Source organism: Parambassis ranga, chromosome 10, assembly GCF_900634625.1.
Source record: "Parambassis ranga chromosome 10, fParRan2.1, whole genome shotgun sequence".
Taxonomy (NCBI): Eukaryota; Metazoa; Chordata; class Actinopteri; family Ambassidae; genus Parambassis; species Parambassis ranga.
The window spans coordinates 22,309,842-22,381,930 of NC_041031.1; the positions used below are offsets into that span (position 1 = coordinate 22,309,842).

General features: G+C 44.0%; 1 protein-coding gene across 1 annotated transcript; it reads left to right on the plus strand.

The window, feature by feature from the left end:
• The first annotated feature begins 1,731 nt into the window (after positions 1-1,731).
• On the plus strand, positions 1,732-36,007 carry ankrd50 (ankyrin repeat domain 50). Its single transcript, XM_028415974.1, has 5 exons — positions 1,732-1,997; positions 3,926-4,975; positions 15,833-16,065; positions 30,467-34,011; positions 34,467-36,007. Exons 2-4 carry the CDS (start codon positions 4,467-4,469, stop codon positions 34,006-34,008), a joined length of 4,284 nt encoding a protein of 1,427 aa, XP_028271775.1. The 5' UTR covers positions 1,732-1,997; positions 3,926-4,466; the 3' UTR covers positions 34,009-34,011; positions 34,467-36,007.
• Positions 36,008-72,089: the final 36,082 nt, after the last annotated feature.

Consider the following 72,089-nt stretch of genomic DNA (forward strand, 5'->3'; position numbering starts at 1 on the left):
CTGATCAAAGAAGAAGCATTGACTGCTCCCATCATCCACCCACACATGCACCACACAGGCCATGAGACCGTTATCCTTATACAATACTGTTGCAGCTAACAAGTACAGCAAGTATTAAGTGACTATTTTTATATATAAAATCCTAAGAACAATACTGAGGTCCAGACCTGGGGGGACCTCAGTGGTCTCTCCATAAGAAGGAGACTGTCTGGAATCTGAACATTTCAGAGCCATGATGATGAAACATTCTGTGACTCAGAGAAACTCTGCCATTCAGATGAATGTCAGTAACGCGTGAGTCGACAGACACACAGCTGTTTACTGACCATTGTTATCATTAAAGGTGACGCATTTTTATCCATTTTTATCTCCATAGTTTAATTACTCAGACATGCGGCGGGGTAGAAAGCATCATCTCTCTTTATCCATAACAGTCCTGATATCTGTTCTTTTTCCTGCACCGTCAGCTCAAAGCAATCATATCTGTAGCACCCAAATGATTCTCTTTCACTGTGATCAGATACCAGATTGTGAGCAGCGCAGCCTGGATCGCCTCCATGTGAGTGCGCCGTCGGTCATCACAACCTGCGGCTGCACAGTGAAAGTCTTCAGGGGCTGATAAATAAGTTGTTAGATCAACAGTGCAGCAGCCTGGAAGCCTCGTGTGCATCCCTGCAGGAGGGAGGAGGAGAGGAAAAGTTTTCTGCTTCGACCTGCTGTCTGGCAGCGTTTCATTCCTAAAGTGGCTTATGTAACAAACACACTGGAGCTGCTCTTCATCCATCAGTGACGTTCCTTCAAACACAGCTCCTCTGTGTGTATAAACATCATTCTGCTGAGTCCACAGCATCATTGATTACGGGTGGGTTTGTTGTTATTCTCCAGCATCTGAACACAATCACCAACTAACAGCTGCAGCAGAATAACACGTCTGTTATGATTCAAACTTCCATCACACAGGCTTTGTAAGAACTGTGTGTCAGACAGCGAGTGACAAAGGGACGATCAGTGTGTAACAGCACAACATGGCCGCCTGCGATGAGGAACCTGATACCTAGAACACCTGTGGTGAGCGGGACCAGAGTGAATATGGTGAATGACAAATACAGACTGCTGCCCCCAGCTGGGCGCGCCTTAACATGTCTGTACAACGTACAATCAATTAATCCATTTATTGGGAATTTTGTCAGTTCTATGATTTAATTCGCAGAATATTTACATTTATTACAAAGTTGATTTTGATGACCTTTTTTTTATAAAATGTAGGCTTTTATACCACAAAATATTAAAGTTTAATTTGATTTCTTAGCAATTTTTCAATATTTTTACATTTTTATTGTTTTAATATCTGTATTTTTCTTTTTTCATTTTTTCTTAAATTATAACTCTATAATAGTAATAATAAATGTTATTATATATTATATGTTATATTATTCTAAATATTCTTATAACTTCATTTTGATGTTTTTGTTGTTTAATAAACTTTTTTTTACTTTTATTCTGACATTTATTTTGGAATATTCCCCATTGATCATCTATCATGTTGTTTTTATCTCATATATATTATCATATTATCTCATATCATTTAAACGCTGATTATTTTACCACATGTTCTACCAATTGAACTAATGGCGACAGAAGGAAAAGACTCCAGGTCCCATCAGGCCTTGCGCCACAGTGTGGCGTGTGCTCTGCCTGCAGTGGGAGAAATGTAGAGTGTTTGTAGGCGGAGAGTCAGTCGGCTCGCTGTGGAGCTGTGTCGGCAGCAGGAGGAGCCGACAACCGACAGAAAGACCGATTCAAAGAAAGACGTGATGCACAGAACGGGGCTGTGAATCCTGCAAAGCTTCATGTGGACGGCTCGTGTTTTTATGGACGGAACCGGCTGCTGGAGACGGACACAGAGCGAAACCTCCTCCTCCTCCTCCTCTTCTTCCTCCTCCTCCTCTTCATCGTCCTCCCCCCCCCAAAAAACAGCAAAAAGGAATCGGCAAGAGGTGAGAGGAAAAGCGTGTGGAGCGCAGGAGGCGTCTGAAAGTGTAGCGGCAGCAGCTTCACAATGGGCTGCAGGGAAGTTGTAGGAACAGTTGTGCGGCACTGTGATAACAACAGGCTGCGGCGGAGCTGGATTATCGGTCCTTAAAGCGCGCACTGTCTCTTTTTACTGCTGTAATGTGTCTCCCGTCTGAAATGGGTGAGGTTTGTCCGGCCATACAAAGAGAGGGAGACATTCCTAATAACACATGGATGTGGAGCGGTGTGGGGTTTAGTGTTGGAGGCAGGGAGCGCCGGAGAGCAGCGCAGAGGTGGGGACGGATCGCAGCCCGTTTAGAACCTTGTTATTTGCAGCGTTACAAAGTAACCAGCAAGAGGGAGAGAGAGGGAGGGAGGGAGAGAGAGAGAGAGGGGAGTGTGTGCGCGTGTCTCCTTCTGTGTGTGTGTGTGTGTGTGTGTGTGTGTGTTCTTGGCTGGGTAATATGTGCATTTGCTTAAATAACGTGCAGAAATCTGATCAATAGGAGCTTTCATTTCATCCCTGCACTTCACAGCACTTCCCTGATCACCCCCTGTCTTTAGGTGGAGTTACCGTCCACTTCCACTGCTATAAAAAAATAAGGAGGATCTGCTCACATTTAGACTTTTGCTTTTCGCCCCAGTTCAGTTCAGCACAGGGATGTTTGGGATTTAAAGGAAGGAAAGGAAAGGAAAGGAAAGGGGGGCGGGATCAGAGGAGACTCGGCTGGAGGAACTGGACGAACCCCCTGCCAAGAATGTAGTTGCAGGGCAGGCAGCGGTGTGGAGGATGAAAGCTTGCCCACCTCCAGTAGCTGCAGGAGTGAAGGAGCTTTTTTTTTCCTGCACGCTGTAAAATATCGGTGCTGTTTTTCAGCCGAAACGATGGATGAGGCGACAAAATGTGTTGTAATAGGTGCTACAGAAGGAAACACCCAGAATGCACTGGGGTTTTTCCGTTTGCTACTCCTATAGGCATTACAGCGGGGTTAGATGTTGATAAATGACTAGACAACAAGGAGCCCCTCTTACACATTTATGTTAGGTTAATGATGCTGTTAGTACTAAAACACCATCACAGCTCTACGCCCGTCTGTCCTCTGCAGCTACATCCTGCCGTCTGCACCGCCTGGTACCGGGCAGGGGCAGCAGGTGAAGTCGCTGTCTGCAGCGGCCAAAGTAAAGGAGGGTGTGTTTTTATGCAGGTATTTTGCAGCTGAACAGATGGACCAGGCTCTGACAAGGAAATAGAAAATACAGAACCAGAGAAAACGGGTCACACCTTCAAATGTTGTTGCCACTAAACACAGCCGATCAAAGGCATTACAGTGAGGTTACAGGCAAATAAATCAATTCATTACACATTTCCGTGCTGTTTGTACCAACACACCGTCGCCAGGTTACGCCTGTTTGCTCAAAGCTTTCCGGTAAAATGTTTTTCATTCTGAAGAAACTAGCCGCTGCAGACGTTGACTTCACCAGCTGTCCCCGCCTGGTACCAGGCAGCAGGGGGCAGGACTGGAGAAACTGGATGGAGATGGAGATGCAGATGATGTTGCTGCAGGACTAAAAGAGCTGATTTTATGGTGCAGATTATTTGCAACTAAAAAAATAGATGAGACTCTTAAAATCTGGAGATAAACAGTCTTGTTAGAAAACCTTTCAAATCCCAGAATGCACCGAGCTTCGCTGATAGTAGTACCAAAACACCATCACTGGGCTACCCATGTGAGGCCAAAATGTTTGTCATCCAACAGAAACCAGCTGCTGTAGACAGCACCTCCACCAGCTGTGCACCGCTCTCCTCTCTATGACACGAAGCTGCTTTAAAAAAAATGCTAACTTTACCCACAAGAAGCTGACTGGTCTTCGAAGTTTGATGTTTCTGTTTCTGTCTCTTTCTGTTTTCCAGGGCAGCAGCCAGCCAGCCCCGGCCTGTTATTGGAGAAACTGACTGAGCACTGGCAGCCTTGTCCATGCTAATGTAATGGAAACATGCTTCTTAGCATCTGAAATGCATCAGCGGAAATATATCAGTAGCTCCCATGGCTAATTGTATTAAGCGGTGGTGGTGGCGGCGGCAGCAGCTCCAGTTCGCCAGCGGATGCACTCAGGAGGCGGGTGCCCTGCCATGCCCAGCGCCATGCTAAGGCGACCCGTGTATAATAACAAGGAGCACTCAGTTCAGCCAGTGGGGAAGCTGTGGAAAAAGTTGGTGGAAAATCTATGTTTGAGATTTATTTTTCTATTTTGACCTAGATATCTGCAACGCGGCTCCGCTGCTCCGTCTCCACTCTCAAGCTCTTAACTTCAGCGGCCTGGTACACTCACGAGCTGACAGAAATGGATGTTCACATTTACAGCCTGCCTTTGTTGGAGTTTAAAATGTGAGGGGTGGATGTGGGGACCCCTATGAAGAGGAGGAATAGGTGGAACAGCAGCACTAGATCAAAATGGCCCAAACCAGTTTGCTGCAGGGGAAGCGCTTTTACTGCCGGGAGTGGGTCTTCCATAAGATCCAGCATTGCCTCCAGGAGAAAACCAACAACCTCAGCGGAGTGACCAGCACTCCTAGCAAACAGCCCCCTCCGCCGCCGCCCGCCGGGGGAGCGTCCAACCCCGGCAGCCTCACAGCAGGATCCGCCAAGTCAGGCAGCTCCTGGGGCGTGCTGCTGGTGGGAGGGCCAGGAAGCGGGAAGACGGCACTGTGCACGGAGCTGCTGTGGCCCACGTCGGCCCAGGGAACCCACCGCGGCCTGCACCAGCAGAGCCTGGCCTTCCACTTCTGCAGGGCCGACGACTCGGACACGCTGTGCGTCGGCGGCTTCATCAGAGCTCTGGTGGCTCAGATCTGCCGCAGCGGGCTGCTGCCAGGATTCGAGGAGAAGGTGCGCGACCCGGCCGTGCAGAGCACTTTGCAGCCGGGAGAGTGCGAGAGGAACCCCACAGAGGCTTTCAAGAGGTGAGGACGCACACACACACAACCTTCTTCCTCCCTTTCCTGCTTTGAACGGGATGACAGCCTGAAGATCAGCCCTTTTCTAACTAATCCACACAAACAGGGAGTCATTCTGTTTATCAATGATCAAGCTGATACTTGTCACTTCTATCTCCTTTAATGACAGGATAAAGTAAACCCTTTGTATCACTGTTAACCCCCTGAGCTCCACAACCAGCTGGCGTAGTCCTGTCAGAAAACATCAGCCACAAACTCTTTATTCTACACGTCTCACTTAAAACAACACTCTGCACTCCTCATCTTAACTGAAACTCCATGACTGACCACTTCACACCCAGCAGTGCTGTGATGAAGCTTCAGAAGCGTTTGGCTGATCTGCAGGCTTCCTATGACACATGTGAACAAAAGGGTCAGAGAGGCTGTGAAAACACAAGCAGTTTAATATCCATAGCACGTGGAGCTCCTGTGTCACTCCTGTGTCACACACACTGATTCCAGTGTATTTGAACTTTTGTAAAATCAGTCATTGAAAGGAATGGACCTTTTTTTCTGATTGCTCTTTTTTTAGCTGGTGTTCTGCACACAGACATGCTCGACTTCTCTCCACTTGTCGCTGTGATTGTGCCGTTTCAATAGAGCTGTAGGACGTTGTGAACAATGAGCCCACACAAAACACTGAAATGGTCAAAACAAAGACAATGCTGGGATAAAAGTGGCCCCTAAGTTTGGCAGTTATCGACTAAATGTCTAGTCATTAAAAAAAGAACTGACTGAGTCATGTAATAAATATGCTGTGTAGTCACACTCTCACTCTGAGTCTGCCCCTGGTTTTATGGATTATCTGATCAGTACTTCCAGGTAGAAATCTAGGAATCTGCTCTGCCTAGAAATGTAAAATGCACAGCCAGCCCCTCCCCCTCCTCTCTTTAGACCCTCTCCACCTCCTGACCCTCATGCTCCCCTCCCCCATTTTTTTTTTTTTTTTGCTGCTCACACTCATCTCATAGCTCCGCCTCAACAGCCTCTCCACTTATTTGATGTCATGGTTTTGTTGGTTTTCCCCCCTGGTGTGGCATCCTGGGTGGGACTGTCCCAGCTCCAGCTTCTGATTCCAGAAAGGTCAGATATTTTTAAGCTGCAGCCGAGGCTCAGGTGGCCGAAGGAGCCGCGACTCCGCGCCACAGAGAGATGAAGAGCGCATGTAAATCTGGAAGTACAGTACAGGCCTGTGGAGCGCCCTGCCCGGGCATGTAACACGATCAAGATGAACTGTTATTGTAGGCAGAGGCTTTAAAAGGAGCTGCGTGCGTGTGTGTGTGGGTTACTTGCACGGTTCGTCTACACAGTACAGGTCAGGCTGCCTATTCTGCACAGACTGGAATTCAGCCCTGAACATACACACTCACGCTTCTCGTCTGGCCATCTGGTGACACTTATTGCACCATCGCAGCACACCTAAGGGGGAAAAGTAGGTCAAACGTTCAGCGAGGTAAATCATTTTTTAAACGCTCACCAGAGTCAACACACTTTTTTTTTTTAAACACACTTGAGTTCCCAAGGAAGTGAGCGCTCTTCTTGTCATCTGCCTCTGTCAGGGACTCGGACTTCAGTTTAACCCTCTCAGATAGAAGACAGGTTCGACCGGAGCCAGTGGGGACACATGTCTCACTTCAGCTCTTCTGTTAACTCAGACAGGAGCAAACACTCTGCAACATTCTAGACCTCGGGCCTAAATCTGACAAAGACACAAGGCCTATTATCACCGCCTGTTTTGTCCATCAGCCAAATAGGCACTCTGGTGAAGGCCTTATCACCATCTCAGGTGGAAAAAGCATCCCCGCCATGCTTACACACAAAGAATCCTAACGGCTCCCCTGCTGGTGGAGATGCTATCTCAGGTTGTTGGCTGGAGACACAGAACAGTGTAAAACATGCACAGAAGGGTGTATATTTTACCGCTTCTGGCTTCTTATCGAATGAAAGTTATACAAGTTCCATTCGGTCTAGTTCGACCGCCGCCCCCCTTTCTCCCCTCAGCCGCCCTCCTCCAGCTGTGATTTTAAAACGTTAGCTCATGAGTGAGTGCAAGAGGCCCTGCCAAATTCTTTGGCCGAGTCAAAGGCAAACAAGTCTGTTTGTTGGTAGTAATCACCAGTCACGTGTTAGGACATTGAGACTGGTTCAGACGTTTAGGCTTGACGTCCTATCTGCGCAGCTGGATCAGAACATCTGCAGCAGACAGACGAAAGCGAGCTCTGCTACGTTTGATGAGCTTATTTTTCATGTGTTTATGCAGCTTTTTTTATTGTGTTTTTTTTGTATTTAACTTTATGACTGTTTAAATATTTGATGGAGAGCAGTTTAGGTGTAGGAGGTATGACTGTTATGCTATTATGTGATGATGAAGCCAGAAGAGACTGGTTGATTAGCAGCTAACCCTTTGAACATGGAACGCTCGCCGGTGACAGAAATGGACATGCACTGTTCAAACTACCGTAGCTCTGGTTATGTTCGCACTATTGAAAAAATCTCACTGATTCTGAAAGCTGAGAAACGGCTCTTTCGATCGCTATTAACATTCATTACGGTAATGACCACATTGCGTGTCTGCCAGGGTTTTTTTTTTTTACCAGGGATGGTTTTCCAAACAGATTTAGTGGAAGATCACAGATCACATGATTGGCTGCTAAGCTAAGGTTCAAATTCCCACTCAGCATCATGGTTTTTGCTCTGATTTTATTCTCAAATCTTCGAGCTTAAAGTTAAAGGTGAAAGTATTTTCATTTGAAATCTGACCCACATCTCGTCCTCTGCGTCCCTGTGTGGTCCTTGTTGTCATCCAGCGTTTGGACAGGAAGCAGTGGAGCGGCATCAAAACACGGCACAGAAACACCAGATTGGCCTCCAGAGTAAAAAACACTCAAAGATCGTTGATTAACAATGTGATGTGCACGATGCCTGCACACATTTCGATGAGATTAGAAAAAGCTTTGATTTAACCCTATAAAGACATACACCCTTCTTAGCATATTGATTTCATGGGGCCCTTTTAAATTCATGTATTACAAAAAGTAATGTGATGCATCAGGAGGACGGATGCCTGCCAGCAAAGGTCAGGAGCTACAGTTCCTGGGATAAAAGGCAGTTTCACCTTTCAGCTCACCTTTCTTCTGCTTGGGGTCCTCCAGTGCTCGCTGATGTCTTGTTCAGACGATAAACTTGATACTTTGGGTGTCTCTGGCTCTGCCGGCGCAGGTCAGATTCATGGCCGTATCTTGAAAGCTTTGACACTCAAGTGTATCATCAAGGATTTTACTTCCAGACAAAGCCGGAGCACATTCCTCTGTTTTTATCACATCTGCATTAGTGTCTGTATCAAAGGTCTCTGCCGTGTTTTGACTGGAGCCCGACACTTTGAAGCAGCAGCCATCCAGCACGCCTCACTTTCTCCCTCCAGGACAAAAGACTGGGTCAAACTACAGGCGACGTGTTTGCGTTGTTTTTTTCTGCTGATGGGACGAAGCGGCCTTTCAGTGTAGGTCTGACTTTATGTGCACTCACTGAGCAAGTCTGCTGCAGCTGGAGGAATTTTTAGTTTGTGAAAGGACACAGACTTCAGGAATGATGAATGAGCACTGCTTAGATTTGTGAAGAAGATTTGAACTTCTCTGGCCATGTTTTATTCCCTCAGTGTGTCTGCAGGGAGCACGGTCACCAAGCTTTTACATGAGGAAGGACTGATAACAGTGAGATTAATCAGAGAATCAGCATGGGATTACTTTTCTTTGAAACATTGTGATTTGACAGTTGGAAATAGAGGAGCTAGAGATATAAAAAAAAGATGTGATCTAAATGAGAGGAACCTTCAATTCATGTGAAATTAGAGGGGAAACGTGACCTCACCCCCCTCTGCCTTTGCCTGATTTGTGATGAAGTCAGTTGTATTTTGTGCGTGTTGACTTTCTGACTGCTGCACTCTGGCCTGCCCTGCTCGTTGGGGTGAAGGGACGTTAAATGAAAGCAGTGCGTGGCCTCTCATGTGGTGCACGGCTGTGGAAAACTCGCTTCAGATTAGGGCCACATTTTAGAGGAAAAAAAAGGGCTCCCAGTGTGACGCATCAGCTCCAGTTTGTGCAGATGAGGAGAAACAGCAGCGCTGGTGTGGCTGCAATGATGACTCAGCATTCTGTGTGTGTGTGTGTGTGTGTGTGTGTCTGCCTACGTGGTTGTGTGTGCATACACTGCAGAACTCATTCATATAATTATTAGCCCACTAAATGAATAAACTCAGACGAGCTCTTAGCCTCGAATCATTCATGGAGTTAAGGGAGGGCTGTAACGTACAAACATGTGTATCTGGTCACATGTGAATATTTATATGGTCCAACTAACAGCCTGAAACCCAAAAGTCGTCAGTCTCACTTTATCTGGAGGCAGCTAGGAAAAGTCTCTGGTGAGCAAGAAAGCTAGGCCTAGGCTAGGCTAGCTGCAGCTACACTGAATGATTCTGTTGTTGTTTATTGCTGATAAAGTAACCAGCAAGCTAGCAAATAGACATACACATGCATCCTAAGCCAAGCTAGCTAGCCCTAAATTAGCTACACTGCATAGATCTGGAATTAACATTAAGCGGATGATGCAATTTAGCCACATGGATGGATGGATTAGCAGGTGTTAGCGTCAGTGTTTTGCAAATAGTGTGAAAACAACTTAATCTTATATCAGTTATTGGCATGTTAGGCAGACTGTTCAGATCAGCCACAGTACAGTATTGTGCAATATTAAGCAACTAACTAATGTTGTTTTTGTACATTATTGGAAGAAAGGAGGCTGAATGTTTGAAAATATATCAGTTCAATGTTATATGTTCAAAGCTCCTAAAGCCTCAAATCAACTTTAAATTATTCAAACTGCAGCTTTAAAGAGTGGATGACGTTTGGTAAAGCATGTGTTTCTAATGACGAGTGTAAAAAAAGTGGAAGCTGAGCTCCTCTGCTCCGTCAGAGCCGGGTGGGTGTGTTTTAATCTGATTTGATTGATAGTGATCGGGGCAACATAAACAAACAACCACACGACTGTCATCACATTTTGATTCTGAATAGTGCCAAACACTGATTGGTGGTCATAAAAAATGGAAAATTTGACATCGCATGCTTTCCAGATGATCCCCGCCCACTCTGAACCAAAGAACCCGGACAAATCAGGACCAGAACAAACATGCAGAATAATAATAATAATAATAATAAAGAAATGTGGGTGATTGTTTTGCTGAGAAAATGTTTTCAACACCTTTAATCAAATATTAAGATTGTTTTCAGATAATTGGCTGAAAGCTTCAGCACCTGCCCCAGAGCCCACACTGCTGCCCTTTGTTAGCAGAAATCTGCTGAACTGAGAATCCAGCCTCAGCTGGCAGCGGGCGGCTCGGAGGTTTACCTGTCGGAGCCGAAATCATTTCCAAAGCAGCTCTTTGTGTGTTTGAGGCTGACTGACAGTTGTGGGTCTGTGTGTGTGTGTGTGTGTGTGTGTGTGAGGATGGCTGAAGCAGAGCAGAGTGTTGGATGGGGACATGGGCGGAGGGGGAGGGAGGGGGGAGTTGAGAAGGATGAAATTTCAGATTCCTTTGACAGTATTGGATAGCTGGCCAGGAATGCACACCTCGTCTGGGTTGGGAAGAGCTTGAAGGATTTGAAATGTATGAAGGGGTGTGTGTGTGTGTGTGTGTGTGTGTGTGCAGTATGTTTACACTTTGGTGGATCATTAATTGGCAGCTTACTGTTTGTTTTATTGAGAATAGCATCCATTTTGAATCATTAGGATCGGTCATAAATGAGGTTCAGATTTTAGATGTAGCACAATGTGGTTACTGTGTGTGTGTGTGTGAGCAGTCCCATGACTCATAAACATCATCAGATATGATCTGTTTTAAAACATCAGTAAAGGCTCATTAAGGCTCGTTTGTAACATGAACGGCTGTTCTGAGGGTCACATGCTCCTCCCTGCTCCCTGACAGTCTACAGGACGTGTCACATCGTCCGACACGTTTAAAGAACAGCAGAAAAACGCGCTTCTTAAACACTTACGGCTGAATGTTTTTTTCTGTAGATATCATGGTGCGAGGTGGTCTGTTTTTAGCATAAAGTGATGATGGGGAAAACACCTGTTGGAGAACATGGGTGCAAGTTTCTGTTCGGAGGAAGCAGATGGAAATATCAGCACAAGGACAGGAGACGACGTCTGCTGTGACACGGGGTTTTTACTGTGACTTTAATTCATATCTAATTTGAATCTTTTAATAGCAGTTTACAGTTTAAGTATTCATGTCCCTGGCATGTGCATAAAACTTTTGTTTCTTCCCTTTCTCCATCGATCATATAAACATGTCCAAAACAGCCATTCACGTTTGTAGCCCCTTGTGACATCATAAAGGGGGGCTAGCCCTGCCTCCAGCTGCTTTAGCCTGTTAAATTCTCTGTTATTCCTACCAGCCGTGTTCATGTTTAAAGCTTTGAACTGGTTCAAAACCAGGATGCAAAGTGAACAATCTGGAGATATGTAAGGTTAACTTAGTGAGCGAGTTAATCGGTTAATTAGCTCGCTGTTTTAGCTCACAGGCTTCATCTTACTGATGAAACATTAGCATTAGAAGCTGATCTGTAAAGACACGAGGCTGCTCTGAGCAGAATGCTAACATGCTACGATAGCACTACAAGTCAGCGGATAAATATCACACTGACAACTCCCCCTTTTCACACTGGGCATAAACCCACTAAGACCCACGAACATGGCTTTGCTAAACTGTGCATATAATCATAAAAGTGTTCTAAGCTCATTTGTGTGGAGACAGTGAAGCTCTGTGTTTTTTCATTTGCTTGAACAAGTGCTTCTAATGGCCGATTCAGCGTCTTTGAACAGCAGCTAAGGCAGCGCTGCAGGCCTGACGTACACAGAGGATGATCTGTGTAATGAAAGGTCCTCAGCACAAATGAATGTAAACGTCTGCAGCTTACATAACTGCGCTCCTGTGTGACCACTCTAAAAAAAAAACAAGCAAACACTGCGATGAAGCCGAATCAGACCAAAGTAACGAGCAGGAACCAGTCGGTCTCATGGCTCTCCTCACTGTGATCACTCTCAACAGGATGATTGCAGTTATGCATAATGTAAGGATGGCAGAGAGGGGGGGGGGGTCTGCAGGATAGTTGTCTCTTTCAGTTTGGATGAGCCCGAGCATGAGTCAGCTGTTGTCGTTTGGCTCTCCTGACTTTGCAAAGACGCTCGATGCTAAATGAAGAGATGCGTTTTATTTTCCTAATGAAAGACGTTGCAGTTCTTTTACTGCTTCTGGAGGAAAGCTGTGTCTCTGTCTACATCTGACAGCTCTTCTCAGCAAGCTTTAAATTACACCGCTAACTCTTAGAAAGAAAATGACAGGAAATAGTATCAGCATCAGAATCCCCAATAGTATGCACCTTGTCCGACAAACAATTCTGGGAGAAAATATGATTAAATCAAAGCTAAAACCTGTCATATTTCATCACTTTTATTCTGCATTCATCAGAATACATAATGTCTGTATCATGTGAAGCATCTTTGTCACTTGTTAAAGACCAACACTAACGGGGGGGTCTGTCTCCTGGTCAGTGTTTATGTGTGCTGCTGTTGAGGAATGTGCCGCATGCATTTCAGCCTCTATAAAATGAGCTGTGTAAAGTTTGGACGGCGCTGGCTGGTCGCCCGATGCTGCCCCGCCGGCTGTGACGTCTTCGCTGAGCGTCAGACTGACAGCTTCACTTTGCGGTGAACACAGCATGACAGATGGTGAGTGCATTAGATGCATTTCACAACACCCAGTTCTTCCCTTTTTTCTGGTCTTAAACAGCGTTTGGCATCAACTTGGGCATATGTTGAGGATTTGAGTGAGAACCAAACAACAAAGCGGCACCATGTGTGGCTGAATGGTAGCTCTTCTGGCCCAGGTATGTGCTGCAGGTTCTCCTGGCAGAGCTCGTTCTCGCTCCATCTCCCGTGTCCTGCTGAGCTCCCTTTGTCTGCAGCCCTTGTCTTTTGACTCTTTGACAGCCCAAAAGTAGCTGAATTGTGGGAGAAGAATGGCTCTTTGTGTTGCCCGCTTGCTGTCACCGTGGATTTGATTGTCTCAGTGGGCGACACGGCCTCAGACACAACCATTCACACACAGTCACCCCGTGGATGAACATTCCTTTTGGCAGGGCTCCCAGATGGCGCTGCAGGTCCTGTGTGGGCTGCAGCCATAAGAAGGAGTGATGGACTGTGTGTCTGAAAGACGCAGCGACATGGCGGAGCGGTGCAGAGGTTACACGACCTCAGCACTGCTTCTCCTCCCTGCTGAGAGCTCAGACCGCCCGTCTTTCATACAAGCTCGTAGGAGCTTAGCAAAATCTGGTTTAACCATTGAGTGTCCACTTTGACAGAGTTCAGATTCGTAGCTCTGCTGTAATAACATTACATTTTAAATGTTGCCTGAAGCTCCCTGCTGGCCAGCAAAGGTCGACCAGGTGATGCCAGAGGTGCCACCTGGCAGCTATAGGGTGGTTATCACACTGTAACACCAGGGCCAGCACAGAAAGAACAAACAGAGCACTGCTGCCTGTCTGCTGGAGTTCATGTGGACAAGCCTGAGTGCTGCTGGGGACATGTTCTGAGGACAGATGAGCCCAAAATGGAGTTCCAGCATGAGAACGCTTTCCCAGCTGTAAAGCATGGCGGTGGTAGTATCATGGTTTGGGCCTGTTCTTCTGTATGAATAACAGTGATTTCTCTGGTCTTGTATCTTAGACACTCACATATTTATGACAAGAATCACTCATGAAAGGACTCTGTAGCCTCTGTGGTGGACGTCAAAATCCCAAACACCAGAAAAACACATGTCCATATGAGTGTTTTCAATCCGGGATTATTTCACTTTCCACAGTGGGGCTTCCTGCAGTATTTTCCTACCAAAACATATCATACAGTGTCATCAGACATGTCTGATATTTTGTGACATAAGTTGCTAAATTTAGCCTCTTTGTGACCGAAGGCGAGTCGCTGCAGAAACTGTCCTTTTGGACTGAAAGCACACAGACCTTCACCCCCGCCACCACGGCCTCGCTGTGCTTCCAGGGTAATGAACTCAGGGTAAAGTTTAGGACTAAAAGCGGCTTGAGAGCCACGGGGTTAGTGACAGGCTGCTGAGCACCTGAAGGAATCCTCCTTAAAACAGTATTTTAGTGTTTTATGACAACGCTTACACGCGGCGTCAGTTCCATTAAGGAGGAGTGGTGGTTAAAGAGTGTGTCCCATCATCCGGAAGGTTTTTTTAATCTGCCCGTGAAGAGCCTCAGACAGCCTGCAGCCGCCTCTCCTCTTGAATCAAGTTTTTTTTATGTCAATTAATTGATTTGTTCAGCCTCCTTTAAATGTTTAATTAACCTAGCCCCAGATTAAAATGTCACTAACATGAAATCCTCAGATCCTTTATCGCTGCCAGTCGAGCTGGAAGTCATTTTATGGAGTTAAAGGAAATGACATTTCCCCCCGAACGGACGTCTTGCGGCTGGCGTCGAACTGCTGGTGGCAGCTGCAGCGGAGCTCTCCACCTCAAACACGGAAATAAAATTGCATTCGTTGGCCGCCGCGCTTCAGTGAGCGTTGATGTGTGAAGTTGCAAATTAGCGCTGGAGCAAGTGGAGTCCATGTCTGGCCCGGCAGTTCTGTGTTGATAAAAGGTTAATGTTGCGTTTAAAATCTGGCACTCGGCTGAGTTTTAATGTGAAGCTCCACACGGAGTGCAGTACTGGCCTTATCGCTGCACGCTGCAGGGCTGCTCTACGTGGATATTCAAGTTGCCCACATCTTTTAAAAACAACTGAACATTTCCATCTGAGGCAGAATCGTTTAGTCGAAAAAAAAACAGCACACTGAATTATAATGAGGGTATCTGGATGCTCCTTTGAGCTCAGATCATCAGCAGCGAGCCCGTTAATGGATCCAATTTAGGTCGGATGGAGAGATGTTTAACGCCTACACTCTCTCCCAATTGAGACTGATGAACTCAGATTGCTGCGCCTCAAGAAAATCACTCTCTTGTTCGTGGTGACTGTGTTATATGTTGTTATCGCAGCAGACAAACCGGACACATCTGTCCCGGAGTGAAACGTGTACTATGCAGAGGAGGCGAATAAAATGATCCATCATTATTTCAAAACAAATGGGAGGTGTTACTTTATGAACATCATAATAGCTGAGCTGCAAAACATACATTTTAGCATATAGCTAAAAAGTAGGTTAGCTTGTAAGTTAGCTTACGGTATATGATGTCTTAAATTAAAATTAGCCTATGTCATCAAAGTAAGCTTTAGCTACCAAAATCACTGCAAAGGATTAGCTAACCTGTCAGGTTTTGGGAGTACAACTACCAAAACACTGGATTATAACAATATGGTTTGCTTAAATGATTTTTTAAAATGATAAATTAGCCATGCAGGCTAATGCTCCTGGTTATCTTCCAAGAATTAAATTCTTTGTAGCGGGTAAAGGTAAACCGGATGATTTTAGAGAAGGTATGAACAATGTTCTCCATCCTCATTAAAATATTTAGCTAACTAGCCTAACAGGCTGACTGTCAGGTATCATTGATGACGTCAAAATAACACTGAAGCATCATTCTAGGTGTCAATAAAAAAGATCACAATATTAACTGGCTTATATTGAATATTTCTATATTTTTTAGTGGCTGTTATTAATTAATCAATAAGAAAATGAATGAATGTATCTCAAAAGGTTAGCATGATAGCATGTTTTCCTCACACTCTCTTGGTCTGGTTCTTCCTGCCACAGGTGCGTCCTCTTACCTCTTCTGAGCGTGAAGCCTCCTCAGCAGGCGCTCTTCCTTCTGGTGGACTCCATCGACGAAGGCTGCCAGCTGGGTGAGGGGGAGCAGAGGTCCTCTCCTGGTTCTCCCAGGACCATCGCGGAGCTCCTGGCCAGCCATCACGAGTTCCTGCCTCCCTGGCTGCTCCTCATCTGCTCTGCACGGCGACAGAACAAGGCCATTACCAAACTCTTCACAGGTAAATGGTGCATTTAAGGTCAACAGAAAGACATTTTCAGAAAGCTTTATGGTGTGAATGTTTTTAAAACAATCAATACATCTTTGTCGCAGCATCACCAGGACACCTTGATTACAGCTGAACCAGGCTGTTGTAGCATGACAGTTTGATCTATGAAACAGAGCCGCTCAATGGAAGCTATTTTTTAGTCTTATTATGATACATCAGACCCAAAAACACACAGCTACAAACAAAGCCTGCAGCAAAGCTCCTCTTCTGTCACAGCTGTTTAAACGGTACACATGTAAAAGGCTTTCTAACATCACGACATGCCTGAAGAGATTACGGTCAGCACAGTAGGAGCTGCAGCGCTTCCTCGTCCGGTGACACTCTAACCGCACTCGTCGCTATTATCGCCTCGTCAGGACAGCAGCCCACTCTGCGGTGATGAGCTGGCATCACATCAACCGAGGAGCTGGCTGTGTGGGAGGAAGCCTGTGTTGCGTGTACCCCCTCTATTTTAACAAAACCACTGAACGTGGGAGCTCACTGTGACCTCGGCTCACCTCTCTGCTGTTAGGTAACATCACAGCAGTCTGAGCAGCCGCACGGAAGCAGCGCTTCAGCTGGAGTAAAAACATTATGCACACAAACGAGGACGCTATCTGAGAAAGTTTCTGTGCCTGTTTCCTCTCTCAAATTGAGCCTCAGCAACAGGTCTGACCGGCGCTTGGCTTTTGTGGGCGGTGCGCTCTGGCTCTGGCTTGTGTTCAGTAGATTGCAGTGATATTTTGCAGGTGGCAAAGTGTGTAGGCATGTGCCATTTAAATGGAAAACAAAACGCAGCATACCTGTGCACACTCACAGCAGGTTCATGTTTAATGCAGCAAAGCATTTCTCACAGTTTTCAGAAAATATGCTGTACCTGCTGGGTATGGAGACATACTGGCCTAAAAACATCCACTAAGACCCACTAACATCTGGCTTCTATTTTCAGTGGAAAAGGGAACAATCTGCAGTCAGTCCCAGGTCAAATGACTCCAGAAACGTCACGTCGCAGCCATGTAAACATGACTTCTAAGCGTACACCCTAATTTTAGAAGCAACCACTCTAACATCACTGCTAGCTTCCACGCTGCTTTGTTTAGTTTATTGCTGTCAGATGGGATACATTCAATCTGTGAAAGTTGGAAAGTGGGACAAATGGTGTTTACCTGATTTATTATTATTATTTATTTGACTGACCGGTGTACCTGCTGCGCTGCATTTGGCTTTGGTCTTGTCGCTCTGTCTGCGTCGCATGCTGTGATTGGTTGTACGTCTGTCCCGATGTGTCCAGAGGCAGTTTATTCTGTGTCCACTGTCACCGCCCCTAAAGAATCTAACGCTACTCCACAGAGAGCAGACTGACTCTTATAGAAAAAAAAACAGGCTATTACCCAGTTTAACTGTATGCCTGCTGGATCTGGGATCTCTTGGCATGTTTTTAGGTAACACGACAGCCAGGTTAGCCTAAGATATGCTAACTGTCTCGCTAAGATTTCGCGTTTTAAACAGTAACAGGTGTCACTAACTGACATGAGTTTGAACCATACTCTGTGAATGACCGGGTACAGTTTAAGCGTGGCCGGCGTCGTAGCTCCGTAAAGTCTGATATAAACATTTTAACAAACTTTTCAGACGGGTGTCTTCATTCTGTAGCACCCTTTCAGTTAACCAGGAGGGGAGGCTCATTTCTGAGAAACAAAAAACCAGCACAAAGAGAGAAACACCTGTTCATGACGCTGCTGCTGCTGCTAAATACACAAAGCACTGAGGCATCCACAGCTCACTGCAGCGCCCCTGCCAGGATGGAGACATGCTTTTTTATTTAATCAATAACCTCTGTTATGATCGGCTGTGTCCTTGTGATCTTTATGAGATTGTCGCGGACAACATATATTTATATGTTGGAACACGTGCTCCATCCTCTTTGTCCTCTGACATCCATGGCCTGCATTAAAATGAATGAAGCTTTACAGCATCATAACCCCGTTCAGATATGTGATAATCAATGCTAAGCTGCACAGACTGACTGAACGGCCAAACCGGTGGAGATATTTCATGTTATTAAATAATGAAGTACAGTTTTTGCTCCGCGCTTTTTTATTATGTATGAATAGATCAAGGTGTTTCAGCGCCAGCAGATCAGAAGACGGCTTGTTATTAATCAGCTGCAGCGTTTTGTGATTTACATGTTAATTATTTACATTTTTAAGACGTGCAGCATTAAGTGAGTCGATAATAAATATAGGTCGACCACCGACGGCCGCAGCAGGGATCAGGTGCAGTCTTTAGTGCAGTGTGTTTCTGTGCTGACGGTTGGGGGGGGGGGGGGGGGACTCACTTTGACTCGTCGGTGGGCGTCGTGCAACTGTGATGCAAGCTGCCCACTGCATAATCGCGACGACATGGCCGCCCACCACTATCCTCGCACATCAAAGCTCGGGTGTAGGTGCCCGTGGTGGATTAGGTTCTGGATCGGTATCAGAGCGTTGTATAAAAACATCCTCTCCAAAACTTTGAGCCCACAGATGGAAGAAGAAGTTTTTTATTTGATTTCCTTTCAGCAGCAGTTTGCATGAAATCGTATTTTCTGGTTTATCCTGCCTGTGTGTGTGTGTGTGTGTGTTGTCGCCTGGCACCGACTGGAGATTTGAATCGTCACATTTTATTTTGGTTGCACATAAAGTTGTCAGTGGAGGCAGCAGGGGAATATATAAGCTACAGATGTAAATGCTAATGGGGAACTTTTATCAGTCAGAGACTGTGTGTGTGTGTGTGTGTGTGTGTGTGTGCGCGCGCCTGTTTGCTCTTTCTGTTTGTAGCTGATGAGCCGTCTGTTCTTTTTATTTTTGATATGGGTTGAAGGGAATTTCGTCTTGGAACGATCTGATAAACAGTTATCTTCTGCCTCCTCTCTCTCTTTTTGTTTTTTGTTGGACCGGCTCATTACCTTTTTACTGCCTCTTTTGATGAGGCCTTTTTGTCGAGCTCTTATTCCGATTGCCCAGCAATTGGTTTAAAAACAGACTCTTCTTTTGAAAAGAGGAACAGAGACAAACTCACACATCAGACATGACGCCCCTGTTTGAAAGCAGTGAAGGACATATGTGCTTTAGCTTCAGACGTGCTTAGTGTGGCCGTGTTTGCATGAACATGCTGCTCGAGTGCGTTCATTGTGTGTGAGTGTGTGTGTGTGTGTGTGTGTGTGTGTGGAGATGCTCCTGCAGACCTACACTAAGCCCTGACCTTTCCCTTCCACAGATGCTTTCAGCAGCAGCTTTGTTTTGTCTGCATGCTTTTAGTTAATTCTTCTGCAAGACTGGAAGTCGACGCGGACACCCACTTACATCAGCTTCTCAGCCTTATTATGAACATGTCAGTGTGAACGCTTCTTATTCATGCAGCTCTGGACTGAAAATAGAGCGAAGGATTTCACAGTATCGAATCGAGGCCAAGTGTCCCCTAAAAATACCCTCCATATTGTTTACAAGTCAGAGACGGCAGTGACCTGCCAAAACACTTCCATGCTGGGTGCAGAGCCAGCTCCTGTTTTGTCTGGGTGGAGGCTGTGTGGGTTTCCCAGTATACTCTGGTCTGCGGCGCTGGGAACTTTGCGGTTCTTTGTGAATATAGTGTCGATAAAGTTTAAGGAGTAACCTTTAACCACAAGGTCACTCGCAACAAACTGAAGAGTTTCTCTCATCTGTTTTTTTTTAAAGTGTGCTTAACCCTCTAAACCCCATGCATGCTTACATGAACAATACTAGAGTTGGTTTTTTTTTGGTAGGCCTTGAATGCAGAATGTGTGATTCGTGGCATGTGGGATGAAATCTTTTAAACATTTGACAAGAAAGGAAGCACTTGCACTAAAAACAAACGTCTTCACTTCTTTATAAAGCTTTGATTGACTTTCTTGCTACCAGCTGTTTTTATTTTTTATTTTTTATTTTAGATACTGTATGAAGGGGATTCAAAGAATGCTGAGGAAAGCTAGCAGCTAACATGTTAGCAGGTTCTGACACTTGACAAACCTCCACTCTGCAGCCCTATGGTCCATTTTATACACAAATAACTTCCCTTTTGATGTGTCTACTGGAGGCACAGCAAGCCATCAGTAAGCTGATACCCCCGTCTTATTGGCTGATATCGGATACATGTATTTATTTTTGTGTCTCTCTGCTTGTAATCATGATTGTACCGTTTGCCTTGAGCTGCAGGACTCTATGCTGCAGTGACAAACAAGCATACTGTAGAGTTGTTTTTTTTATGTTTTCCTAAAAAAAAGCAGAGGCCTGAATTCCTCATTTCTTGCTCAACTGTTATTCCTTGTGTCTAACTTGGAGCGGAATGTGCTCTGGGAAGTTTTCAACACCTCTGAGACCGAGCAGGAAGACGGAGGCACTCCTGCAGCAGAATGCCTCGCTCGCATCCGCTCGGCTAATGCCTCGCAAACAAAGACCCGTCTGTCTGTGAGACGGAGTACAGGAATCTTTGCACCGTGTTCTTCTGGCTGACTCACATTATGTGATCACTCCGGTTTGATTAGGCTGCCTCTTATCTATGAGGTGAAGTCTTTTTGGTTCTTTGTGCGTCGGCAGACGTGTGGAAGGACAGCTTCGCCTCAGCTCACCCCCTCTGTGAGCCGTGCTACTGTAAGGGCATGATAGGGGGAAGCAGAGTGGAAACATTTAGGCAGCGATTTTGGTTGGAAGCCGGGTAGAATCTGTGCCAATTTAACAAGGCCTCCGGCAGAAGGGAGAGCGAGGGTAGGAGGGGAGGAAAGTGGGGGAGGTGGGGCATTTAAATAGAAACAGTCTCTGTGACATTTTAAGCAGCCTGAACCTCCATCTTTCATCATATTCCTGATTATTGGAGAAGGTTTATACCACTCTGTGTGCTTAAATTCTTGATCATAAGGCGGGTATTTTATTTTTGAAATATGTTTGAAGCAGTCTGCTGTGTGATCCCTTTATCACATGGAAGCGTCGGTGAACTGTAATGGCTGCCATCTGTCTGGTAATGTTTATGATTCATGCTCGTCAAGTGGCGCTCTGGAAGAGATACACTGGGTACAAAGACTGTACCAATACGATGGTGACGTTCAGCGTGGACTTTCAGTATATTAGTCGCTGAATTGATGTTTGTTAGAGCAGTCATTAGGTCATCTAATGTCAGGAAAGCCTCACAGTGCCTCGCTGGTATAAATCATTGATCATCCTGGCCATTGTACAAAATCAAATCATATGGAGACATACAAATAATTAAGATCTGAGATATTCAGAGCGAGCAGAGTGCTGCTGCTCAGTTCTCCTCACTCTAAGTCCATGTAGATGGTGCCCAGTTTAAAGGCAACACAAAACAAAGCCTCCTGTAAGATCTTAAGCTGAAATGCTTTAAGACAGGAGAAGGATGCAGAACATTTCTGCTCTGCAGCATCACAGCGGCGGTCACTTGTAGAACGTTTACTCTGGCCACTTGACCAGTGTAAAGCCAAAAACTCTGCCCCGCAGAAGCTCAGGAAACCACACGTGAAGGCCCCTGCTGGTTATGAATCACAGCTTTAATGAACAGGGCTCAGATTGTGGAATGTTACAGGAGTGTGTGGCCACTCATCCTGCGAGGAATTCTCATGGAGGGTTTACTCATTTCCTTCCTAAGATGACACATTTGCTTGTGAGTTATCAGAATACCCTACAGTATATAGTAAGTCTTTACAAATTCCACAGCTATTGTATAAGAGAAAGCTACACTTTCAGGAAATTGTGCGACTCTGGGGTGGGCCTCTGTTTTTGTTTCCTGTATTTGTGTCTCTTTGAGCAGCCCACCCTCGAAAGTTAGGACCTGAACCACATCTTCCAGCCCCGCTCTGCCCGCTGTGAATGGAGCCTTCTTTAAAACCCAGAGAGAGACAGAACTGATTTACCACCACTGATCACAAATGAAAAGAGCAGCCCTGTTTAAAGTGTGCACCCCCCTCCACCTCTCAGAGCAGCCCTTTGTCCACAGGCCTGCAGGCGAATCTGAACACAGGGTACAGCGGTCCCTCCGCAGAAAGGTCAACAAAACTGTTAACATCCCTGTGTGTGTCTGTGGTATACTTTCTTTTTGGTTAAATGTGAGACCTCTCTGGAGGGATCGCAAGATCTTCTGGCCGACCGACAACACAAACACAGTCATAAAGCAGCGAGGACGGTTTATTTCTCCTCGGCTGTGGAATGCTCTCTGAAGAGAGAGAGAGACAAAGATGGTCCTGCTCACAGAGGTTGGATATACACACATGCAACAGATGCACTTCAAACTTCTCCATGAATCAAGAATAGCTCTGAAAGAGGCCAAGACCTCCAAGGTTTTATCCAGATTTAAAAGGCAAACTTTGCTGATTGTGAACCACTTATGAGTCCCAGGAGTGACTCTGAAGCCAGTCGGGCCATCACACATTTTGGCAGCAGCTTAGTCCACCTGGTTAATCCAAATATGAAGCAGTGGAGTGTGAGTGGAGCTGAGGTTTGTAGGTTTGTAAGCCACATACGGGTTTCATGAGCGGGGATGTTATCTGTAGAAATCCAAATACGTTTGTCTGCTGTCAAGTTGAAAATTTAACACATTTTTTAACAGATTTTGGAACCAACCCTTTTGAACACTCAAGAAACTTCTGTGGTCCCTGCACCTTGGTACTGGGCAGGGACAGCTGGTGGAGCATGCCCTTATTTGGTGTTTGTCATCAGATGTGCAGCTGGAGTTGGCACAGGCTTGATAACCACACTTGAATGCCTCTGATCAGATACTTGTCGCAGTAGTGTCGGAGTTTAGAATTCTACAGCTTTTCTACAGACACTAAAGATTTATGAGTCCATATCAAATATCAATACCACTTTAACTGTGACATAAAACTGTTCAAATGTAGATGCCAAGACAAATTTTCAGCACTGAAAGAGAGAGAGAGAGGGAGAGAGCTTGTTGGAAACTTTATCCAGAAAATGAAAACTTGAACTTTGAAACCAATTCCAAAACATTTCAGCACTCTGTGGCCTTCGACTGAGACGCTAAACTGCCAAACCAAAGAGCGCACTTCACACAATGCGCCTGACACTGAAACACAATAAAGTCTGCTCAGCCCTTTCTTCCTAATTTTCACAATTGATTGTTTCTTTGTGGCACGACTGCAAGATAATGAGAGTTAAGGTTGAGATATTTAATTAGCTGTGCCCTCCCTCCTTTAAACCGGCTTAGACAGACAAGCTGATTTATGTCCACGTTCATGTATGAGTTGTCGTCTGTGAGGCTGCACTTCGAGCCTCACTTTGGATGAGCTGAAGACCATAATCCCAGCTGAATACTGTAATTTACCGCCGTGCCGTCTGACAGCCGGGCAAATTACAGGTCTACAGTGTCTGTATCTATAACACCTTGGGTGCTGTACTGCAGTAACATGACTCTGAACATGGCAAAGAACCCGGCTGGCCTCTTCCCTCCTCAGGTGATGCCCTTTGGTATGTGGCACAGCTCTTTTTTCGAGGCAGAGCAGGACTTGTCGGATTCTGGTTTAATTGAAGGGTGTTTTAATTAAGTCTTAATTCGACCTTAGCAGGAATGACTGCTGTGCAGAATTCCCGGGCGATTTGCTGCAGGGGAAAAATAACTTCTACCACACTGCTTCTTGACCTGCATGCCAAGGATGACTTTGCAAGTACCCGACTCCACAGCAAGCTGTCACAGCTTTCCTCACACACACACACACATTTCCATGTGAAATCTGTCCAGAATGGTTGCAGACCTTCCTGGCACTGCTTGCTGATCGCAGATAATGGCCTGTTTGACGACCGACAAGGTAGACTGAGTGGTTTCTCATGCAGGTGAATGGAAACATGTGGCAGCGGTGCTAAATGAGGTCACAGGGAGGTCAGGCTGTGTAGTCATGTACAAAAACACGGGCTGAGAGTGAGGAAATCTGATCCTTTAACAGGGTGGGGAACTCTTAACAAGAGCTTACTGCCACTGTGAAAAAATGTCCACAGAAAGGAAGCGGTTACTTATGCCGAATTGACTTTTTTCCCTAAATGATGCCACAATGGGTGGATTTTAACTCCAACAGCCACATGTGACCATGTTTTTACTGTGTGCCGATGGGTCTGACACACACAGATATAGAGGCTGCCAGAATAGTGGAGGTGGATGAGTGGTTAGTGGCTAAAACATCGCTACAAACATGCAGGTACCTGAAAGTTGCTGCACAACTCATTTCAAATATCACCTAAATCTTTTCATGAGGAAGTGAAATCGCTTGTTAGGGTTATGTTAGGTTGTTTTTACAACAACGTCCTCTAGCTCCTCCCGAGGGATTCCCAGCTGTGTTCCCTTTCAGTGGGTCATGGACAAAGCACCTTCCATGGGACACATAAACCCATCCTATGGGAAAGGATTCACCAAGAGGCTGGGTCGCTCCCAGAAGCCATTTGAACCGGCTGCGTGGAAGGTGGAGTCTGGAGTATACCTTCAAAGGACATGGCCACACAGCACGGCCTTTGTAGACTTATGTACATATCTCTTTATGCTCTATGAAGGAAATCTGCAAAGACGCAAAGACAACGATTGTTTAAGTCAGGAAGGACCATAAAGGTCGCAGAATTTCCATATGCCGTCACAACGGAGTCTCCTGTTTTCTCTCGGGGAGGGGCCGATCTGGATCTATCTCTTCAATCCTTTATGACTAGGGAAAAAGTAGACGTTGCCTTTAAACAATGCAGCCCTGATTAAGACACTGCTAAAGTTCCTTACTAGTAGAGAATATTCAGGAACATTTATCTGATGACAGGAATCTGTAAAAGCACGGTGGATCTGATCGTGTTTTGTGAGTGTCTGATCTGTGTGTCTGTTCCTGGCTTAACGCTCTTCTTGCTGCACTTCTCTTCTTTGGAATTCTTTCACTTGGATGAAATTTCCAGTCATCTGTGCAGCTGCACGAAGCTCTATGATATATAGTGACAGCTCTCCTGGAGCAGAAATCCATTATGGGATACAGCGAGCGAAGCCTCACACATGTGACCAGGTGCAGCACCTGTGACTCCGTCTCCTGTCACCACCTTAATGAGCTTCTGTCATTCAGACTAAGGAGCTCTGGCTGCATTTGCTCTGTGTTTTGCATAGATGCTCGTATGACTGATGTTTTACTCTCCATGCAGGCAGCCTAAACTTTTATCAGACTGCAGTGAATATATATTCCTGTTAACCCCCCCCCTCTGCCCGTCACACCAGCTTCAGCTACAACAAGTTTGACTGGAAACCCTTCCACATTAAACTCAGCAGAGGCGTGTTCCGGCAGGACTGTTTGCCTCCAGCAAACATAAACTAATTGTTAAAGTGTATCATTTCAGCATCTCACCTGGTGGTCGTTTAGGCTGCAGAAAATATACAGTTAACCCCTAAAAAACCCAAAATCCGACAATCCAATGCTTTTCCTACGGTCTTTGAATGCATCGTGTGTGAAGTACAGTTTTGCTTATCTCAGTTTAAAACACTGCCAAAAATAAGCATGTGGTTATATGGAAACTTAATATGCTGTTCATAATTAAAGAGTTCTCTCTGCTTGTGGCATGATTGTGCTGTTTCCACAGGGGTGCAACACTTTGTGTTGCAGAGAACAATGAGCCCAGACTGAAAGTGTTAAAATGTACTATTTCCTACATTTTTAACTTGTAAATAAGCTGCATTTGTCCAAACAAAATGAAGGTGTTGTGATTTTTGGAGCAGAAATCAGAGTGTGTGTATAATCAAACAGGGACTGCAGCACACTTTTCAAAGGAGTGTTGTTTGCAGACCGTTGGAGCTGACTCTGGTCTTCACATACTTGTGTTTAGGAGGTTGGCGCTCTTGTCTGTTTTGGAGCCGGGAACGCTGCAGCTGTCGAACAGACGTTTGTTGAGCGTCGGTTTACTGGAGAGCCTGAGGAGAGGGCAGCAGGGCTTGGGTTTCTGTTTTCGTTATGGATCCAGTGACTTAAAGATGGTGTCTCTCATAAAGGAACATGCCTGAGCTGTCATTCCTGTGACCCTGAGCTGCGGAGCTCTCGTTTTTTTTTTTTTTTTTTTTCACACTGGTTTGTCATCTGAAAAATGAATCTAGAAAGCAAACAGTCCATCTTTTGTGTCTCTGGTGGCTGGTATCCAGTTCTGTAACGAGCAGCAGCTGGCTCAGAGGCCTGTACTCGGGAGCTGCATCCCTCACCCTGATGAATGTGTCGTTTGTTGCTTGTTTAGCAGTCGCTTTTGTTTCGGGGTTTGAACCATCCTCTCGCACACAGCTACAAAAATCTAGGCCTTCGTGACTGCTGGGTCCTTTTAGAAGTGATTCTTGGAAGGCATCTGCATGTTTCGTAGCCAGTAAGAGAGTTCATGCATTCTTGTGTAGCACCTAATAGTAGTTCCTGTTACACCGCAACCATCAGATGCAGGTTGGATGACTTTCCCCTTGTGGTTGTTTTTAGTGCTTTATCGGCAGGAGCAGTGCTGCAATAAATCCATGACTTCACAGCTGACATCTGATGAAGTGATGTCTGCTGATGACTTAAGTGGAAAGTGCAGTAACGAAGGCTCTCTGTTAGTCCGCTCACAGAAACTGATTTTGCTTTATTTCATGGTGGCTGCAGTCAAATTTCTATCTCCTCCTCCAGCTTTTCCTGCTCACTGTATCTTCATAATTGGTGTGTCAGCAGCCGTGGAATGTAGGAGAAACTGTTTATCATAAACTACAGCACAGAGCTATTTTTCTTCTGTTCCCCAGACACAATACTCATGATAGAGCAGCGTCTCCACAATTGGGCTATAATGCGCGCTCAGTGTTTTTCTTGGTCCCGCGGTGAAGAAATCAACATCAAGACAGAATATTAGATGTCACACTTAGCTGGGTGAAAAATAGTTTTTTTTTCCTTTCATTAAAGTCCCCTGAAGTCATTTTTCCCCTTAAAAGGCCTCTTCCCCTACTTTCTCTCAGCTATGAGTGGGTTTCCTGTCCCAGCTGGAGCAAACCCAGAATGTCCAAAGAAGGATTTTCTGGAGGTGGGAAAAAGAGGACCCGGTCACTGGCGTCACAGACGGATCACAGCAAGCGTCAGATATCTGCACAGGCTACACATGCAGAAATGATACTGTGTCAAAAGTGCCAGTAAAAAAGTTGAAGGAAGTGAGTTTATCCTTCGAGAACATAAAGAAGTGACATGAAACAAAAGATGAGAGAAAGGAACGGTGAGAAACCCTCTGATGAGGCTGAAATCTGATCTGAACTGCTTGAAGGAGTACACAGAGAGCAGGAATGCATCAGGTGGCGCCTTTAATCACTGCTGAATCTTTTGATATAACCTATTCAGTCCATTCCAGGATGCTTTTAAAATAATCAGTCTGCTGTTTGAGGGAATGTTCAGAAATATAACAAAGAGGCTTTAACTTTGTAATGACTTTGTATCATTAGATTGGGGATAGTTTGTCTTTCAGCAGAATCAGAGGCTCCTTAAACTTTATTGTACTTCACAGCACAGCAGACAGTACAGAGGAAATATAGGCCGCCACAGCAAAGAGTCACAGAAGACAACAGTCCAGAGCTGCCTGGTACTGGGCAGGGACTGCTGGAGAAGTCATTGTCGGCAGGAATCATGTCCAACAGCACTAAGGATCCAACTGTTTCAGTCCTGATATCAGCTCATGTCCATCCAAACCACTTCCTTTGCAGATATTGCATCTAATACTTCTGTATAGTTGACTCTTTGGCTCCATGTTGTTGCTCTTGTGTTGTTTTTGTCTCTATAGTTTGCATCTCTTTGGTAGCAAAATGTGCAGAACAGAAGAACCTCAGTGTTTGTGTGCACTGACAGCGAGTCTGCATGTATGCCATGAGACGGCTGTGACCCCTCCCAGACTCACTGAGGAGTGGGAGCTTGTATATGAGGTCATGGAGCTGCAGAAGAGAGGGTGTGTGGAAAACGCACTGAAAACAATGACTGCCTGAAAGTGGGTTAGGGTCATTGAGTTGCTGTAATCATCAGGCGGGACAGTGATACTTTGAAGCACAGCTGTTTCTCAGCCTGTTTTCATATTTTGCTTTTACTTCAGTTTTTGTAAAAAGTTACTGAAATTTCTCCTCTTCTCCTCAAACATTTTCCTCTGCACCAATGAACGGACATGGCTTCTGTTTCCCATTCAGTAACAATACGATGGAACAACATAATAAGTCACTTAAGTGCAACTCAAGGTCACTAAATCTATAGGTGTGCAGCTCACCGCTGCTCTGTACCATAGAAGAAATGAAAGAAATGTAGTCAATGCAACCTGATTTATATAGAACAACCTACAGCAGCACTCCCATTAACCTCTTGTGTCGACCATAAATCCGGGTTAAATGACAATGTTTACTTTGACAAATGACAAAATTTACTGTACAGTCATTAACCCTTTTAACCCTGCAACCCACAGGTGATATTTAAAAGAAAAAATATATACTCTGCCACAGTCAGAAAGAGGAACAGGATTAACATGAACTTTCCAATGTTAAATGCATCACAAAAATGACCCAAAAATATTTAAAAAATGTGCACAGCTTGGAAGCCAAGATTGACTTAACTGCCACAAGTGGTCACATGACAAAAATCCAGAGGGTTAATCTGAATCTGCCTTTTATTAGAATTATTCCAAACAGGATCGGTTTTCAAATATAATGAAGGCCTCAAGGACAGCAGGAGGAGATTACTGTGGTGGGAGTGTGCTTATCTTAAACAAACTCAGTAGCAGGTGATAAAGAAAACCCATTGCCCCTTTTGTTTACCAGGATCTGCTGTCCAAACCGCTGCTGCCTTGCTTGGGAACTCTCGTTAAACTCATCAGGTCTGTTATCTGGCTTCCAGGTGTGTGGTTACCAGTGGGGCCTGAGTAGAATACGATTTCACAGCCTTTTCTACCCACACAATAGCAGCCAGATGAAGAGAGAGAGAGAGAGAGAGAGAACTGCCTCAGGCTTGATGACAGTCTGATTCATATTATGTACACGGGAAAAGTCGTTATATAATCAAAGCAATCCCATTTGTTGAGGATGAAAGTTCTGCTGCTTAATTTTTGTTGCTTGTTCTCTTGTCAATACATGAAATATTCAGTCAATAATTCAAAAAAAAAATGTTCCTCTGAATACGCTGGCATTTAAGTGCACAATTGTTAGGGAGCAACACTTGCTTGCATGCTTTTCCCACAGTAGGAGGCCTGTTAGTCACTGAAAAAAATCTGTATGTCAACAACTCTGAGTGCTTCTGGTGGCATTTTATCCCGTCCTAGTAACCTCCAGAAGCATGGGAACTGTAAATAAAAGTATGCAAAAATGCTCTCCCTACCCTTCAGGCTGCAGGCCACACAGACCATGAACAGATTGTATTAATGTGGAGGAAAGTTCACTTTATGCCCATTAGCCGGGGCCATTATGGAGCCATTTTCCACGTCTCAGAGAGGAATTCCCATTAAAGATCTTTCATTAAGGCCCACTGTGATAATTTATTTCCTTCTGCAGGATTTCTAAAGGTCCATGTGGGGAGCATGTAGCATGATGAGTGAGGCATTTGAGAAATGTTTAACAGGCCATTGATGTGTTACTGACATGGAAATAATATCTCCCTCGCTCTTCTCCATTTTTTAAATCCTTCAGGCTCTGCAGCAGATTTATTCCAGCTGATTATCAGCCTCTGTAGTGAGTGAATGAGCTGAATCAAGCACGCTTCAGTGTTGAAATAAATAATATTTTTCTAGTTATTAATATATTTATTCACCGCTTTCTGCTAATACTGGTGCTTACACGGACAATTATGGCATTTTGTGTTTATCCAGAAACACATGCACACTCTAAATTATGACAGCCGAAATGGCTTCTTTTCCTCCAACACTGTAGTGTACACTAATTACCATGATTTTGTTTTTGTTTTAATGTGCTAAGCTGATAGAGAACACCTGCTGATCTTGTCTGCCTCCAGTAGCCACAGGGGTTATTCTCCAAACTCCTCTGAAAGGATTTTCTTTAACAACATGGCTTTACTGTTAATTATCTTGTGCCTTAGGAAATTAAAAGTTGGCCTAACCTTATTATCCAAACAAAAAAGTACACAATCGGTGTTTTCGTTTACATCATTAGATATAGTCGATCTAAATCTTTCTACATGAGTCACAAAGAGGACGTTTGTACCAACATAATTGTGCAGAAAAAACAATTACTGGTGGAACTAGGAAGCCATGATTTGACCCTCTTGTGGCCATCACTTGTGACAAAATTTGCTGTTTACTGGCTCTGCCTTCAAAGACCAGAGGAAGAAAACTGATTTGTCATCCATCCCATCTAATGTTCTCTTCTCTTATTTCAGGATTCCGCAAAATCAGCCTTGATGACCTGCGAAAGGCCTACATTGTCAAGGACGTGCAGCAGTACATCCTTCACCGGCTGGATCAGGAGGAGGCCCTGAGGCAGCATCTGACCAAGGAGACAGCGGAGATGCTGAACCAACTTCACATCAAGAGCAGCGGTTGCTTCCTCTACCTGGAACGTGTGCTGGACGGCGTGGTAGAGAACTTTATCATGCTCCGTGAGATCCGGGACATCCCGGGCACTCTCAATGGCCTGTACTTGTGGCTCTGCCAGAGACTATTTGTCAGGAAACAGTTTGCCAAAGTCCAACCAATCCTTAATGTAATCCTGGCAACCTGCAGGCCACTCACTGTCAAAGAACTGTACCATGCAGTCTGGACCAAAAACATGACACTGACTATGGAGGAGTTTCAGAAAAAGATGGACATTCTCTCCAAGTTGTTGGTTGATGGCCTTGGGAGTGCTAAAATCCTTTTCCACTATAGTTTTGCAGAGTGGCTACTGGACGTTAAGCATTGCACCCAGAAGTATTTGTGCAATGCAGCAGAGGGACATCGAATGTTGGCAATGAGCTACACTTGCCGGGCAAAGCAGCTCAAGCCGCTTGAAGTGCAGGAATTTGCACTGCACCTCATCAACTCCAACCTGCAGATTGAGTCTTTTAATCTGGCTCTTTGGATGGTTTGGAATGGAACCCCTGCTAAAGACTCTCTGAGCACCTCCATACCAAGGGAACAGGAAGTTCTGCAGCTTCTGGTTAAAGCTGGCGCTCACGTTAACAATGAGGACGATCATGCTTCATGTATTGTACAACAGGCTCTTGAAAGAGAGGACTCTATACGAACATTACTCGACAATGGGGCATCCGTGAACCAGTGTGACTCCAGTGGAAGAACTCTGCTGGCCAATGCTGCATACAGTGGGAACCTGGACGTAGTTAACTTGCTCATATCTAGAGGGGCAAACATGGAGCTGGAGGACAACCATGGACAAACGGCACTTACTCTCGCTGCGAGGCAGGGCCATACCAAAGTGGTCAACTGCCTGATTGGCTGTGAGGCCAACATTAACCACACAGATCATGATGGGTGGACTGCCCTTCGCTCAGCAGCTTGGGGTGGACATTCAGAAGTTGTGTCTGCTCTTCTTTACGCTGGTGCCAAAGTGGACTGTGCTGACGCTGATGGCCGAACAGCTCTAAGGGCAGCCGCCTGGGGAGGCCATGAGGACATTGTGTTGAACCTTCTTCAGCACGGGGCAGAGGTCAACAAAGCAGACAATGAAGGAAGAACAGCTCTCATTGCTGCAGCGTACATGGGACACAGAGAGATTGTTGAGCACCTACTGAACCACGGAGCCGAAGTTAACCACGAAGATGTTGATGGCAGAACTGCTCTCTCAGTCGCTGCTCTCTGCATTCCTGCTAGTAAAGGCCACGCATCGGTTGTGAGCCTTTTGATCGACAGGGGAGCAGAGGTTGACCACTGTGACAAAGACTGCATGACTCCCCTCCTTGTCGCTGGCTATGAAGGACATGTAGATGTAGTTGATCTGCTTTTGGAAGGTGGAGCTGATGTGGATCATACAGACAACAACGGTCGCACCCCACTCCTGGCGGCTGCATCCATGGGCCATGCATCTGTCGTCAACACATTGCTTTTCTGGGGGGCTGCTGTGGATAGCATTGACAGCGAGGGAAGGACTGTCCTGAGCATTGCTTCTGCTCAGGGTAACGTGGAGGTGGTCAGAACTCTGCTGGACAGAGGTCTGGATGAGAATCACAGGGATGATGCAGGCTGGACCCCACTACACATGGCTTCCTTTGAGGGCCACCGCCAAGTGTGTGACGCCCTTATTGAGCAAGGTGCTCGCTGCACAGAGGTAGATAATGATGGGAGAATACCGCTGATATTAGCTGCACAAGAGGGACATTATGACTGTGTGCAAATTCTTCTGGAAAACAAGTCATGCATTGACCAGAGGGGATACGATGGGAGGAATGCTCTCAGGGTAGCTGCACTAGAAGGTCACAGGGACATTGTTGAACTGCTGCTGAGCCACGGGGGTGATATAGATTACAAAGACGCAGACGGACGCCCAACACTCTACATATTGGCACTTGAAAACCAGCTGGCCATGACAGAGTATTTCCTTGAAAATGGTGCAAATGTGGAAGCCTGCGACACTGAGGGCAGAACGGCGCTGCATGTATCCTGCTGGCAAGGGCATATTGAAATGGTGAGGCTGCTGATTAACTATCACGCTGATGTGAACGCCTGTGACAATGAGAAGCGATCCGCCCTGCAGTCTGCTGCATGGCAAGGCCACACAAAAGTTGTGCAGTTTTTGATTGAGAATGGCACACATGTGGACCATACATGCAACCAGGGAGCGACAGCACTGGGCATCGCTGCCCAGGAGGGTCACATCGATGTCGTGCAAATACTTCTTGAAAACGGTGCTGACCCCAACCACGCTGATCAGTTTGGACGAACAGCAATGAGAGTGGCAGCAAAGGGTGGTCATTCCATGATCATCAAACTCCTGGAGAAATATGGAGCCACAACCCTAAATGGGTGCAACCCCTCCCCAGTACACACCATGGAAGAAAAGACACCATTAGCAGTGACTGGTAAAATGCAGTCTCTCACCATCAAATCGAGCAGCTCTGGCAGCACTGGGGCAGGAGATATGCAGTCGTCTGGACGCGGCCTCCCCAATGGGCCTGTCCATGCTTTCAGTTCACCTTCAGAGTCTCCGGATTCTACTGTTGACAGACAGAAATCCTCCCTGTCTAACAATTCCCTTAAGAGTTCAAAGAACTCATCCCTGAGAACCACATCGTCTACAGCCACAGCACAGACCGTGCCGATCGACAGTTTTCACGGACTGACATTTACAGAACAAATTCAGCAGCATTCACTGCCTCGCAGCCGCAGCAGACAGTCCATTGTGTCCCCTTCCTCTACAACAAAGTCCATCAGTCAGCAACCATCATCTCCATCCAATGACTTTGACTGGTCTCAGATTAAACCTGGTCTAAAGTCATCAAAAGGAAATAAGACCGGAAATGGGACCTCAAATGGCAAATCAGCACTGGGAGACAAGAAGAAAACCAAGAACAGCGGATCAAACCAAGGCCAGGTTCTGGAGTACGAGATGACCCAGTTTGATAAGAGAATCGCCCTCAACAAATCAGTCGCCAACATTGCAGTGAAAGATCCTCAATGTAAAATCATGATCGGTGGATCAATTCAGCAGGACAGGGGGCAGTGCCAAGATCAGTTCTTCATCCAGCAGCAGAGCTGTGCTGAGAAGAAGAGGAATGGAATCATGACAAACCCCAACTATCACCTACAGGGTAATCAGGTTTTCTTGGGGAGGGTGTCAGTTCCTCGGACTGTGCAGAACAGGGGCCACCAAGATGTGCTGGAGAACTATCCCATCGGGGAAACGGAGATAAGCCTTAAACAAGCCCTGAAACTGCAGATTGAAGGTTCAGACCCTGGATTTAACTACAAAAAGGAGACTCCATTATAGCTGGTAAGAGAAACTATATATATAATTAGCTATATATTCTTTTATATCTTCAGTACTACTACTGTATGTGCCAAATTAAAGCCAGGGTCACAGACACACAGCAGTTAATAATATTAAACTCAAACTATTTTACATCAACTCTCCTACCCTCCACAAAACCCGGCACACACGCAATGGGGTCATTACTGTATTGAATGTAATAGCACTCGTAAGAGCCGTTTCTCAGCTTTCAGAATCCGTTGAGATTTTTGTCAATAGTGCGAACATAACCAGAGCTACGGTAGTTTGAACAGCGGATGTCAATTTCTGTCGCCGGCGACAGCTCTGTTTTAGGAGGGAGGTTTAAGGGAACTGACTTCTGGAGTCAGGCCAAAAAACACCTTAGCTGAAGACTCATCTCTAGACCTACATGCTGATTGTTTTCCTCCCTAACCTCAGTCCTTCCTCTGTCATTTCAGATGTCTTGAATGCCACTCGTCATGCAGACATTGGAGGGAATGTGCCAAAGCAACTGTTTTCATCTGCATAAAAAAAACAACAGATTTTTGTTTTCATCAGTGGGAGACCTCAGAAATAATACCTAGGGAAGATTGTTGATCGCTGCCTATGGTTTATGTGAACTGATACTTCGATGTGCCTACATCTGTTACAGCCTTCTTCATGTACTCATGCAAACTATCATTTTTTTAATTTAATGTAATGCTATTTAATAATAAAACAGTGTATGCACTTTTAAAAAGAGTACAATGACAGACATTCATGTGTTCTACTCACTTTGTATCCCATCCATGTTTTATCAGCCGTTTGAGAGAAACATACCAATGCTTTTTTTTTAATGATTATTTTATATTACGTCTGTTCTGTCTACTTTTTCTCACACTGACAGCAGTGCACCGCCGCGTACACTGTCACAAACCAGAGGACATAACAGTAACTGATAGTCTGCCTTTCTAGAGACCCCAAATAATCTGTGTTAACTTTGATCAGTGTGCTCAGACCTATGTTGTGTGTTAATGTTAATAGCTATGGCAGTTTACTTCGAGTATATACGAGCGTATTTATTTTTGGATTTTTGGAAAACAAAGCCACTTTTTTTGTGTTGCATTTCATTCTACCATGGTGCTGTGTCCAGGAGTTGCCTGCAGTTATTTTGGCTTTGTGTGTATTATTCAGAAAGAGAGAGGTTCAATGAAAAAAAAAATAGAAAAAAATCATTTTGTCCCTATGGGATTTTTCAGTTGTTGTGTTGTGTGTTCTGTTTTTTTGTGTATGTGTGCATTAAGAATATTTAAATAACATTTTGTGTACCGTCAGCAAAGATTTTGGTGCTAAATGCAGACGTGAAAGTGATTTTTTTTGGTTTTTGTTTTGCATTTGTCCGCGTTGTTACATGTGTAACCTTCCTACTGCAGCGCAAGAAACAAAACGCGGCTTTTTTCATTTTTTTTTTCCACGTGGTTCATTTTCCTGCTGGACTTTTTATTTCAGGGGCATGATACACACACACACACACAAAAAGGGTTCAGCCATCAAGACAGCTCTGAGCTGTTGAAGCCTCCTCCTCTTCCTCCTTCAGAAGACATTTCAGCAGGACTTTAACCCCCGCGGGAGGCACAGAGGAGGAGGAGGAGGCACTCGGCTGCGACACTCGAAGGAACCGAAACATCTGTTTCTCATGAGCTGCGTTTACAGGCTGTCATACATTTGCAGGCTTTTCATAATGTTAACAGTGAGCTATTTTTCGCCAGGATGGAGGTGGAGTCGAAGCCTATCGCATGCACAAACACTTAAAGCTCTCCGCTCTTCAGTACTACAGTAGCTCAGACGTACGCCGTGAAGGGTCGCCAGAAGGACTTGGAGGCAGTGTTGGAACACATACTGTATAGTCTTATTATGAAGCAGTTATCTCGTTTGTCTCGTCTGTGTTTCGTCCGTCACCTTTGAGTTGACTGTCAGTGATTGTAAATAGCTTCCCATGTACATTCGACTTTCATTTAAAAAAAGAATTCCTGTATTATATGAAGTGGAATTTTCTGATGTATATTAAAGTGCTTAATAAACATATTTGCTTTACTGCTGAAAAGGAACCATTGCTAATTCATTTACTGATAAAAGATAGGAACACGCAGACCTGGAGAGTGCAGTGATTAAGTGTTTTGGCAGGCTGATGCCTTTTTCTTTATGAAGATATTTGAATTAAGAGTTTGTACTGAAGACGATTTTTCAAAAAGATTTGAGGTCGACACACAGACACGACTGCAACAGAAAAACTTGGCACAGTCTGCTTTGTTTTGGAACTGAACACAGATTCCTCCATAACACACAGGGTCAATACAACTTCTGATTACATGCACCTTTACAGACGATGTGCTCATGCATTGCATCTTCAAGTTTGGTACAAATGTCCACTTGGACTCAAATTACAGGTCAAAGATCAACTTGTACACCAAGGCAGTCTGAGTTAGCAATGCACCTTTTGATGCACAACTAATGTCCTGTAATTATGACCCTCAGCCCAGCCCGTAGTGTGGGCAGCCAGAGTGAAGTGATGCAGCTGTAACATTGTACATGGCGAGCACAGAGGCTGCTAAAGTGTATCCTGCACCTCATCTTTGCATTTGAGTTTAATTATCATAACAAGAAGAAGAACAACTCTTTCAGGTTATCCTGGAGAATGTTCTAGACAGTATTTAATATTTTTCTGGATAGGGATGTCCCGATCAGGTTTTTTTGCCCTCGAGTCCGAGTCTGAGTCATTTGATTTTGAGTATCTGCCGATACCGAGTCCCGATCCGATACTTTCTATGAAGGCACTCATCACGGCAAAACCTTTGTGTGTGTGTCACCGCCGCACTGGGAGATTTCACACATGCAGCAGCTCATCAAGATCTCGAACCCAGGACCTGTCGCACCAAAAGCGACTGTCATACCCCTACACTACAAGACACAGAACCACCCTGCACAGAAGGCGTTAACTTTGAGAACCCTAATAAATATATATCCGAGTCCTGATCGAGAGGTAATGTCCGATTCTGATCGAGTCTGAAATCACGTAATCGGGCCCGATTTCCGATCACGTGATCCGTTCGGGACATCCCTAGTTCTGGATTTTTTCCCATAGTAGTATCATACATTACATAAACCATGTTTATCCATTGATATCCATAACACCTGAAAAATAACCCTTATCACATTTTACAGATAGAAATATTTGCAATTACTTAAGAGTGGACAATCATGCAATTAATCATGATTAAACATTTGATCACAGAACAGCCACCTTATTCAAGTTTAACACATGGTTTCCTAGACACAAGGATGATCACATTATAATTTATGTGAAGTCCTGTGGTTGCTAACATGTCTGCAAATTCACTGCAAACATTCACTCAGACCCACAGACAGATTTTGGTGGTCAGAGGCTAAAAGATAAAGTCGCTGTGACCTCATGTCAATCTATTCTATTGAACACGACTGAACGCGACCGGATGCCACAGACACAAATTTAAAATTGGACATCTGGACGAACACATTTTGGCCATAATATAATTAGGACAAGACGAAGGTGGTGGAATTTGAAAGCTAACTTTTTCTTTCAGATTTATTTTACTCCAACCTCAGGGGTCTGACTCTGGTTTTATTCTGTGCTGTTTGTACCCACCTCTGTTGGTCATGTGATGAGGAGGACCAGGATGCTGCAGGCATCACAACACATGGATCAAACTGAAGTGGAACACACCAGCGTGCCAAGAGCCTCAGGAGAAGGTAACCTGGAAGAGACATCAGATGACATTTTTTTTAGACTTAATACTTAAAAGAAATTAGAGACTTTGGCTGTTTCAAAAGTATTTAAGCGGATGAGGAGCAGTTTGTCTGTGACTAATTAGGCTTCACTTTCACCGCCCAGAATTTGATGAAAAACTGCAGAGCAGAGCAGCTACAGTGGAGCTCCGTCCTGCACGGCCGTGTTGTGTGTGTCTTCAGAGGGTGGGTGTTAATGAGCAAACCATCTGGTACTGATGTCATGTAGTGTGCACTGTCCAAGCTTTGGAGGATCTCCTCCTGAAGCATCTGCCAACAGCCACATCTGGTTCTTCTCCACCCATGCCCTTGTTTTGGATACAGTGCTAACAACTTTCTTTGCAATGTACACAACATGGCGACAGTCGTGGCCAACTTGTTCCACAAGCTTTTTTTTTCTTTTTCTTTTTAAGCTTAGTGGCCTTCTTCTATGAGCCTTCCAGACAGTAAAGCCAGCAGACATGTATCTGATCAGCTCTTATAAGACAGCAGGAACTTGTGGAAACAGCTGAAACCTGCATGAATTTAACACCAAGTCATAATTCACAAGAATGCAAACAGGAAACGCCTTCTTTGGATCCTGACAGTTTGTGTGCTGCAGTAGTACTTTAGCATTGAAGATGGAAAATGTTTGCATGTGTTACAAAAACAACAAAAACTATGAATTTCTAATGCAATAATCTCAAGATATTTACATGCATTTATTATCTTTGTTTCCTCAATGTGTTCTTGAACGTGCATTACTTGCATCACACACACACATATATATCCCCTAATTTAAGCAAAGTCGGGTAAATTGATTTCCTAATCTGTTGCTTGTTTTAACAGCTAACCAGATCCAGTAGCTGAGCTTAGCCCGCTTGTTTGGTTGCTACCACAAAGTGGGTGCAATGGCTGCCATTAAAACACTATAAATACTTTAATAACTGGATAAGAAAACATCTGCCAGGTTTGACCGATTTTACAGTTTGACTGTACATTTTGTCATTTGATTCAATATTTATTATTATTTATTTACCAATGTATTTATACCTAATGCATGAAATTGATTTAACCATTTTGTAGCTTATCTTTAAAATCCAATGGTTAAGCTTTTTATATTCTTTAGTTACACAAGTTAACCTATAACTTAACATGTTTACACTGTTGTGTGCGAAGGGCTGCAGTCTGTGCAAAGCACTTTGTGTTAAATTTATTGTGCGCAAACTGCTATGTAAAGATCGATTGATTGATTGATTGATTGATTGGGTGACCCTTCACACCAGCTCATCAGCGCCTGATTGATGAGCTGTGTAAGTACATCCTGTCAGAGTTGTTGAGTTGTTTTTCTTCCACCAAATGTTCACTGCTGATCTGGGAAACTGGCATCTGTACAAACACAAACAGTCCACTCCTGTGGACCAGCTGTGATCTGGTGAGGAAGCAGCCAAGCAGCAGACTCATATGAGGAGCGGTATTTAAATGTGTCCATTTTTTTTTTTGCCACGCATCATACTGGGTTCAAATCAAATTGACTGGAGCTGTTGGAACCATGGATGGAAAAAAAGGTGAATTTCATGGGAATGCAGGGAAAGAAATGAAAAACAATGAATGGTTTCACTGAAATCTTCACCACTCAAACTACTCAAAGGTTCAGTGCATGCTAGCCACAAATGGAACTATCTAGTCTAATCGATACATTTTTACCTCTTTTAGTACTTTTTCCACTCTAAGGTGAATCTTAAAAATCACAGCAACCAAGAAAATCAGCTATCATATAGTTACGTCCTGTGTTATAAGGAGCTAAACAAACAGTGGCTAATGGCGGGTAGTCTCATATCTACTGGTTATCTGGAAGCCAACACAGAAGTGCCAGAAGGTCACCCAGTTAAAGCTGGCTTCAGTAATTAGTCAGTCCCCACAGACACTTGTGTTAAAATGACCAACTTCACAGCAGAAATAAACATGTTTACAGCCTGGATTAACTCATGAACTTCAAGGCTGCCAAGACGGAGACTGCTGGAGCCTCCTACACTGAACCCTCGTCACATTAGTGACTCTGCTCTGCTCCACCATTAATGAGTCTGTAGCGACTGTTAATTTGCACTGGGAAGAAAGTAAAAAAAAAAACATCATTAAGGTGACATAACAGGTGGAGGAGGACCAGAGCCTGCACGATTCTTTATTCCTGCAGTCTTTAGTTTGAGCCTTCAAGCTGCGTCAGTAGGTCAGAAATCTCTAACGGTCCCCGAGCATTCATTGAAGCATTGATCGAACAGTCCCTCATCCCCCTGCAGATCACTTTGTGCCATGGGGCAGCTGCAAATCTCAGTTACAGCTCCTATTAAAGTTTTTGGACTCCCACAACGCCAACAAGCAGTAATCACAAAGTTGGTTTCAGATGCTGTTGTGACAGCCAGCCCGCTGAGTTTTATGCTCTTTACTGGCATCACTTCAAACACAGCGTCTGTTAAACAAGGCCGCTCTAGTCTGGGTTTGTGTGTCGGGGGGGGCCCTTTCAGGAGCGAAGCATTTAAAACATGGATTAACACAAGCACAATATACAGATTTATCAAAAGCACTGAATGCACTTTTATGAAGAAGAATTTCAAAGAGTTTTTTAAATAATTGTTCCCGTCTATCTGTCACAGAGAGGCATCAAATGAGAGAGAAAAACTTTGAAAGCAGCCTCCGCTCGACAACAATGCAGCAACTCACAGCCAACAAAGCCGGAGAATAGGAGATTATGACATACTGTATTGGTCTTTGTTGCCTGTTTACATAATCCCTGCAGTCTCTCATCAAGCAGCGCAGATGAAAAGCTTTCATCAGCTCTCTGTGGAAAACCTGTTTTCGTCTTTGAAACTCAACCCAGCGGCCCGGCGCACACACAGGTGTTCCACTTTCACTGAACACACCTGACAGTAAAGTCAGACCGTCGGCGGAGACAAAACAGCACCGTCATGCCAAGCATCATTAATCATTACAGCAGAAGCCCGGGACAATAAGTGGCTCCCACAGACCAACACGCTCAACAGCCCAGCACTGTCACAACATCCACAAATGTCAGCTTCAAAGAAAGTATGAAAAATTAGCCTTGTTTACATCAAGCTTTCATACTGTAAACTCAGAGAGGGGGGGGGGGCATGAAGCATGTAATCCTCCTGTTGGAGTCGTGAAGTTTGATATGTGGAGTCTGAAAGAGGCAGCTGGGGAATTGAAGGCTCAGTTGTGTACTTAATGAAAAACTCTTCAAAATAATAAACACGGTGCAGTTACAAGATATAAAAACAGCCTTCCAATGTACAGAGTGCAGAGTGTTATACAGTGAGTCCCACTGTCTGAAGCAAACGGAGAAAGAACCTTATATTTTCTGACTGACATCTAGTTTCTCAGAGACAAAATAACCTTAAGCTGATTTTTTACAAAGGATGATGTGCAGTACTCGAAGTACAGTTTTAGGGATAAACAAGTTTGGGGAGACACAGAAAAAGCATAAATATATAAAACAGAAATGTCCGTGCACCCAAAGAAAGAAAGCAGTGCTAGTCAGACAACACCATATCATCAATTCATGTTGTTCCATATTTTGTCCTTTGTCCTTTGTGGTGCTGCCTAATATTTCCTCCAGCAGCTCCCAGATGTTCATTCCAGTATCAGAAGAACAACCCATTGAAATGTAGCATTTACCAAACACAAGAAACTGTAAGAACGATATATGAACGACTACTGGAGCAGGTTTCTGATCCCAGTCACACCCTCGGATTGATTTAGCGGGCTTTGTCGGGGCTTTTTTAGCAAACAGTGACAGGAACTGTGGTGAATGATACGCAGTAAATGGCCCGAGAACCATGCACCATGCACCCAGGTCACCCTGCAGCTTTATCCAGCACCATCCAGTCAAAATGTGTGAGTAGTGATACACCCAGCTGTGTATATAAATATTTCACCATTCACATACAAGTTACAAATTAACACTCATAATTGATAATATAAAGATCGGGGCCTATGATTGAACCTTGAGGAACTCCTCTGTTCTTACTGACACAGCAGAAAACAGTGAACCTGTTTTATTGTCACAATAAAGGCGGACAGGGATCAATAAACCATTTTTTACCTAAGCTGCGATGATCACCGACATCATGTGACTGCCCCCTGATAAAAGCCCCCCTTCCTCCTTGTTTTACTGTAGCTGAACATTATGAGCACCACCCGGGTGTTTTATTGGCACTGAACTGCTAAATGGGTTTATGATGCAGAGTTGTTATCGGCGAGTTGAGGAAATTTCAGCGTTGGAAGATTTTCTCTCTCACACCCTACCTGGCTCTCACTCTCTTTGGTTTCAGCCTCAGTGTCTCTTCCTGCCATCCTGTTTGTTACTCTGTGTGTTCTTTTCTTTCCACCCCTATCCTTTCATCGTGATTTATCTCTCTTTCCTGTCCTCTTCTTTTTTTTCTTCTACCCCCATCTTATAGGATTTGTGTTTGTTGCCTTGTTCCACTCTCATGCTTTTCCTGTCCTTTGTCAACTCCTCATTTTTAACTCCCTTTCCTGTCCGTCGCTGCTCTGCGTCTTTTCTCACTCAGTCATGTGCTGCTTATTCTGTTATTGTGGAACTTTTTTTTTTTCCTCTCTGGCTCTTTCAGACTTTTCTTCTTTCTCATATTTGTCATGTCTGCCTTCTCTGTCGCTCGTTTTCTCTCCTTTCTGTCTGTTTTGTGCCCTCCCCTCCCTTTCCCGTCTGTCAGAAGCCCTCGCCACGGCTGCTGCAGAGTTCATCTAAGGACAAAGCCCAGCTCGGCTGCTGCTGCATGGGCGCCCGCGCACACACATCCACACACACACACTGTTTGTCGACTGAATCAAAGTCCTGAGTGTTACGGGGCCCGGGGACAGATGGAGAACAGTGAAGATGTTTTCTCCCTTTCAGTAGCGCATGGGAGAAATATTGAAACGACAAGCCCGGCCAAGACGCTGATGCCACATGATTTCACAAATGAATGCTGTTCAGCTGTAGTTTTGCACATGAACATGTGAGGAAATCTGGCACAGATCTGCCCTCTTGGCTCCAATTTTGCGATCCGTTTGCTCCGTCTTGCTTCTGCCAGTATTTAAATTTGTTTTGTCAAGAATGCTTCAGCAGATTTGACCTGATTTGACTTTTTGCAGCAGATGTTAATCAGTCATCTCAAGACTTTGCTGTCGGTTTTCACAATGCACACAAAAAAAAAACACTGAAGCCACAGAAACAAGACAAATGCACAAATTCTGTGCATCAATAATGAAAACAACAGATACAAAAGGGCTGTTTAGATTAGCAGCATTTCCCTGTGGATGGAAATATTGACCAGTTTTCTAATCTTTCAAACATTTCAGTTGTACCTCAACACCTACTGAATTGTATTTTATGAAACGTAATGTGATATGGTGCTCAGAGGATGATGTTGGACGGAATTTCCTCTGGCCTTCGCTGTGCTCTGCTATTGTTGGCAGACTAAAATGGTGCACGCTAAAACTAAACTTCACAGCCCATCATCAAAAGTAGAACAAAAGTGTTCCTCTGTGCCTCTAGTTATCTAGCTTGCTGTGGTGGTGTTATAAATATATACATGTAAAATGATGATAAACTTGTTGCAAGTTTACTTATCTGCACACATGTTTGTGAAATCGCCTATTTTAAAGCAAAACATTTAATCAAACAATGAGGAAGTGTCTAAAACATACCCCAGCCTAACAGTATGTGCTATATATTGTAGGTTAGCATACAATAACATGTAGCACTTAAGCCTGCCAACATAAAAAATAACAGGGTACACCTGGGACAGGTTGTCCACTGCCAATTTGGAATGTGAGAAGAAGCTGGAGTACCCGTCAAAATCTCAGGCAGGCATGGGGAAATGTGCAAACTCTACACCACTTGGCTGGAATCGAACCAGGAACCTTCTTGCTGTAAGAGAGAGCTAACCACTGCACCACCGCAAAGTCAACCAGTTACAGCAAAATAAAAGACAAATCAAATGTTTCATATAACAGGCCACAGCTGTCCTGTCATGGTTGCAGAGTTAGAGTTCTGCATTCACCTCAGAGGCCCGTTTGCTACAGTACTACTAATGGTTCCTGCTGGGCTTTTGCCCCTGGACATTCACTTACTGCCATTCAAATCGGCGGCCGAGCCTTTGTGTGCGACATCAGACCTTGAAAGTAGCTATTCAGCACAACCAGTGCATGACATTTCAAACCAGGACTCCCCTGAATGTGAATCGGTCCCGTTCTGGCAGCCCTGAACTTCCCCACACATTTCTGTGTCACTCGCTCCCTCTGCTCATTAGCAGTAACCCTATTCCAGGTCATTACCTATGAAGAGAAGACACCCCCACACCCCCACACACACACACACATGCTTCTCCCGCACACTCTCACATCATGACCCGCATATTGCTGATCAGGGCAGCCGAGGAGGCAGGAGTCTGACCTCATTAGGAATCATGGCAGCTCACCCAGGGAGTCTGTCGATGAATGACCATCAAGAAGTACTGCAGACAGACTGATCTGAGCAAAGCTCAGGGTTCTCTTCCTGTTGTGGTAAAGCTAATAAACCTTTGTTCTTGCAGGATTCATTCATGGGCAGACTTTATCAGAAGTCGAGGACGTCATTCACCAGAATCCAACAGAGGTCAAACCAGACTGACATATTAGTTTGTGCCTGGTTTCTGGATTCTAAGACACTCTTAGCATCCCGTTTTGTGGTGAGCTTGGGCTAAGCTGGATTGAATGGGTGAACAACACTGAGCCCTGGGTACTAACTCCACACCAAACCCTGGCTCCAGAGTAAGGATCCCTGCGCTCCTACACATGTTCTGTATGCTCCTATTCCTCTCAGGTCTATATTCCTACCATCACCTGTGGTCATAAAATCTTTGACCAAAAAACTACAATGATTGGTGCTGATTGGGTAAACTCAACATTGCAGCTCATTCCTCAGAAGTAAACAAAGGACGACAGAGAATATTTTAAATTGTAGCAGAACTAAAAAAGAAGAGATGGAAAGAGAAGTGAGAAAGATGAGGAGGTAACCCTTAGTTTGTTTGTTTATTGTGGTGCAGATTAGGGTTCTTAGCTTCAAGTTCCTGCACTAATATCTGATGTTTTAGCTCATGTCTTAATCAGATAGCAATGTCTGATGGAGGCTTATTAGCAAAAAAGTTGGGGAACATGCTGAACATCAGTATGTGAGCATGTTAGTATGCTGGTGTCGCCCTTAAGCTCTATCTGTGTCTCCATGCAGCCCGTGGAGTCTTTGTCTGATGCAGCCGTCAAACAGATTTCAATCAAGAGATAAAACATGAAGAATATCACAAGGACAAGCAGCACATAGGAAATCACACACCTTTGTTGCTGCATACCAAATAAAGATGAATTTAAAAAAAAAGAAGCTTTACAGAATATTAACAACTAATGTCCATATCTGGAAATGATTTGCACACTTTTGCTTTGCAGGATTTGCTGCCACATTGACGCGAGCCTCAGCTCCTATTCAGCACTAAAACTTTTTTTTAAAAAATATGGTAAATTTGTGAGTGAACAGCACAGTACAAAGCCTTCATTTCTCTTCTACCATCAGACAATAGCCTCCATCCATCATCCCTCTCTTTCCACTGCTTTCATCATCAGACATGCGTTTGCATCTGCGGCTTGTGAAGAATCACTTGTTTCCTTCACTTCTCCCAACATTTGCCACTCATAGTTACAGCGAGCTACTGAATGGAAAGAAAGTATAGTCAATCACACACAGTCAAATTCCTACTTTGTCTTCTGGATTGATGGGGAAAGTTACCCTCAGCTTGCCTGGCTGCTGCTTTACCGTCTAAATAAATGGAACAGTTATGGAGTCTGGAGGGACGACATGCTGCCAAACCTCGCCAATGATAGATTGCTTCGACGCTACAAGGATGTATAGGCTTTCTGCTGCTGTCACAATATGTCCGGCTGAATACATTACCAAACCTTACTGAAATTCCAACCAAGGTCCACAGACAGATTAACATATAAATGGAACAACAGGCAGGACCCTGCCCTCCATTTCCTGTCTGTTTATGCCGATGATGTGCGGCAAAAAGAGGCTCGAAGGAGGAGATGGTCAGGTGTCAAACCTCTGTATCATAAGGTGACTAATATGTTATGCGGGGTGACTGATTCATTTCTGGTCTCTGGTAGGAGGAGACCATTCTCTTCCTAGTCCATTCATACATTTCCACACTGCCCTGCAAACCTGATAAGGCTTATTGTTATAAAGAACCACCTGACAGGTCGCCCTTCTGAACCAGTTTGGAAAGGATTTCAACAATCCATGGTTCAAAACGAGCATATAGCTTGAAGCCTGGCAAGATGGACGTGTGTGAATTTGTGATGCCAGCTGCATCAAGGCATGGATGGCCTCATCCTCTCTGTCAAAATGGCTGACCATTAAAAACAGCTCATTTATGTTGGAGAAGAGGCAGTAGTTTACAGCCATCACCACATGGGAACATTGAGATCATCTCATTTCTCCTGTTGTGTTATGCAACAATGAGGTGAAGGAAGAGCTGGTCATCTACAGTGGTGTAGTGTGTCCCCAGCTTTAGAGAGCATTGTATTAAAACCAGGTCAGAGAGGGAGGACAGGGGGAGAGCTGAATCAGTTGTTTTAGAGAGGTAGAGCTCGGTGTCATCAGCTTAAAAATGTATTCCAAGTGTTTTGAGGATATGACAAACCTGGTACATCAGAGTGCCACCATGCAAAAAGACCAGGGCCAGAAGAAAACAAGTATATCTGGTTGGTTTAACTTACAGTAGTTGAAAAAATAAAAGGTCTGACTGGAGAAAAACAACCCCAGAATAAATTCACTGCACAGCTTAATCAAATAGCTCGAGGAATAATTGTCTGTTAAACTCTGTAAGCAGTACTCACGTTATTAATCTGAGTTTCAGCATTCAAGATATAATGCAAGTGGGGGAGATGAATGTGCTGTCTTTAAAAAAGGTTTCTCATCTACAGAGTTATTTAATCAGTTATTAAATATTAAAATCTATATCTCCTCTTTGTGGAAGAAAACATTCTTCTTTCCAAATGGATTTTCTTTGGGCAAAGAGAAATGACTGTGCTGCAGAATTAATATACCCCCTCTGAAAACAGAGTGGACAGAGTTTACCATGCAAAACAACCCAGATTAGTTTCACCTCAATAACTGTAATTCCTCCAACAAATGCGACTCCTAAACTGTTTGTCTGCAAAGCCGCGTGTTTCTCCTACAAACATGCAGCGCAGTAAAAACACGGTATAATTGCATGTTGCACTGAAAGAGCTGTTGCTATTTTCATCAGTGCACTTGTGTGAGTAAACAGTGTTTAGCAGCTCTACGTGTCAGGTCATGTGTTTAGTAAAACACAGGTTATATGACCGATTGTAATCTAAATCACAATCAGGAGCACATTTAATAAATGTTTAAATAAACCACCACCAGTCTGCAGACACACAGCAGTGTTAGGATACAGCCGAGCCAAAAAGCTTAAACTGCCTGTCGAACTGTCAGTTGATACGTCAGCACTAAAGCAGCCGTTTGTTTTAACTGGTAGAACGACCTGTGTTTACATTTCCTGACAAGAAGCCTTTTGTAGTCGCCTCAGTAAAAATACTTCTCTTGATCCTAATCTAAGGAGGTGACGAGGGTTTACAAAGTGTGTCACTTTGACCACAGAGACCAGATTCCAACTTCCCGGCCATTGTACAGTCACCTAGGAATGTGAATTTTACATTGTTCAACATGCTCGTCCAGCACCCGCAAGATGATGAAGGTCGACAATGATGACCAGCATCTTAGGCTACGTTAAGACTGCAGGCTAAAGTGACCCACATCTGATTTTTTTTTTGCACAAATGTGACCTGTGTCTGATATTGTCATGACAGTCTGAACAGCTCAATTCCGATTTTAATATATCTAACCCAGGCCACTTTCATATGTGGTCCTAAATCAGATATGTATTTGATTTTGTCTGAACGCAGCCTTAGTCTGCTCTAGAGCTCTTCATGGTGGTCCAAGATGCTGGAACTGTGTGGTCACACTAAGGCCCCGTTCACACTGGAGAAAGTCATTCCAGCTAGAGTAGGATTGAGCCCAGACAGCCTTTAAGCTGGATGTGTTCAGACCTATTTTCAAATCTGGCTAGCACACACTTGTGTCCGCACTCAATCCGGCTTCATCCAGCGTGTTTGCTATCCTCCAAACCACTAGGTGGCGCCTCCTAATATACAGAGTCCATTCAGGATGCGGTAGGACCGCGTGTGCGCATGTGTCGTGCGTTTTTTCTAGCCGGATTGAAATCAAACTGGATACAGCCGGATTCGAGGTGTTTACACTCAGAAGAAAAACATCTGGATAGGCCCGAATGGCTTTAGCCAGATTTTTTTCCCCAGTGTGAACGGGGTATAAGTGGCAACTTTCAGGGAGGGTGGTTAAAATGTGCAAATTCACAGCAGTAATAACCATGTTACTTATTCTGTATAATAAAATATATCATGAATAAATGAAGAGGAAATAAAACACTGCTTCTCTAATGGATTATTCCCTTAAAACAGGGGTGTCCACACTTGTTGGGCCAATGAGCATTTTTTTTTTTACAATGACCAAGTCAAAATGATCTACCTACACTAAGCAATGGCAGTGCAAACACGACCTCCCTTTATCACCTTCAGCTTAGTAATCATTGTCAAAGCTGTCGCTGCTGGTGAGCTAATGCCAGCTACTATTAGACATCCATACCTATCAACCTGTCTTCACTAGGACAAGATGGCGGAAAAATGTGTAAATAAAACAGGGGTTATATTTTCATCCGGCTTCACTGACAGTTTTTAACAGATCGGCATATTTTAGATGGATGGATCCATCTTTTAATCTACAGTCCATGTTTCATTTCCTGTTGTCGGACATGGCCAATCTGTGTTTCCTGTGTGTGCAACTAAACTGCTTCACGCTCCACCTCTTTGCCTCGTTATCTTTGGATTAACTTGGTGTTCAGGTAGCTGCAGTTGACATGGTGATGGTTGGACCCCTCTCACTCAGATCCCTTTAGCTTTGGTTAACCACGTGTACTGTTCATTTACTTCAGTCACATAGAATATATTATTATGACAGAAGCTGTATGGCAGTGAAAGAACAAACTAGAAAAGGAACATTTAGCAGCTGGTAGGAAAAGGAGAACTTTATCCTTAGAAAAAGCACAAAAATGCAGATGAATGTAATTGTTCTGAATAATGGCTTTTGAGGTCATAATTAAAGGTATAAAAGAAAGACTCCTGTAAGCTATGCAGAAACCAGCAAAGAGAGCAGAATGACTAAGCTGAATGAGTCATTACAGCAAGGTAAGAGGCTGCAGGAGGCCCTCGGAGTGCAGACCACCCACTCATGCCCCCCATTAAGACGGCCCGCTCCTCTTGCACATCAACGCCCCTGCAGCAATTTACCGCTCAGGCTGCACGGAGGCCGAAAGAATGGTGAAAGACAGAGAATTCTTAATGAGACATGGGTCAATGATATGTCAAACCTGGACAATGGATACAGAGAATGCAACTGAATTTGAGTCCTTAAGACTTCAGAGGGGTAATGTGAACTGAATAAAACCTGCACTTTGTTACGTCCACCTGTTGTTTGAACTTGTCCCTTTCTTCTCTCAGACAGAGCACCTCGCTCACACTGGTTCGCTGAAGGCTGTTAGATTCATTTTGCTGCCTGCAGAAACCCCACCAGACCGAGATCACTCATTCGCTCACCTCATTTATTCAGCTCAGTGACCTGTGCAGGAGCTTCATGTCTGTCACACAATGTGTCCTTGTTTGATTCATTGCACCTTCACCATTGTGCGTCCTGCCAGCAGTAACTGGTGCAAACGGGATATAGGCCATAGAGACGAGCGGGCTATACAGCATCCTCTGAGACAACAACGACATTCAGCTGGCCTTGTACTGCCACAGGAAGTCATTACAAAACACATCAACCCCCGTCTGTGTGCACAACTGACAAAGCTGCACCCCAGCTGTCGCCTCTTCCTGTTATCTGACTTTACCGTGAAATCCGTAAGACTGTCTGTTTAAAAGTGCAAAAACGTTACGACAGAAAGTGAAGACATAACAGCCCTTTTATAACGTCAAAGATGCTCTGTTGGTTCCATGAAACTGTTCTTGCCATCACGGGTCCACACTGTTATGTAATACCACTCTATACCACAAGATGGCATTGTAAGTGACTGTAGCATTAGCCGGAGACAACAAGCAGCAGCTAGGTTCCGAAAAAATGCTTCAACTCCAACTTTACAGCAGAAACAAACATGTTAACATACCACCCCTCTGCCTGTTCAGTCTGCTTGTGCAATTTGAACACAGGAAAACCACCACAGCGACAGGCGACATCCTATTCCCACAACACCGAGCTTCAAAACTTGTGTACAGAAAACCTTCCAGCGATATCGATCATATTTATCTACAGCTATAATCTGTCTTCAGTCTGTGAGAAGGAAATAAAACCATTGCTGCTAGTTTCTCTTTGATACATGCTATAACCATAGGCTAATCATGGTGTTGATGAAGAAAACTGTAAACAAATCAATGGCTGGAATTTGGGTTTGCTTGTAGCTCAGCATGGCCTTAATGCTGCTTCAACTCACCGCTTACAGCGTCTACTCCCCGAGCCTCCACAATCAGGATTCTCTCGTCTTCATGCAGGTTGGTTGTTGGATGATTTCTGTTGCAGTATGTCTGGTGATGGCAGATCTGACCCCTCTGATGCCCACGGGCTGTAAAAATGAAACACAAACAAGAAAATCAATAACAGCCCCCCTCTACAGACTGGTGGTACCACCTGTAGTTTGCAGATATCCAGCATTTTTATGAGTATTACCTAAAAACTAAAAGGTCTGATAATCTGATATCAACTGTGTGTTTAGCTTGTTTACTATGCGCACACACACACAATAAATGATTTCCTCAATGTCACGGATCGTATTCCAGATAATGAGTATATATGAGACAATGAAACTTTATTGAATTCATTTATAAAACAATAAAAACACCAACTGTCATCAAAAAGCCACAATTTGTATGCAACCATCAACCTCTTAGTACGTTTGATTTCACGGCTGAGCTGAACTGAAGTGATACACTTGGCCTCTAATCTGTATAATACTAATAAACAAAACCAGAGCAGTCTGAGGCCTGTGATCAGCTTCCAATCAGACAGGACTACCGAGTGTGCAGCAGTGTCTCAAATCAGATGCTGCTCACCACAATACCAGTGGCACAACTGTCACAGAGAAGAACAGAGACGGATTTAAACAGGACTGAATATATTGATGGATGCTGTAAGTGATTGATCAAATGGCATCCTGGACTGCTGTGAGTTTTATTAAAAATAAATAAAGCTGAAAATAACTCACAAAATGTCCATGACCAACAAACTAACAAGCATTATGGATCCCAGCAGTCATCTTTACAAGCACATGTGGAGACAAATTAGTAATTTGCGCCCCTCAACCATCTGCTTGCTTCATAAATGTGTCTTTTTCAATAATCCCTGCAGAGAAAGGGAAACGATTTGTTAATTAATTTAGGTAACTTTAATGTCGGCCCCTTCAGAATAAATATTATTTAGTAATTAAAAGACATAAGTTTATCAGTCATTTATGAATAGATAATCCAATGTAGCTGTGCGCCCTCTTGTGAGTGCATGTACATCTTCCAGCTAGGACTGGACTGGAGAAGCTGTGAAAGGGTCTGTTTTAATAAAGCAGGGACTGAGAAATGAAATGTCAAAATGAATGTGACACTGGACGCAGCAAAGAAATTCATAAGAATGAAGACACCTGACCCAGCTGGTGCACTCTACCCTGTCCCTGCACTGCTGCTTGAATCAAACAGGGTTCTCACTGACACCTGAAAACCATGATCCCACCACCACCACCAGGTTTCACAGATGGATAGATATTCACATGCATTCACGACACTCACACATATGTAATACTCAACCATAAATGACTGTGTGCCACGTCTCATTTGTTTGACTGGGTTCTCTCCCTGATGTTTGGGGTTTATCATTAGCAGTCTGCCAATGATTAAGCTATATGTTTAAAATAAATTGTCACTGCTAATCGTATTAAAGGACACTATATTTTGTTTCCTCAGTGGTCTGTGTGTGGTCGTGCTCACAAAAAGACGAAGCTAGATAATCCCCCCCACCTCCCCCTTTTTTCCCTACATATATTCTTTTAAATAATTGTGACACAATTGTTCTGACTGCCGGTCGTTAATAATGCATGGAGCTTAAAAACGAAGTCCTACAGCACAGCAACAGCCTCTTCTGACTCCCGGGGGTTTAATAATTTCTAAACCAATCAATAGCCTCTCAGTGGCTGTCCAAACGTGTAGCGCTGGTTTCCTTAGTTACCATCCCCCATTATTCCTGCACACACACACACACACACACACACACACACACACACACGAGTTCACTCAAGGTAACGGCTGGTGACAGGTTATAAACAAATGATCTGAGCGGGACACAGGAATGAGTTTTTCTGTGTTTCTTCCATGGGTCTGGGATTCAGCATGTGACCATGATTAGAACTTTGTGCCGATTTCCTGTATTCTGTTTAAAACACTAATTGTATTTGCATTAGAACGTCTTGTTTCATCCTGTTTCTTGTTCCAGCACTTCCATTTTCATCCTCATGATCACACTGGGAGGTTAATCTTTGAACAAATAGAGGTGACGCCCACAACGAGAAGCTTCTACTAAAGTAAACCCAGAGCACGGGTGAGGGTGTGAGCTGTAGTTAGTGTTGTTCAGGGGGATGAGACAGTCTGCATGCTGTTCCCTTTTCTGTCTTCCTTTTTATTGATAGGCACAATTTTCCACAATTTTCTCCACTGGCCTTGCAAATTGAATTTTCCTCAAGACAATAACCAGCAGCGCTCCGCTGATCATTGATTCCTGTTTCACTGAGTGTCTTCTCAGGAGCGCAGGACTTTGCTGTTATTGTCGAACCACGGTGAAAGAATCTATAACTTAACATTGAAATGTCAATACTGTATATCATTATGTCCAAACATGTGGAAGAGTAATTCTGAGAGGCACAGTGGAGTTTATTGGTCTTTATAGCTCTTCTGCTGCTGTTTTTAACTGTTGAATTTCTGGGAACTCTTTTTGTTCGTGTGTCTACCAACATGTCTGTGAGTGTGTCCACAAACTGCAGAGTCTGCACCATAAGACAGCAGGTTTACCCTCAGTGTAATGTGTTATATATTATATTATACGGCACCATGTTGGTGTGGTACACTAAACTAATCCTTTGGCACCATCTTTTTCTTTTTGGTTGTAATATGGTGTAGAGAAGGTGGAGCAAGAATTATACTTGTGTATTTTAACTCCACCCTACTCCACCACTTTCAGCACATGATTAATGTTTATGGGTAAAATATCATGTAAACCGGCTGCTCTCTTAGCAAGACCTGCTTACAAGCTAGCTACAAAGTTAAATAGACTAATATGATTGGGATTGCATATTTGGCTAGCTCACTGTGTAGCGGTTTGACAAGTGTTCGGTAAAAAAAAACCACAATAAATTTTAGAGTTATTCCCTCCAGCCAAGTGTCTGAACCAGCTTTAAATGTAACTCCAACTAAACACAGCTACACATTATATGTTGACAGGCAAGAGACACAAGGATGCACAGCAGCTAAAAGCTAGCTAAGATACTAAACATGCTACAAGCTGATGTCAGCAAATGTCCGGCGCAGGGACGGTAAATAAACATGGACGGCATGACTGTGGTTTATGCTTGTGGCAGAAGTGGGTGGGAGTTTGGGCGAGTACTCTGGTAGATTTTTTCTTAAGATGACAGTACCTGAGCGGGACAGGTAAGCTGCTCTACATTTATATGTGAGTGAATAATGCAGAAGTTGCTCTGCATGGAGCTAATAGTGAGCCTGTTAGCTTTAATTGTAACCGCAGAACATCCCAGAAACAAGGACAACTGTTTTAAAATCAAGCCAAGATGCTAAACATGGTAGCCAGTAGCTTGCTGGGTACTAAACTCCTTATACCATGTTATTTAGCCTACCATCTTAGACTGGTCATATTCCAGCTCTAAACATCATCCCAGACTGTCACACAGACCATCGATGGTGTGGTAGTATAGTTAATATTCACTCCTGGTGTATTAGCAAACTGAATGAAAATGATCCATGCTAACGACAGAAAGCTAATGCTGACAATAAATAATTGCTCTGGCTGAGACTGAGCTCCTGGGCGTGTCTCCTTCATTCATCTCCACCCGTCTCTGTCTGTCTGGAACTCGTTAAAAATGGGTGGGGGAGGTGTGTGCGTGTGTCTGTGTGTGTGGGTGGGGGTTCACAGGTGCAGCCGAACTGGGACGTGCCATGGTTAATGGCGTCCTCTGATCAATTATGGCCCAGCCGAGTCATGGTGTCTATACATATTTCATGATGATCAGTGGGTGCGAGCCAGGCGGCCTAAACCTCTCACCCTCCACACACACACACACAGACACACACCGGCTGCACCGGCCCCCCAGATGAAAGGGAGGCTTGACTTGTTAGCACCCTGCGCCTGTTAGCTCTGGACAGGAAGGTGGGGGAGCCACAGCAGGGGGCAGGGAGCCAGCAGTAGAAAGCTCCTGGTTCCTATTTGTCTTTGTCTTTTTTTCTTCAATGATCTGTTTTATATCCGTCACATTTTCCTCCTCTTCCTCCTTTACGTCCTTTTTTCAGACTGCAGAAAGTCCCGCTCTGTCTCAGTCTCACAGGAGCCGACTTTTTGCCTCTTTTTTTGGTTCTTTTGTCACATTACTTCCACGATTACACAGCTGAACCCTGACCGAACAGCATCACCATGAATGGAAGCCATTTTGGTTGAAGGGTGGAAGAGCCCTGCAATTATGGTGGTGCTGGTGGTGGTGCTGCTGGGGGTTGGGAAAGAGAGAGAGATAGAAGTGGGTGCTGGAGGCTGTTGGACAGGAGCCGGGTGGTGTATTTGTGGGCTGTTTCCACCCAACAAACACACAGAGAAAGAAGAACTCAGGGCCTGAAATTAAACTGCACACAGCAGCACAGAGACAAGGACGCAGGGCGTCAGTGATTATTATTAAAAAAAAAAAAAAAAAAGAGCCAGGTGCTGATGATATTTGACGAAGCTTGAAGCGTGTACTTGCAACAGTGCTCTTTATCTCCTGCCTTAAAATGCTAAGCTCAGAGTGTGTCCTGATCAAACACATCAAAGTTTCCTCTCAACCTGTAAGGACGCCGCTTAAAGCCCCCAGAAATCCTTTTTTTCTGCTCTTGATAAGAAAGTTTGATGCAAGAATTCATCAATTCTTAAACTTGAAATGTCACCCTGCAAGGCACTGATGACTGCCCCTGGTTTCAACCTTCCGTTTGTTTGATTTGTGAAGAAAAAATAGGATCAAATGTTAATTTTTAAACAATTTAGCACCTTAAAATCTATTGTTTACGTTATTTGTATGTCAGAACTAGGATTAATAGTGCCAAATAAACCATATGATGTACAATCATTTGACCATTTTATGGCAACACTGAGAGGACTCGCAACATCAGCGTCCAAATAACATGACAAAATACCATCTAAGGTGTTTTTAGGGCTTCAAAGGTGGAAAACAATCATCCAGGAGTGACATTAGTGAGCTGTTCTTTTCATCTCAGCAGCTCCATCACAGACATTCCACACCCACCAGTCAGATTTTGAACGCCGTGACTAACAGAGAGCATCTCGCTGTCAGGTTGTCTGACTGAAAGTCCGTCTGTGTGCAGCCCGAAGCTCACAGAGGTCACAAGTTCAAACCGTCGCCCTCTTTTCACCAACGCGTCTGCTTCGATCTGCAGCTCTGCTTGAATACCAAACTGTCTGTGAGGCCATGGAAGATGTGGCCAGTCTCTCCTTCAGCAGGTAAACTAAAATCAGCTCATATAAAGTGCTGCAAAAACTTTTTATATGTTAGTACAAATTCCTATTTTCCTATTTTCAAAGATTCATGTAAAGATGATTAAGATTTAAAACTCTATTATGCGATCTATGCAAGAAAACCTACACAGTAGGGCTGCTCTGTGTGTGTAGGGGGATTAAGTTGTTTTCTGGTTAATGGTTCATGGGAAAAGACTGTGTTTATCCTGATTTGAACCAAAAAAAATGCACCAACAGCTGTCACATTGGGCATTCTCCATGGACTGGCGAGCACAGATGTAGTGTATAATAGAATGTGTGTGTCTGTGTGTGTGTCTGTGTGTGCATATGTTTCCAAACCAGCTTCTGTCACAGCCATTTGTCGTTCGGCTTCAACAGAGTGCAATAATAAATCCAGCAAATTACATCTGACTAATGAAGTTATTCAGGAGGTAAATACAGAAGGACTCACTGACAGTGCAGGGTTAGGGTTCAATCACAGGGAACACCATGGACTGTATATATAAAAAACATGGCTCCGCCTCCACTCATTGTACAAAAGTGAGACCAAAATGTCTTGTGTTGGAAAAAGATGCCATCTTGGAACTTGGAAGACTTCAGTTTTTGTGAAGCTTGTCTTCTCCACTGGCTGCTTTACATTACTTCCTCTTTCTTTAGCCAACAATAGTAAAACTAATTATGAAAAAAATGATCCCTTGAACACATCAGAGTGCTACAAACTACCTACAACAAGGGGCAGGCGGGGTTTATGACCTCTACTACAGCCATCAGGGGTAGTCCAGATGTTCTGGCCTCATTTTTGGAGCGCCGTCATGTCATCCGTGTTTATTTAAAGTCTGCGGGGAACACAACGCTCTTCAGACTGTCTAAAAATATGATCCAAATCTCTTTCTTAACATAACATCAGCCTGTTTCAGGCTCATGGCTCATGGTTCATCTGTGTGCCAGCTACCACTGCAACAGAAAACTGGACAGCTATCAGGTCTATACATCTGTGGGCCTAGTTGGCTCTTATCCCACCCAAATAACCACTATATGGCCAAAAGTATGCGGACACACAGTCACCACATGTGTCCGCATGTTCCTGCTTCCTGTCCAGCCCATTCATTTTTAATGTCTGATGAAGGATGAGAAGGTCAGGGGTCAGGTGGACCTGAGGTCAGGACAGACAAGTTCAGTGAAGATCTTTTCTTTGAGCTTTGTTTGTGCAGACAAACGCACAAAGTTATCATCTAAATCCTCATTATCTCTAAAGCTGCAGCCATGTTCAATGAATGGAAGGTTGAACTGTTTAATCAGGACATTTTCCACTGGTGTGTCCAGCAAACAATCATTGATAATCATGGACAATCAATGATTGACGCAAACAATCATCAGCTGCAGATCGAGTAGACTGAGCAGAGGTTTACACCTTGACAACTAAACACATACAGCACCTGGCATGGTGTCCACAAAGTTACAGTGTACATGTGAAAATGATAAGAGAGCCGTCACCTGTTAGATGGAGTGTTTTTAACTCCATATGACAGGTGGTGGACTGGACTGGATGGAGGGGCAGACGGGTTAGATCTTGATGGATGTGTGGACAGGTCACCCCCCCCCCCCTCCCAGTAAATTCTTATTTTAAGAATACACATTCTGATCGCTCCATTTTTCAGCCAATGAGTTGGTAATGATGGGGCCTTCCAGCGAGGTTATGGGGTCTCCTGGGTGACACAATATAGTGTTTCCATTAAGCTCGCTCTCTTGGCCTCTTGTCTTTGTTTCCTCACCCTCTGCCTCTCGAGGGGGCCACTCCACAAGTTCCCAAGTGGCTTATTTACTTGACAGACTGTGCGGTGTCCCTTGAAAAAGCCCTCCAGCCAGAGCTGACAGTGGATTGGCTTGTGGCACTGCAAGTCCTCTTTAATGCTTAAGTGGAGCTGCTCACTGAGACCTGACATAAGCTTCCCAACAGCCAGAGGAGGATGTGGAGGTGAAGGGAGGGGCCAGAAAAACACTGAAATTAAATGTGCTGAAGATGAAGACAGAAAAAAAAGAAGTGAAGGATGAAAGAGACAAAAAGAATTTTGTGTAGATCTGATCATAGCTTTCATATTTATGGGAAACATAGCTGCTCTACTACATATGGCTGTTAAAGGTATTGTTGTCAACACACATGCAGGCATGGCGTGCGAGAGGAGGGCTGTGGATCAGAAGATGATGTACAGGCTGCCGTCACAGACGTGTCATAAAGGCAGATTAGAGTCCTCTCTGCTCCGACCATCAATACTGTGAATGGGGCCTGAAGTGTCCTGGCTGCAGATAAACAGAGGGGACACCAGCCCGGGATTGATCGCCAAAGTGTCCCATCCTTCATACAGCTAAACAGACGCTGGTTGCTGGGACAGAGGGTGATTTTGATTTGAAGTCGGTCTTTGGAGCGTCCTGTCTGGATTCTCTTTCTCTGGCCTTGCCTGGGTTTAGCAGCACTTTTCATTCAGCGAGCTGCATGTATTCACACCCAGGAGCTTTGCAGTACAATTAGTTTGTCTGCTGAGCAGCTGCACCGAGCAGGTGGTGGGTCTGAGCTGTTTTTCTGAAGGTCTCTGTTTCAAGGGAAGTAATAAATATTCACCACATCCAGAATGTTCCAACCGATCTAGATCAATCCAAAGAGAAGATCTCATTACTGGTGATTTAAGCTCCCTGCACTGAGGCTGTTTTCACATTATTATTAAACCTTAATCAAGTTTTGAGTTAATATTTGTTCACATTTGTCTATGGCTCCAAACACATGGACCATCAGTCTGACATACCTGACACCACTTTGGTTAAATGTTTGATTAAATGCTGTATTGATGACTTGTCTATTGAATATTTATCATCCCTCATTTGTTTTGTTGTCAACATTTAATAACAGCCATGATAATGAGCCTTGTGTTCGTCAAAACAAAGGGAGGGACGATCGGCTACACAAAGACAATTCTTCTTAAAAATGTCAACATGACGGTGATGATTTGAGGCCTCACACAGGATATCTGTGGTCGTATTGATAAAGCCAGGTAAAACCCTGCCAAACTATTGTCTTTATCGACCCCTGAGTAGTTTAATTGTCAACTAATCAAACAATCAGTCCATATAGATTTATTTATACAGCACCTTTCAGATCAGTTGCAGGTCAAGGTGCTTAAAAAAATACTGAATGAAAAATACAGGCAAAAAAATAAATCAGAACTGTTCCGCAAAGCAAAAAAAAAAAAAATTATAGAAGGCAGACTGATGCTTTTGAGGATAAAGCTGGGTCTTTGCTTTTTTATTTTTAAATAAATTTGCATCCTAAAGATTCATTAGGCCTCCATTGTTAGGGAAAAGTGGCAAAAAATGTAAGAACTCAGAAGAATTCATCAATATAGGTAATAACTGATGACTGTTGGCCGTCGGCTGGGCTGCAGCGCTTTACTGTAAAGATTTTCTCTAAGTGAAAACTCACATCACTCTGAAGGCAGAAAGTTACTACTAGGGATGTCCCGATCAGGTTTTTTTGCCCTCGAGTCCGAGTCTAAGTCATTTGATTTTGAGTATCTGCCGGTCCCGATCCGATACTTTCAGGACTCTCTATAAAGGCACTCATTGCAGCAAAACGTGTGTGTGTACGTGTGTGTGTGTCGCGCTACCGCCACACTGGGAGATTTCACACACGCAGTCTCAAACCCTCTCGCGCCAAAAGCAGCTGTCATACCCCTACACTACAAGACACAGAGCCACCCTGCATGGAAGGCATTAACTTTGACAGCCCTGATAAATATATATCCGAGTCCTGATCGGGAGGTAATGTCCGATTCCGATCGAGTCTGAAATCACGTAATCGGGCCCGATTTCCGATCACGTGATCAGATCGGGACATCCCTAGTTACTACTGCTGCTGAAATCTGTAACCTTTTCACGAAAGGCTACAGATTACATGCATTAATTTCCCAGGAGCCACTGGTTTGACTCCTACAGGGCAGAGCAGCCAATGATGTCCACAGCCTGCTAACAGAAGATGTGCTGCAGGTGGATGCAGAGCAGCATCGCCAAGGTGGAGACAGAGAGAACTTCAGAAACTACATGTATGATGTGTGATGGTAAAAGCCCTGATGAACGAGCAGGAACTGACTGCCTAACATCATTATGTGCAGACCGCTGTTTTTCTTCTTGGGTGGAAGTTTCATAAAGGTTAGGCAGGAGTTCACAACATCATAATGTTCATTTAATTCAACGGAATCAATAAAAGCCCTGCAGCTGAACGCTGTGATCCCAGCTGCACATTTCTCTTTCTTCCTGTGCTGCATTATTTTGTGGTTCAGGGTTCAGTTCAGCCGAATCCTCAGAGACAGATCTGCATCGCTCTCTTTCTGAGCTTACAGCAGGTTTACGAGTCAGAAAAGGGTTTAAAGATTTCCTCTTTATGGAACGTTTGGACTTTAACAAGCACAGCTCCACACAAGTTCACAGGCCGTATTAACCTTTGGAGGAAACAGTCTATGCAGAGCTACAGTTTTATTCCCCATAGTGAAAACTGAATGGCTCACTTTTATCTGCCAAAAACAACAACTATGGTTTGATTTCTGTGAGATGTTCATGATGATTATGACCTAGTTTATCAGGATACAACTCTTTGTCACCCTGTCTGTGGTTAAGATTTCAATTTACATGAAAACAAAGAAGCATAAACATAGAAAATATGACAAAAACATTCTCCCCACATCACCAATAAAGACCTATTTCTTTTGTTATGACTTGTTAGTAGGGGTGGAACGGTTCACTAAATCCACGGTTCGGTTCGTATCAACCGTCTGTCTGACACACTGTCAGACAGAGAACGTGTGTTGCTTTGCCCACCGTTGCTGATGACATGCTAGTTCTATGACTATGCTAGGTTAAGCTAACGGTACTGATGCCTGTGTTTTTATTTTTGCCATTGAAATATGCTATTTACATCCCGCTCTGTAAGCATTGACGGGACCTTCGGCAGCTTTGCGCACGATTGGACGCAGAGTGCTGTGGGTCTCTGCTCTGCCTGCAGCTGAACCTGCTGCGTGAAGCTACAGAGACGGACCGGCTGTGAGTGTTCTGAGGCGGGGGAGCTCACGGCTGCTGCTTGTCGAGGACAGTAGCCTGGCTGCAGAATGATACGTGCTTTCACGTCTCCAAAAGTCACCAGAGAGAGTCACTAGTTGCTTTTGACAAATAAAAGTTTGGAAAGCCGCCAAATTATGCGAGAAAGACGCCAAGTTGCCAACACTCGTCTCCATGCTGTGGTAAAAACGCCTCCCTGCATTACTTGATGCGCATGTCCAGAACCAAACAGAACACTCACCCCGAACCGAAACACATGTACCGAACGGTTCGGATTTTTTTCCTGAACCGCCCCACCCCTACTTGTTAGCATTTGAGCACCTCCAGGTTCCCTCAGCTTAAAATCAGACGGTTTTTGGTTAGGTTTTCACAAAGTAAACTAGCAGGTACCTTACAGAGAATGTCACAGCCTAGCCTGTCCTCAGCAGAAACATGTAGCATGTGGTCGATATTTCAGTACTTGAAAACCGAACATGAGTGCGCATCTTTCCAGCTGCATCTCTAAGTGTTTATGGGGGTGGGACCAGCTGCCATGGTAGCAGAAAATAGCATAAAAACATATTTCACTGCTCTAAAAAGCACATTTCTCACCCAACTTTCAGAAAGGTGGGATTTGGCCTTTTAGAAACTGGTTTTACTTTTCTTCAGTAAAATTATCTTCACATCATTTCTGCTGGTCTGCACTGTGAAGAGACGCTTCCACATATAACCAATGCACACTCACAACAGACATGGGCATGCACGGGGCAAACAGTGGATGCTCCGCTTTTTTAGGTATCTATTTGTAGTTGGGCTTCAAAACACAAATCTGCTCAACATCGTTAGTTTAAACCACAAAAACTGCTGGTAAAATAAGTGCACAGACAACGTTTCGGTAACGGCAACATGAAACTAGCTTTAAACATCTTGGTTACATGTAGGAAAATATTGTAGTTTGGGTCACAACAGACTTTTTCAGTACATTAATTGTGTGCATCTTCAACAATCTTCTCTATCATTTTCGTCAATACGGTGGCACGCACTTGCACAGAGCAAGCATCTCTACTTTGATCCTGAAGCTTCACAGGATGGTTGCATGTTTTGGTTCGGTCAGTGGGTGCCAGCTGTGCCTCAAAGATGAACTAACACCAGGCAGCGATGCATCTTATACCGTCACGAGCTACAGCAGTGCTGTGAGTGACAGCTGATCTTTACAAAGTGCACACATACCACGATGCTTTAAAAGCCTTTAAAAAGCCTGATTTAAATAATGAAGGCTGCAGAGAAAAATGCTGCTACTAGAAAACCTGTAAAGGTCAACCTCACACATTAACACTGCTGTTGGAGGTTCTTCTATTACCACAGACAGAGAGAGAGCAACATTAGCTTGAGTGCAAAGGAATGCCTGAGCAACATATTTGGCTCGGCCACAATGCAGCAGGGAAGTCATTATCACAGTTCAAGGTTGTGTTGAGACACCGCGGCTGGTGTTGTGTTTCATATTTTGAGAAAGAACTGCACGGATCTGATGTCTGATGTCACTGGGGAGCAGAATAAGGGGAGGCAGGGGGATAAGAGAGACGACTGAACTCAGCTAAGGAGGCGATACACCCAAATGGGTGAGTGCAGAGACGGGATAATTGTGTGATGGGATGTGAGGAAACTTCCTGACGTGGGAAGAAAGAGGAGAGCGAATCATAAAAGCACATATGGAGAAGAGATTAGTGTTATATGAGAATCTCTCCTCTTTAAATTCATCATCAAGTTCAGATGAATCCTTCTGAACTCAAGTCAGAGCAAGACCAAGAGCAAGTAAAAAAAACATGTGGGCAAGCTGCAAGCTGTACAGCTAGCTGCTTTCCATCATCTTAGCTACTTGCTAGCATTAGCTTTGCACACCAAGTATTAGAGCTCGACCGATTAACGGCCAGGCCGATTTTTAAGCCGATGATAATATGAGCTATTTGCCGATCTAACGGTATCGGTCGTATCACTTCCGATAAATATAATTTAAAAAAAAAAAAAGCTAATTGACGAATAAAAAGATCCTTTAACAACAGTGTTGCAGTTGCATAGTTTGTCCACCAGAGGGCCATCTACAACTACCTCCACATGTATGGCCAGCTGATCCAAACCTCAGACTGACACTGCACTCTCAGCTCTAGCTGTGGGAGGTTTGCCTCTGTCACATGAAGAACATTGCTTTAGTAAGAACAATCATTCCCAAACAATTCTCCTCAGAGCCCAAAGATTCATAAAAAAATATTTTACAATATTACTTTAGTAGCGTCAATAGCATACAATGCTGCATACAACTTGCTAAAAGTGGCTAAGAGGGCCTAGACACGCCGCTCAAGTCTATTCACTGGGTAGCGAATGTCTAATATGGATAGAATGAGGATAAACAAGGTGACATTGTGACCAAGGGAAATAAACTCTAACTGTAAATCTGATATATCAAACAATATATCAGATTTTAACATCCCAAGTATCAGTATCGGTCTCAAACTTCGTATATCGCTCAAGCTCTACCAAGTATTGTTGTCTAATCCACTATTATTTTGAACTAGCTATTCGTAGCCATCTCGCTGTGTAAACTTAATGAATCTGGTACTATTTACACCCTAGTGAAAGCAGAGGAAATAATGTACAGTACAGTACAGCTAGCTGCCATCTTTATTGATCAGATATTTACAGATGATAACACAAGCAAGCAAACTATGACTGGCCTCTAATCTGTAATGTAGCTACAGCTGGTGTTTACTTCACAGGGCTAGCTAAGCATGGCTAATTTATAAACAACAAGCAGACCAACTATTATAGATGCTGGTGCTAAAAAACCTAGTAAACAAGTGAGCTAAGATATAGTGAGCAAGGAAGCCCGCTAGATGTAGCTACACCTGGTGCAGCATGATCAGCCTAGGAGCTTGGATTAATTAGCCAAATAAAGAAGCGGTTGTCAGCTAATATTAGTATTTGTTGTGCACTCCAGATAAACATTACTGTCTTTCAAAGGTCTTATTCTTGAAGTGCACACAAAGTAAAAGAAAAATCAATGTTGAGGACATGTTCTTGTAGTAAAGACTGTAGTTTTGTGTTCAGTTTGTGAACCGCATCGCCCCTATAACCTATAAAAACCCATTTTCAGACAGCGTTGTTGTTTCTTTTCCTCCCTCATTTTCACCTGGCAGCGACGGCATAGTGCCGCGCTGCTTTAATCACCGACTCGGGTTCTTATCCTTCCAAGGCCTTGTCCTTGTGATGTGATGTGATGAAAAGCCTCCAGGGGGGGGACCCGACAAAGTCTAGTGAGCCGGGCTTTGATCAAACTCCCAGCTCAAAAGCTTGATACACTCATTAAACGGTCGACGGCTCCTTGTTTAGACGGGCGTTTAGCCGTTAGCAATTCCAGATGTTTCCTGGGTGTCACACAGAGCGAGAGAGGCAGCGTGACCCCGGGGGACCCTGTAAATCCAGGCGGCCAACAGCGATTACATATATCACAGACTGTGAATCAACCTTGTAAAGCTGCTGCCCTCCTGACACAAAGTTCCGCTCATTTGGAAATGATCAGAGCAGGTCTTTCCTGTGGCGGCGGAGTTGTTGACTGATTGCAGCATTTTATCATGTGGAAAGATCGCTATATCTGTGCGAGCTTTTTTATTTCCCCCCTCTCTCCAACAGTGCGACCTGACAAGAGCAGAATACGAAGCATTTTCAGACCTTTTCAAGTGGTGCAGGAGAGCAAGGACGGTAATGAATCAGAGTAATATTGAACGTGATGACATGTTGAGACAAAGTATAAAACAGAAATGATCCAAGGAGGGATTTGCAGTGACTTTGATTATCAGCAGGCAAACAATAACTCGTGCTAAAAAGGGAAATATTGTGTCTGTATTTTAAGTGGAAGTGATGAAGGTGATATGCGATAATGAGAGAGCGTCTGAATAATACGACGACACGCTGAGAAAATGATAAAAGGATATTTGAAGTGATTCATCAGTGGGGGCTCTGCATACAAAGTAAAAACAAACATTAAAGAGACATCTTGGATTTGTCATAACACTGGGCTGTCTGTGGAGGAGAAGGATGAACTCATGGTTTAATGTATGACCTACGCAGTCAGAGATAACCGCTGGTATTATGGAGAAGGGAAAAAAAGGAGAGAATTTAGCTTGTTAGATAATAAACTGTGGCAGTTAACAGACAGATATTATCACATTTCACACACTTGTGGTCCGCGTTGCCTCTTTATACCTTCATAAATCTCCACCCCTCATGTTTTTCTGTGGACTTTTGGCAGCCTTAAGTTCCGACTTTGTCCACCACCGATATTATCCTAAAACAGTGCAATCCAATTACTTTATTACATATTTTTTTAAAGACAATCTTTCAACTTTTTTTTTTTTGCGAGGACATGTTGAGCCAGCACATTTCTACCAGATAAAAACAAAAAGGTACAAATCGACACAGGCCTGTGCAACCTTTCCCTAAATAAACTGCAGACGTTGTTGTTAGTAAAACACTGTTGCTAGGCTACATCTGCTTTCTTTTAGGCAGCATGAAGCTTTTTATCTAAGAGAAACCCTGGACCCTGGATTTACACCACCAGAAGTCGTGGTTCTGAAGCGCGGTGTATCGTGCATATGTAGTAATCTGCGTGTTTACCTGATGGTTAATATCCTCTCTACATGTATCAGGCTGGGTTACAGAGCAGTACGGTTGGGCGGTATACGGAAACACCATGACCTGCATCCTGACTTTCCATCTGCTCGATGAGGTTGGTGCAAATTGACCAAATTGGCACGACTTGAACGCAACGCAGAGGCAAACTAGAACCGGCGCGTATTTCTCGGGAAGATACAGGCCGCATCTCTTCTGGGATGCGCTGCTACGTGTGTATAAACACTCTCATTGACTAAAATGGAAGCATTTCACGGCGCCTGTCGAGCCGCTGTGCGGCGCTTCTGGTGTAAATCCGGCTGGAGACTCCACCGGCTGTCCCTGGTGGGCTGGTACCGGGCCCTGCACTTCTTATGTCTTACTCCTCTGTCTAAAAAGTCTAATATTAAACTATGAAGTGAAGACACAGCTGCTTTCAAAGTGTAAAATGAGCTAATGTTTACATTTGGAATACACACTGTGGGGAGGATTAGCAGCACCATCATGTCCCAACCATCTCATTCATCACCATGACATTTGTATCTGATTGGCAGTTACTCATTATCCCAGCATGCAACATGCCATTTATAGATAAGAGATGATTATTCAGGGTACACATGGGGCTATTGAGGCTCTGTCTGCGACCTGACAGCCATTTTGTGTCTAATCTGTGTCCCTTTTGATTGCCTGTTAATATCTCATCACCTGCCGAATGATATGTTTACATTAATTAAAGCAGGTACTAGCACCAGGAATGAACCGCAGCATGCGAGTTAGCCATCCTCCTTCACACATCGGGCCCAGATGGAGAGGTCTGGTTAAAGATAGTGCTGCGTCTCTCACAGCACAGAGTTTTCACTTCACACCTTTTGTTGGAACAAGCCACCCTCGGTGCCTTTGGCTACAGGAGCTGTTCATTACAGAGGCGTGAGACTGAGCGGCGAGAGAGATCACAACCTGTTTGACACATTTCTCTGTGGGTGTAATTGTATTTCCTGTTGTTTCATTTGGGAAAAATGCCAAAAGCTCTTCCAATTAAACCCAGGGCGACACTGTTTTGCAGTACATTCTCTCTTTCCCTCCTCTAGCCTTCCTCCCCCTCCTCCTCATCCTCTTTTGTTGGCTCGAGTTGGTCAGTAATGCGTGGACAAGACTGATCCAGACAAATTCCGTCACAGCTCCATGCATCCAAAAGCCTCTCTGTGCTCAAGATGTTTTCCAAGGCTCTGTTGTTAGTGAGTAAAATATTTGTGCTCTCCATTCTGGCCTGTTAAACCTGCTGGGTTCATGCACAAAAGTGTCTTTGTGTGTTCTCAGCCCCTTGCGTGAACCTGAATCAGATTACTGAGAATGTGTGCAATGTGTAAGGATGCACAATTAATTGTCATTCTGTCGGGTCTTTGATAACAATATGCTCACCGGATTAAATTTTAACAAGCTGATTAGGATTTAATAATTGAATGCATTGCATAGGCATCCTGTAAAAGTACTGTTTGAGTCTTCACACACTCCTACAACAAACTCTCAGAGAAATGTGTGTCTTCTTTGGCAATAAAACAACACAACTACATCTGCTGCATACACAAAGACTGTGGCAGGCATCCATGCAGTTAAAAGGTCATTGTTGGCAGGAGATTTCATCAACTTCAACAGTTCACACCGACTATACTTACATATTTATTTGCAGTATATAATAATCATTATATTAAGCCACATACATACAATATGTCCATGTATAGTGTCTGTTTACTCCCCATTGTAGTTCATACCTCCACCCTCTAAACAGGGTTTATTCTGTATTTATGAGGTCAACCTGTTCTGGTAAAAACATTATTTTATTTATGGCAATTAAACATTCTGTTCTGCAATAAAATCTACATTGACCAGCACCTCTTTAAGGATTCTGAATCAACCACTAGCTGCTAAAAGCTGCTAGGTATACCATCAACATCTTGTTGTCAGTGTAAATGATGTGTAAAAGTCTTAGTTTTTGGTGATTAGGTTTGCATTTTTGCCAAAACTGTTGTCACAGGCAACAGAAGTTGAACTCCAACATGTTGAGTACAAGTACAGAAATGTCACAAAATCACATCAGCAATATCAATAGCTCAAATAGCTGCAAAATATATATTATATATATTTGATGCATAAGTAGATGGCTGGAATTATGCATCTAAATCCAGATTGTTGCCTTTTTATAGGACAATAGGACAAAAACCCATTTTGGACAAAATACAATATTACAATACAATATTTTCACTTAAAACCATCAGGCCAGGTTACCTGCAGGCTCAGTGAGATAATGACTGTATAAATAACCTGAAAAGCAGCCGGACGAACCTGGCCCTCAGCTAACGATCCTCTGCCAGACCTTCAACTTTTTACAGCAGTGGAGAGGAGCTTATTCTGCCTGAATCCACTGAACACAGGCATGCTGGACCAAGCTGCTTCTAATTAGTGAGCACAAAGACACCCGCCACCCCAACACAACCAGTCCAAGGAAAGTTTGGCAAAGGCGGATCTCACTGAAAAGCATTCCACCGCTACCAGTGTGTGTAGCTCTGAATCAGAAGCCAGCGACCAAATGACTGGGCAGACGAGGGCTCAGTGTTGTTAATGGTTCTGGTGTGTTTATTTATGCATCAGGTGTGTGTGTGTGTGTGAAAGAGAGAGAGAGGAAAGATGGAGGGTGCTCCATCATACTGCTTAAAACAAAGCAGTCTGTTCTCTCGCAGAGGGACGTCTGCCAAGTAATTGGCAGGAATTGGATACAAGACAGGCAGAATAAATGAATAATTGAACTCCACAGGGGCAGGCGGACAGCCACATAGCTGCCATCACTGATCGACATGTTAATAACATTTGTCACCACAAAGAAGAGCTGAAGGGGACAGGAATATATTACATCATCATAAATCAACTGAAGGAGGCGCTGTTACTGAGGCAATGTCAGCAATGTATGAACACAACAGAGAGTCTAAGACACAGTGCTTCCAGTGGACCCCACGGGACCCTAATGCTATAAAAACATCAAGATGGAGAGAGATTCTTTTTTTGATCCCATTTAAAAGTGTTGCACAACTGACGTCATCAAGAAGCCGCCAACGCTGGATAGCTTGATAGACAAACTATGAAACATCCTCACACATAAATGACAGAAGAGGTAACCAGTAAATCCAAAAACTGCACATGGTTAAAGACCAACAAAGTCTGCAAATGGCAGCAACTCTGATAAACAACTACATGACATACATACATGCGCGAAGGTGAACATGCAGCCGTTACTCCAGTAGAGTTTACACTAATCCAAAAGTTCACCACCAAGCTGAGACCTCAAAGTACTAGTCACGCCTTAATTATGGATAAATGTAAGATTTCATATATGTCCAAAAGTCTAAATTGAGGCAACTGGACTCATGGATTTTTCCACTCCTCCGAGTGGCTTCCTCAGTTATCAGGGAAGTGTTGAAACTCCTTCAGAAAAATCCATGAGCCCAGTAGCCCTGATTTAGACTCTTAGACATACAGTAACATAACATGGATGAATGAGAGCATCCACAGAATATGAATTAAAAAAACAAGTGAAATGTGTTCAGTTGTCATAACAAGGAACAAATCTACAGATGTTTTATGTACCATATAGATATAGATATACATGGGGATGGACTCGAGCACCCTCGAGTGGTCACTTAAAGAACTACAGTTTAAATGTTGGCTTCATTTCTCATCTGTGGAGGTTGCCAGTTGATTCAGAACTAAATATAGTTAATACAGCAAATTCCACACAAAGCAACAGACCCAGTTGATCTGACAACACTAAGCAGAACTGAGATAAAAATCCAATGCAGTTCCCCACGTGGCCTCTAGGGGTTGGTTATTAAAGTGATTTAATCCTCATAGACCTTCATATTAAAATGTCACAGTCTGGTACAAAACCATTTTGGATCCTATTTATAATTTCTCTTTTGAATTTGTCAATAACTTAACATACTTTTTTGCATATTTCCAAGCATATCTGCTCTTGGTCACAATTATTGACAGTAAAAACTATGGACAGAGCTTCCGTGACGTCACCCGTTTGTTTCTGAAGAGCCGTTTTGAGGCTCAGTGGGAGGCTCCAGGACGTGCTGACCGCCGTCATGTTGGCAGCGTCACGTCCGCCAAAACTCCAAATATGGACAAATAGGGGGAGCACGAGGAAACTCGCGATACGTCAACCGCCTGTCGCTCAAGAGGCAACGCCCATAATTACGTGTAATTTTAAGTCCAAATACAATTAAAACGAGGTAGTTGTAAAAAAAATTCGCAACCCGTACACTTGACACTAGAAGAGAACCTATCATTTGAGACCAGAGTGGTTTTTGTACCAGGCTGTAAACATGTTCATTTCTGCTGTGAAGTCGGCTATTTTAACATGGGAGTCGCTTTTGGAGCCAGCCCCAGTGGTTGCGGCATGAATTACAAGTTTTGACACTTCAAGTTTGAGCCTATATACAGTCTATGAACAATCATTTATAACATCTGCTTCCCACTTTACAGCTGTATTACCTGGGGACAGTATCTGTCTGTGAGGCAGGCCTACACCTCTGTGTCGAAATTACAAGTTAAACTACAAAAGAAAGAAAAAATTGATAATTGGAAGGAGCTGCCACAATGTCATGCCCTTGAGAGACAGATATGATTGCTGCTGTTTGCTGACAATAGCAGGAACAAAGACCTTGCAGACGGCCCGAGTGGTCTTTGACCCTCCTTTTCCATTACCCACATGGCAGCAATCCAATCCCGCAGAGGCAGTGCTCTGTTTACAGCGCAGGGATGTGCTGCACAAGAGGATGTGTACAGTAGTTGTGGGAAGCAATTATGAGCAATGTGCAGAAAAGTGTAGGAGAGCTCCATGCTGCTCCAATCACACAAGGAGTCGGAGCGTCCACACAACAAAGAGACGCCTTTCAAACAGGGGGAAGAGCTTCTGACGCCCAGGCACTGGACTGGATTCTGGATAACACGTTGCATCAGATGTGGTTCAGTTCTGAGCTGCAGTCATGTCACCGTGCGACCCGACGCTTTATAAATATTGACAGAGGACAGGAATCACCCCGCTGCCAGGGTGGCCTGGTTTGAGAACTGAACTCTGTGCGACTGCTAATGTGGCAAAAAAAGTGTTTAAGATGCAACTTTTCCGCTTTTAAGGTCAACTTCAGGCAGGCTTAATTAACTGTGCAAAAGAGAGAGAGTCTTGATTCTGACCGCTTGGGTCCGCTTCACAAAATATTCATTGTATTACAAAGCGATATAAAACATTCATAAACAATCCCCGACTGAACTTGGCGTCTTCGCCGGGGAACGTTGCTGAGCAGCAGTTCATAATGCATACTGATGGATTGAGGTTCTTTTGTCTTTGAACTCTTCCAGAAAAAACTGCCAGAGCATACTAATACAGCTCATTAACATATGCGGTTAAAGGCAGCACATAAAGCACAGCTAGCCGCTAGCGCCCCTGAAGTCTGGGAGATTTAGTGTTTCAGAGAGCAGGTATTACCTTCAAGATAAAAAACGAAGGTTCTTTCGTTTCTGCCACTTCATGACTGGAGGTTAAAACAAAGCTCATTAAGTCCTCATGCCACCACTTATCAAAGCAGCCTGTGGCCACAAGCTATAAACTCTTAAGCTGTGGCTTTACTCCCTGCATGGGGAATGAATTCGACCTGGACAAACACTCAGTAAATATACGAGGCAGGTTTGTGCAATACAGCTGAAAACAGAATACACGGCCTGTTCTGATCAGCAGGGTTTACACTCAGAAGTCACGGTAGTAATTAAATAATTGAATTAAAAATGAAAAGTGTAGTGAGTGATGCTGGGAGTCAGGAAGGAAGCGAAATGAGAAGCAGTGATTGCACTAATAAAAGCGTTTGCACCTGTGGGTGGGAGGGTCTGAGAGTGAGAGCAGAGGAGGCTGATGGGACGGAAGCCCAGATGTTTGCATGCTGTTCAGGGCCGCTGGCAGTAAAGACAGTAGAGAGAGGTTCCTGTGACAGGCAGGGCTGAGGCAGTGATGAGGCAGTGCTAACGGGGAGTGTTTTTGTCCTCTGTGGTGTATGGCGGCGTGGACAGGCGGAAGGTCTCCAAACCCAGGGAAGGTAAATTCACTTTAACATTTATTCATTTATAGTTGTTGGTCTTTCTCTTGTCTTGCATGTTGTATGTTATCTTTTTTCTTACATCTGTTTATAGGGAGAGGAAAGCTGTGTATGCTGTGTCCAATAAACAAGTGTGCAAGGCTGACAGCTGCATGAAATTTATGTCAACAAAGATTATTTTCTGTTACATGATTTACAGCATTCATGCATTAACAAGCTGTAAATAATTTCTGTAACTTATTAAATATATAATTTGCACAATTCATGAAGTGTTTTTAAACATCCGTTTGAGCCGACACACCAGTGTATCCGACAACCTTGATCCAAAGTTGTAACCATGGTAACCAAGACTCCGAAAACGATATTTTTGGAAAAGCTGGCACATACTGAAGGATCACTCG

Bases quoted from the DNA above. Each gene is read 5' to 3' on its own strand.
- ankrd50 (XM_028415974.1), top strand. From the start codon at position 4,467: ATGGCCCAAACCAGTTTGCTGCAGGGGAAGCGCTTTTACTGCCGGGAG. The intron at 4,976-15,832 runs GTGAGGACGCAC...TTCCTGCCACAG, and splicing joins CCCACAGAGGCTTTCAAGAG to GTGCGTCCTCTTACCTCTTC. The intron at 16,066-30,466 runs GTAAATGGTGCA...CTCTTATTTCAG, and splicing joins CATTACCAAACTCTTCACAG to GATTCCGCAAAATCAGCCTT.